Genomic DNA, 70650 nt, shown 5'->3' on the forward strand with positions numbered 1-70650 from the left:
ATAAAAAAAATAATCAACATCTCATAGAATTTTTTTTGAATTTTATTTTATTTTTTATATATCAGGTTCTTATGAGTTATCCGTTTTATACATATTAGTGTATATATGTCAATCCCAATCTCCCAATTCATCACTCATAGAATTTTTGTTACAAGTTAAAGGGATAATACATGTAAAATGATGAGAACAATGTCTGGAACATATCACATACTCTAAAGTTATTAAAAATTATTTCAAATATTAAGAAGGCTCTGGATAGAATATTTGGGCCTTACTTGGAAGTTTTCATTAAAAACAAACATGAAACTAAGCTGCAACTACTCTGGGTAAAAAGTCCAGAATTAGGTACATGATTAGTTAATCTTGAATAAACGCCTGTTACGACCCTGATGATACTCTCACCACTCCCTAAACTCAGTATTTTTCTCCCGATCCAAGTTCTTGGTCTCATTACCCAGCCTTTTGTCCTCTATATTCCTAGTACTAATCCTTCCCCTTTGACGTCTGAGGGATTTTAGGAAACTTTTTTTTCATTGAACAATGGAGCAAGGGAAGATGTAGATATAGGTATAGTCTTCTCTTTGAAGGAAATCTCATTTCTGCTCCAACCCAAACATAGGTAATTACTTAAGTTGATTCCAGCCCATAAACAATCAGGAAGGACTGGGAAACCTCCTACTATCAGAGCAGTCTTATCCTCCTCTGCAGCTTTCTCTACCCACACAAAGCCAACACTATTCCCCCTTTAAAACATTTCATTCATCTCTCTGGCCACATCTTGGGTGACGGAGCGCTTCCACCGTGTTTTGGGATCCTCCATTTCTTCCAGATCCTTCGAGGTGTTTTCCACAGAGTCGGTGGCATCCATCTCTTCTGACGCTACTCCTGCCTCGAGTCATCTTTTAATATCCTTCAGGAAAGAGAACATAAGTCGGAAACTGTAAGATAAACAGGGTTGCTTCTTCTTAGACAAGGTGGTAGTGGGGGTCCTCTCGTCACCCCCAGACGTCAGTAGCATCAGAAAGCATCCCTAAATAGTCCTCGACCGCTCCGCCCCGAAACACCAAGGCGCAGGCGCCCCAGGGCCCCGCCCCCGGCCCAGAGGCTCGGCCCCTATTGGCCCAGAGGCGGGAGGTGGACCGCCCCAGTGGCTGAACAGGGGGTGATCATGTGATTCGCGGGGGCGAGGCTGTGCCGGCCGCTTCCCAGCCGGGCTGAAAGGGCTCGGGTAGCCGGCCTTGTCTGCCCTTAAAGAGCCCCCTGGACGGCCTGGCCCCAACTGCCCTCGCCGAGCCACGCAAAGGGGGCTACTTCTGGTTCTCGTCGGCCTCCCAGGTTGGCTTTCCTTCTTTTTCCGAAGGTGGGCCCTTAGGTTTACCGCCCGGAGCCTGCGGCCGCCGGGAAACCCAAACCCGAGTGTCCGGAGAGTAACCGGAAGTGCCGTCCCAAGCGGAGGGGTGGCGCCGGCTGCTGCGGTGGTAAGCGCGGCCCGCGGGGCCTGGGAGGGGCATGGCCTGCGGGGCCCAGGGATCGGGGGAGGGGTTCTGCGGGACCGGAGACCCCCTCGGCCTCCGCCTGGTAGGATCAGCCTCTGGTTCTCGCAACACAGCAGGGTCTGGGAACCCCCCCCCTGACGGCGACTGAAAGGAGGTCAATGAAAAGTTGAAGGAAGAGAAGCTTAGTACTATCGTTCCTGGAGATAATAGTAAACACTGCCAGGCACTTTTCTAAGTGATCTAAGTGTATCTTTCACTTTGGGGGGAAAAAAAAAAGCAAGGACGTTGAATGTTCTCCACCCACCGCCCACCCCTGTCTTTAAGGCAGAGATTGGTCATGTTGCATCGAATCTGTATGCAGAAAAATCTGGTTTGTTTAATCATTCCATAACCATTTTTGGAAACCGGCATTATATATAGTTTTGTATCATATGCACTTATCAACTGCATCTTGAGGTTTATAGTGGTAGAAGAATGGGTCATTGATCTCAGAAGTTGAGGTAAAAATTGAAACAAGTAGAACAGGACTCGGCTTTATTATGAAGTTAAGGTTAGTCATTACCCAGAAGAATTCTCGATGTTTTGTCTAGAACTGTTTGGGAAGGAACTGATGGCTACCAGTGGCAGGTGCTTCTTGCAGGAGAAAACAGAATGTAAGGAAAGGTGGGAAGAGGTAAGTTACGGTTGAAAGATACTGACCAGACTGGAGAGTAAATGGAACCAATTTTTAGATGTTCAAACCTCAGAAAAGTTATAAATTTCACAAAAATTATAAATTTCTACATTATTGATTTTTTTTCCTCTAGGAGAGGGAAGAATTGAGTGTTGTGAATAGTTATGGACTAGAGACCTTTTGGAGCCAAAAGGAAGATAGTCTTGAGTCTTTGTTGTTATGGTAAGTAACGTACCAGGCTGTATGTTTCTATATAAACAGTGGATTTTTGAGGCCGGAGGAGAGGGAAACTGGGGGAGACAAGGAGGAATGGGAGAAGATACATGGAAAGAAGATACATGACCCTTTCTTAGCTCCTGAGATAGCAGAGTGCTAAAACCGAGTGCTGTCCTACCAATTTAAGTGTATTTTCTACTCCTTTTCAACAGGCTAATTCACAATAGGCTTTTAGTAATTCCTTTGTGATTTATTTGCTGCCCCCAAAGGCAGTATGCCCAATGCTTAAGCAGGCCCTGGAGTCAGATGATGGAGATTTAGATACTGTCTCTGCTACTTACTAGCTGTGAGTTCTTATGTAGTTATTTAACTGCCCTGAGCATCAGGTTTTCTATCTGTAAGGCGAAAACATTGGTATTCATACCTATTTTACAATCTTGGGAAGATTAAATGAGATAATCCATGTAGTCAATGAAAAATAAATGAGGTAATCCCTAGCCTGGGACCTGATACAGTAAGCATTATCTAGTTTTTTAGATAACACTTTGTAGACTTTATCTTCCTGTCACGTGTACATCCTTTAACTATGAGGATAGCCTTGGGCTTTGAAGTTCTGTATTCAGCCTGTCTGCCTATTCTGTGTACTCTGACCCTAGCCATGGAAGAGAGAACCAGTCTTTTCCTAGGAAGAGGTAAGAGAAACCTCTTAGCAAAGGGTACCCTGAAGCTCAGACTTGAAGTATGTATTTGGGTTTGCCAGATACACCAGCCAGGGCTAGCCTAGGCTGTTATATTGCTACTGAGGCTTAGAGGACGATGGCTCTTTTTTGGTTCTGATATTCATTCATATTTTTCATTCACTCAACAAATGTATTCTAGACGCTAGGAATATTGCAGTGAACAAAAGACTAAGTCCTAACCCTAACGGAAGTTATATTCTAGTAGGAGAGAGAAACAAGTTAACAAATATAAGATATGTAACACAAAGTTGGATGATGATAAGTGCTATGAAGAGAAATATTGTAAAATAGGCTAAGGGTACATAGCTATTTTAGATGAAGTAGTCAGGGTGTGCCTCTTTTTGAGGAAATAATTTTCAGTCAGAGATTTGATCAAATAAAGGAGCAAGCTACTTGGGGGAAGAGTATTCTAGGCCGAAGGAGCAAGTGTAAAGATTCTGATGTGTTGTGTGAGGCTGAAGGTAGGGGGTGGTACTGCATTATGTAGCGCAGTGAAAACTTTAGGTTTTATTCTTAGAGTGGTAGGAAGCAGTTATAGTATTTTGAACTAGGGAATTGTCATGGATTACTTTAAATTTTGACAGCCAGACTGCATTTTATTTTCTAGGTGCTGACCTCTAAAAGACTTCCTTATTTTTAATTTTTTCCTTATTTTTAATTTTTTTCCTTGGTGCCCTACAGTTGATTGGCTATTTAGGGCAAATATGATACCCTGGGCTGATAAAACTAGGGAATATCCTAATTCATTTACCAGGCTATAACCATGCTCAGAATCATTTATTTCCACTCTACTCTCTCTCCTTTTGACCTTAACAGTAATACACGTTTTAAAAGACAAAACTCCCATACAGCCACACCATCTTAGAGTAGCTATTTGTCTGTATGGATGCATATCTTTACTTAGTTGTGATTCTAAAGTCTTCCTTTTCCTCCTAACATTTCTCCATAAATGTTCTTCTGGTTTTTGCTTAATCTTCATATTAATCATTAACTGATTATTATTAATTATTTAGTTAACTATTTTAAATGGATTTTGAACAAGGCTTTGCATAAGAGACAGGCACAGAGGATGAGTTCAAGAAATGTTAGTGTTTTTGTGACTGTGAAGATGGAATTAAGAAAATAATAGAACCTACCATTTATGGAGCATCTGTTGAGACACAGGCATTGAGCCACGTCCTTTATGGACAGTGTCTCAGTTCCTATGGCAACTCCTTAAGACATGTAATGGTATCTTACTTATTTTATCGAAATTGAAGTTTGAAGCTGAAGGAAGTAACTTACCCAAGTTCTCATAGCTACAAAAGAGCACAGTGGGAATTTGAGCCAAAATCTGATTCCAGAGTTTGAACATTCAGCTTTAACTATCACAATATACTAACTCTCAGTTCCCATGTTCTTTTTTAAAATTTTTATTTATATATATATATATTTTTTTTTAATTTATTTATATTTTAAATTTATTTATTTTTGACTGCATTGGGTCTTCGTTGCTGCACGCTGGCCCTCTCCAGCTGCAGCGAGCAGGGTCTGCTCTTCATTGTGGTGCGCAGGCTTCTCATTGCAGTGGCTTCTCCTGTTGCAGAGCACAGGCTCTAGGCATGCAGGCTTCAGTGGTTGTGGCACGTGGGCTCAGTAGTTGTGGCTCGCGAGCTGTAGAGCACAGGCTCAGTAGTTGTGGCGCACGGGCTTAGCTGCTTCATGGCATGTGGGATCCTCCCAGACCAGGGCTCAAACCCGTGTCCCCTGCATTGGCAGGCAGACTCTTAACCACTGCACCACCAGGGAAGTCCTCAGCTCCCATGTTCTTAAAAAACAAAAGAAGATATTTAAATTCTGAAGTAATTTCAGATTTACAAAAAAGTTGTAAAATAATATAAAGAATACCCATACACCCTTCACCCACAGTCCCTAAATGTTTACATTTTACTATGTTTGTTTTATGAGTCTGTCTATACTAATTTCTCTATACATACATGTACCTATATGTACATTTTTTTCTGAACCTTTTGAGAGTAAGTTACAGAATAATACCTCATCTCAAACTACGAGAGAATTAAGCCCTAAAGTCCTAAGACATGCTAAGCCCTGAAGTAATAGATATGCAGTGAATTAACTTCTCTCCCATGTGTGTTCAGTGCTACTAAGCTACATGCCATCCTTGGGAGAATTGAAAAAATAGTTACTCAAGTCATTTTCTGTAGGGCTTTGTTCTTTGCCAGAACTCTAGTTGAGAAAGCCTGTCCTAAATACTCAATTGTTTATTCCCTGAAGACAAGGCTATTCTCTTATATTATCATTACAGTTATCACAGTCAAAAAATTAACATTCATATAATACTGTTATCTGATCGCCAGACGTTATTGGAGTTTAGCCAATTGTTCCAGTAACGTCCTTTGTAGGAAAAGAAAAATAAGGTTTTTTTGCTGTCCAGGATCCATTCCACCATCACCCATTTCATTTAATTGTCATGCCTTTATTGTGGAACATATCCTCAGACTTTGTCTTTAGACTTTTTTTTTTTTTTAAGTTTAGGCCATTTATTTGGCAGAATTTTCCTCAATTTGGGTTTGTCTGATGTTTCCTTATGACTAGATTCAGGTTATACATTTTTGACAAGATAGCACAGAAGTGATGTTCTGTTCTTCTCTCTGCATCATATTAGTAGGCAACTATATATCTTGTTACTGGTGATGTTCACTCTGATCATTTGGTTAAGGTGGTGTCTTCCAGGTTTCTATACTGTGAAGTTACTTTTTTTGTCTTTGTAATTATTAAATATCTAGTGGGGTGATATATTCAGATTGTGTAAATATCCTGATTCTCATAAAACTTTCATCCACTATATTTTTGCCTGAAACAGTTCTTACTCTTCATTGGACATGTGATGTTTTTAATTCCATCATTTATTCTACATTTAATTGTTGGCTTTTTTTTTTTTTTTTTTTTTTTTTTTTGTAGTACGCGGGCCTCTCACTGTTGTGGCCTCTCCCGTTGCGGAGCACAGGCTCCGGACACTCAGGCTCAGCGGCCATGGTTCATGGGCCCAGCCGCTCCGTGGCATGTGGGATCTTCCCGGACCGGGGCACGAACCTGTGTCCCCTGCATCGGCAGGCGGATTCTCAACCACTGTGCCACCAGGGAAGCCCTGTTGGCTTTTTTAATATAAGAAAAAACTTTCCCTTCTCGCTCACTATTTATTCACTATTTTTTTTTGGATAAATAATACCAAACGTTTATTTACACCAAAGAATTCCAATACTGGATCTTTCACATATGAAAGACAAAGTATTATATATACACAGACAGCAAGGGGTGGCAGGGCTGTAACAAGAGAGTTTAGTTTTCCCACAATTACAGGTCTACCATTTCAGTTTCACTGGAGATAGTGGCTCTGCTCCTACCTCTCAGGTACATTTATAAGACTTAGGGGCAGGTCTTCTCAATGGATGGCATGTGAGGGAAGGGGAAGGTAGGAGGAAAAGAAGGTAGAAAGCTTAAAATAAAATGCACATCTCTTATTAGCTCTTCAAGAGTTGCTAGCATGAAACCAACATAGACAATGTTTTTTTCTTTTGTAAAAAGCAGTAATTATACCCAGTAACTAACTGAATTCAAATGGGCCAAGTCAAAGAAAACAGAAAAAGATTTTGCCTTCCCCCTCCTACCAGCTATAGAGCATGTTGGGAGATGAAAGGGGAGAGGACCAAGGTAAAGAGTCTGGGAGGGCTGGTATTAAAGTTTTAAACTGACCTGAAACTAAATTATAAGTGAGTTGCATTTAGGTTAGGTCAATAAGACATGATTCATACTGAACAGACATTTTCAGGGCCTGTCTGCACTTTGGGTAGATTTTCAGCATCTCAGTGTAACTAAGACATATTTCCACTAGATTCAGCAGTATAACCCCACTGAAGCACTTTCGGAGTAAAGTGATATAAGTGACTAGCAGTACACTGCTCTTACAGGTTAGGTTGTTCCTTCCTTCTTCCTTCCCACCTCTCTTCAAGAAGCTACATTTTTGTAATCTCTGGAGGAGAGCATGAAATACAAACCCCTCAAAGTGTGGGATGATAGGGGAGCAGTGGTGGGCATGGGAAGAAATCTCCACCCAAACGCAGCAGCCAGAATTGGGGCTGGTTTATCTTTGTTCTTTAGTGATGAGGAACTGAATTTGGAAGGGGAGAAAAAAAATTTGTCCATGAAATATTCCACCTGCAGATAATTTTTCAGGGAATCCCCTGAGTTACGAAAAGTTTGAGTTAAAAAGAAAGAAAGAAAGAAAAAAAGGAATATCAGCCTATTATAATTTATTATTTTTTTTTTTATGACTGAACTACTATGAATCCACAAGCAACAGTTCAGACACGGTACTTCTGAAGTATTTCACTCCTCCCCGCCAGGCTCAAGCTGCATCAAAGGAGTGAGTGGACCCCCCAACCTCTGCTCAGGCATTAGGAGACAGAAGGGGCCGTTAGTGCTGAGTGCCAGCAGCAGCTGGAACAGGCATCCCGAGGGGGTTGGCAGCAGCAATCACTGGTGAGCCTGCCCGAGGTCCAAGGGGTGGAGGGGTTGGCACTCAAGAAATCCCTGACATCATATTGGTGCTACTGACAGGCATACTGCCCCCTGGCATGCTAGATGAGCCCATTCGAGCCTGGTCCTTCACAGCAGTGTAGAAATAGGGGTGCTCCATGGCCTCTCTTGCGGTGAGCCATGACTGGTGGTCATACTGCATCAGCTTGTCCAGGAAATCCAAGGCCTCAGGGCTGACAAGGTGCTGGTTTTCACTGTGGACAAAGCGTTCCCATCGCTTACGGGAATGTCTGCCCAAGATACCGTTAAAACGTGGATCTAATTGAATGTTGTATTTGTCAATATAGTCATATAGATCTTCTGTCCCCAGAACCTTGGCTGTCCCCACCAACTGATCATAATTGTCATGTCCATGGAAAAACGGCTCCTTCTGGAAGATCACACTTGCCAGCATACAGCCCAAGCTCCACATATCCAAACTATAATCATACATCTGATAATCTACAAGTAGCTCAGGACCTTTGAAATATCGGGAAGCAACTCAGACGTTGTGTTCTTGGCCAGGATGGTAAAACTCAGCCAAACCCCAGTCTATTAGCCATAGCTTTCTGTGCTCATGATCAATCATGACATTATGGGGCTTTACATCTCTGTGCATAATCCCCATGCTGTGACAATAATCCAGGGCTTTCAGAATCTCATACATGTAAAATCGAATATCATAGTCTGTTAACGTCTAGTACAATTGCTTGAAGTCTGTGTTGTTTACGTGTTCAAAAACCAAGGCGGGAGTTCGTGACACAGGGTCTTTTACAATGTCTGCCAGTGTGATGATGTTGGGACCGCCTCGCAAATTCTCCAAAATCTTTATTTCACGCTTGATTTTCTTCTTCTTTACTGGCTTGAGAATTTTCACAACAACTTTTTCATTATTTGTGATGTTGATGGCTTCAAATACTTCACTGTTTTTACCCTGGCCTAATTTTCTAACCAGCTGGTAGTCATCTTGATTTCCCCATTCCACCACATGTGACTTGTAATCCCAGTACTCTTGGGTCTGTGCATATTAACATCTGTATAAACTCTGGCCCTGCTTGGCACGGGTCCTGACATGTCAGACAGGTTGGCGGACAAAGCTGGACTTGACGTTTGGAGAGATGGCAGTCACTGTGTTGAGAGGCACCTGGGGGTAAGACCTTGTTTCAGAACTGTTTTCTTCAAACTGTGGTGGAAGCTGCAATGGCAGCGGCCGCTCTCCCCCCTCTTCACACAGACAATATGGAGGCGGTGGACTATTTACTCACTTTTTAAATGAGTATGGATTCATGGGATTCTTACTGTGTTACTAATTTATCACTATCATTATTTATTTTGATGTTGTTTGTTCCTGATTTGTATAGTGGCAGCCCCTTCAGCCTGGCTCCTGGGTCCTCTTGGCATATTGTCACCACTTTTTGAGCACTTCCTTATTTTCTGACACAACAAGATGTTCCAGATTCATCTTGTACTTTCTAAACCCTGGAATTAGCTGTTTCTCCAGTGAGCCTTGATTCCTTTCAGTGGAAAATGGTGTTTAGAAACCATGCTCTAAGTTCTTGGTGTGCTCATTACTACTGAGATTTCATCGTTTCTGTAACCTCACAGCCAGATGTTAGTAGAAAAAAAGTACACACTTTCACACATACACATTTCTGTTTTTTCTGTATATACTTAAAAACCTTGACCTCATACTGATACTTCTAATTCCAGTTAAATACTACAGATGCACAGTTCATTCTAGCCTTTCCCTTTTCTGTGTTTGTAACCCCCTTCGCTGACAGTGAAGCATCTGGGTGCCGTTAAATTTATTTATTTGTTCATTCCTAGGCTATACATTAGTAGTGAACCTTTTCCACTCTGGGGGAAAACTCCTACTAATTAGAGTTCAGTAATTGTTTATAGTCCTTTTTATCTTTAGTTTGAGTTTATATAATCCTAATACTGTATTATAAACTTATTTGAGTTATTTTTCCCCCTCCTGGGTGGTTTTGTTATTAATTTGAAATACAGACTTGTTTGTTTTTATTTGTATTCCATTTTAATCTTTTTCTCCCCCAGCTTTTCTATTTATTTATATATTTATGTATTTGTTGAATATGTGAAATGTAACAGTTTAAAAAGTAAAAATGTGTGCTTTACAAAAATGTATATACTAACAGAAGTATGACTCTCTTTCCATCCACCCTTTGGTACCAGTTTCATTTTCCTGTCCTTTTTGATCCCATTTACACCTACTTTGTGATGATAACCAAACTCATTAGTTTCTTCTTTTCTGAGTTTCTTTTTGGCCAAATGAATAATACATGTGTAGTTTCTTATTTCTACTTCATTCTTACACAAAATGTAGCATACTTTTTTACACCGCTGCTTTCTAAAATTTACGGTTTATCCTAGAAATTGCTCCACATCAGTTCATAAAGGTTATCTTCATCCTGTTTTACAGCTACATAGTACCTCATTTTATGTAAACATACCTCCTCTGTGCCAGGCACTGTCCCAGGTGCTAGGGAAACAGCAGCAAATGAAATGAACTAAAATCCTTGTCCTTTAGGGGCTTACATTCTATGGAGAAAAATAAAACAGGAAGGGAGAGAAGGAGTGTTGTATGTGTGGGTCAGCTGGGGTGGAGGTGTGTCATAATTTAAAATAGGATGGTCAGTCAGGCCTTACGGAGACTATGACAGTTTACCAAAGATTTGAATGAGGTGAGAGAGGGAGCCTTGAAGATCTAAAGGAAGAGCACTTTAGCAGGGAGAGACTACAAGCACAAAGACCTTGAAATGGGAATGGACCTGGCTTGTTTGAAGAACAGCAAGGAGGCCAAGGTGACTAGTGTGCAGTACACACGAGAAGAGCAGAGAAGTGTGTCGGAGTGGTAACTAGGAGTCAGATTTCCTAGGGACTGCTAGGTTCTAATAGTAGCAGTTTTGGTGGAGTGGTGAGGATATTTGATTGGAGTATGTTCCAGAAACCTTGGAAGATAAGAATTAAAGACAATAAACCGATTTCTTTTGAGGAATTTTGCTGTAAAGAGAAACAGAAGTGAGACAATAGCTCCAGCGTGAGGTGGTTGAGAGAAGTTTCTTGTTAGTGCTTTGGTTTTAGGAGAGCCATAACAGTTTGCTGATTAGTGTGATCCAATAGGAAAGAACAAATTGATATTTCAGGAGAGAGAGGATAGAATTGCAGGAGTGATGTCTTTGTGCCAAAAAGTGGTGGAATCCAGTACATCAATGGACAGGTTGTCCTTAGATTGAGCAGGGGCAGTTTGTTATCTCTAGTAACAGAAGGAAAGATGGAGAGTGCATGACCACACTTGGAAGAGGTTGGTTGATGTGGTGGGAGCATGTGGAAGTGTTTTTTTTTATGTTTTTGGTTTTTGGCTTCCTTAGATTTTCTCAGTAAAATAGGAATCAAAGTCATCCTATTCTTTTTTATCAGCAGTAAGTTGGGATTTTTCTTTTTGAGCAAGGTTTGTGCTCATACGACCATATCAAAGCAGAATCATAGGCCCCTTTACCATAATAATAGTTATTATAATAGCTAACACAGAGTACTTACCATGAGATAGATCGTGATTAATTTATTATTCAACTCAGTGATGTGAGATAATTTAATTTCCATCATTAATCCATTTTATAGATGAGGAAACTACATACAGAGTGATTAAGTAACTTGCCTGACATCACACAGCTAGGATGATAGTCATAGAAACTTATTTTCTCTCTCTTTGCACTGGGAATTCTAATGATTATTAACCATTTTCTTCCAAACCTTACTATAGAAAGGACTGCACAGATATTCATAGCCCCTTTTGGATTGTTTTCTTCATAAGCAGGCGTACTAATTATCAGGCATCTTGATTATTCAGTTGAACCAAGGGAAGAGGAGGAATCTGGTTTTGAGATCACTTGAGTTTAAAGAGACAGTTCTCTCTGGTACTTGCCCTGTATGTGTTGCTGATTGGTTTTATACTAGCAAAGAGGAAAACTAACTGCTTTCAACCCCTGTAAAACCTAGAGCATTTGTGGACTTTGATGCAGAAATTCTGTCTTTTCTGCAGCAATTTTAATTTTGAGCATTTTTTCTTAGTTAAAGGAATATAAATAATACTTCTTCTTTGTCTCACAGGGTTGGAAATACCAAGTAAAAAGTTAGTATATATGATGCTGGAAACTTGCAGAGAGGAGCTGCTCATGACTGAAAGGCCTAAAACAGATGTATCTTTCAAGTTCTCATTGAGAAAATGACTGTGAAGAAAATGATGGGTCAGGAAGACCAGTGGAAAACTCCCTAGGAGAGAGCCATAGAAAATGTACACTTCAGAAGAGAGGTATAATCAGAGAACTCAAAAAAGGAAAATATATCATGTATGCCCTCAGAAGGGTAAAAAGATTTTTATTCATGTGCATGAGATTACTCAAATAGATGATCAAATATACCAGTGCCTTGAACGTGAGCAAAACTTCTGTGAAAACTTAACTCTTATTATGTGTGAGAGAACCCATACTGGGGAGAAACCTTATAGATGTGATATGTGTGAGAAAACCTTCATCCAAAGCTCAGATCTTATTTCACACCAGAGGATCCACAATTATGAGAAACCTTATAAATGTAGCAAATGTGAGAAGAGCTTTTGGCACCACTTAGCCCTTTCAGGACACCAGAGAACACATGCAGGTAAAAAATTCTATACATGTGATATTTGTGGCAAGAATTTTGGTCAGAGCTCTGATCTGCTTGTCCACCAGCGAAGCCATACAGGCGAGAAACCATATCTATGTAGTGAGTGTGACAAATGCTTCAGCCGAAGTACAAACCTCATAAGACACCGAAGAACTCACACAGGTGAGAAACCATTTAAGTGTCTGGAGTGTGAAAAAGCTTTTAGTGGGAAATCAGATCTTATTAGCCACCAGAGAACTCATACTGGTGAAAGGCCCTACAAATGTAATAAGTGTGAGAAAAGTTACCGACACCGTTCAGCCTTCATTGTTCATAAAAGAGTTCATACTGGAGAGAAGCCCTATAAGTGTGGTGCCTGTGAGAAATGCTTTGGCCAGAAATCAGACCTTATTGTACACCAGAGAGTCCACACAGGTGAGAAGCCGTATAAATGCTTAGAATGTATGCGAAGTTTTACTCGGAGCGCCAACCTAATCAGGCACCAGGCAACTCACACTCACACTTTTAAATGCCTGGAATATGAGAAAAGTTTCAACTGTAGTTCAGACCTAATTGTGCATCAAAGAATTCACATGGAAGAGAAACCACATCAGTGGTCTACATGTGAGAGTGGCTTCCTCCTGGGCATGGACTTTGTTGCCCAACAGAAAATGAGAACTCAGACAGAGGAGCTGCATTATAAATACGGTGTCTGTGATAAAAGCTTTCATCAGAGCTCAGCACTTCTTCAACATCAGACAATCCACATCGGTGAAAAACCATATATCTGTGATGTGGGTGAAAAAGGTCTTGAGCTTAGCCCTCCCCATGCATCAGAAGCCTCACAAATGTCTTGACCAGACAAGAAGTTATAATGCCATGAAAAATGTATTTACAATGTAAGAGAACTCCTTAAGATGAAGAACTCTAAGCAAATCTCAGACTTTCCTCAGAGCTCAGATTTCACTGGGGACCAGAGAATCTGCAATTGTAGGAATTTGAGAAATGGTTTGCCCAGAGAGCTGTCCTTACAGAAGCTTATCAGCCACTCCAATGAGAAACCTTACAAATGCTCTGAGTTTGGGAAAACCTTTAGTTCAAGCTTGTATCTGATCTCCCACAAGAGGATTCATACAGGTGGGAAACCTTACAAATTTGGTGAATGTGAGAAAGCTTTCTAGCAATGGTCACCTCTTCTCATTCCAAGAGAATTCACATTGGTGGACAGCATTTTTAATACCCTGTGTCAACAGTACTTCAGAGAGTGTGCACATTTCATTGGACGTCAGAACGCCCCACTGGGGAGAGACCCCCACAAGTGTGAAGAAAGCTTCCAACAGAACTATGACTTTCTTACCTATCAGAGAAGCCATACAGGTGAAAATTTCTATATTTGCCTTGAAGGTGGCAAAAGCATTAGGTGGAGAGCCTTCTTGGGTTTGCACCCCAAAAAAAAAAAAATCTGAGGAAAGACCTTATGAATTCTCTGAATGAGAAAAGCTTCTGTCGGTGATTGGTTTTTGTGGTATACTGGGGAACTCACATAAGTGAAAAACCCTATAAATAACCTTGAGTCTAAAAAAAAGCCTTGCAGGAAATCCCTACCTTATTGCGCCCCAAAGAACCTACTCTGCAGATAATTTTGTTCTAGTAAGAGATCTAACTGTGGACTGTGTACATTTAATAGGTATGAGAAGAACTGTTCTCATAGTTAGTTGACTCATATAGTAGAGATGACTTTTAATGAGTCAATATGTAAACTGTTATTTTTAGATACCCAGAAACTTTTTCTGGGAGGAGCTAGAGCAGGTCAGAGTAGGCCTGATGGGAAACTCAGGTAAAGATGCTTTTCTTTTATCTGAACCACTTAATGATTGCTTTACTTTCAGTTTTTAAAATTTGGAACTCCAATAAAGGAAAGGACTGTAACCTTGAGATAGAAGGTGTGGCATGTGTTACTGCTGGGGGAAAGAAGTACATTTACTTTGCCTCTGTCGATTTTGTAAGTCTTGGCTGGAATGGGGACTAGTGTCTTGATAGCAGCATGGGAACCTTTTGCTGGTTGTGAAAAGAACTAAGCAGCTAGGGAGTAGTTATCATAGATCAAAACTCTTCCCAAGGCTTCCCCTTTGGAGGGCCAACCTCATAATGAGGTAGAGTACTCAGCTTTTTACTTGTGAGTTGAGGCATACCCTCACAAGTTTCCTTTCCCTAAAATCTTTCAGATTATTACAGGTTTTGCAGTTTCAGCTTTAGAGATTCATTTCTTCTCAACTCAGAGATGCACGTTCCAGGATAATAGTTATGATTTTTGCTAGTACCCATACTTTTGTGACTTCATTGATCATGTTTCTTTCAATGGTAAGATATCCTCATCAGCTCCTTGCAAAATAATTAAGAGAAAGCTGAAAGGTTTAAGCCTGAGTAGGCACAGAGTAAAACACATAATGATACATTATTAATGGAGAAGCCAGGCTTTGATTTTTGAGAATCATGACTCAAAAGCTGGTGTTTTGTGTTTTTTTTCCTACTCAATTATCCTGTTGTTTATAGCAAATCAAGCCGCATAGTGACATGCCTTTCATTTACTTCGGTTCTGCCAAGGAAAGAGAATACTTTTTATTCCCAGGGAAAAGACTGCAATCACCACAATATAAGGTATATATTTCGCTTGTAATGTAGGATTCTAAATGCTAGAAGGGAAAAGTAGTTGGCAGATTCATCAGAGGTTTAAGGATAAGCACTTAATCTCCAACTTAACAGGATGATTATGATTACCTTTAATATTCTTCAGAAATACTCTAATTAATCCAGGGATCTGTAAGTGGACACTTCTGAGGTTTTTTTCTTCCCTCAGATTAAATGACATTTAATATAAATACTTAAAACTTCTACAGTATTTGGGACTGTAGGCTTGGTGAATAAGTATTTTAAGTCCTCTGGTTTATCTTAGCAAATCCTGAACTCCAGAGAGCATTTGTGTTCGGACTCATGGTGGTGGCCGTCTATTGCACTGCCACCTTGTGTATGGCTCTAAGCTTTGATCCTGATGACTGGTTGATGACCTTGATAATCTTAAGGTCAGAGGATATAGCTCATAGTGATAATAAGGAATCTGATTCTAGGGTGTTTTTTTCTTTCTTCTTTTAGAAAACAGGTCCTGGAAGTTTATTTGATCTTATGTATTTTAGTAATTTTCATAAATAGCTCTTATACCATAAAAAGTTGCTTGGTGTGATAAAACACACAAGATGTATTTGTTTCTCTTTGGTGAAAATCATGCCTATCACTAGTATATGTTTGGCAGTTGTAATTCTTAAAATAGTATTGGGTGTATGGCTTGGTGGTGATGAAAATTAGTCCTTATGGCTACTTGTTAGTCATTAGAGAGAACTTGGAGAAGGGAACAGAGTTTGTATCTTTGGCAGGGCAGTGACTTGCCCCTTCTTTCAACTAATCTTCCTGGTAATTGTCTCTAGTCTTTAAGTAAATTAAGAATGGACCATCCCTCAGACAGAGAACTTTGGGGGTATGAAAAAGGTCTGAGGGCTTTTAACTATGGGGGGAAAAAGGTGTTGGTATTACTCATATAGAATAACCTGAGGTTGGAAAGGACCACTTGGGAGCCTGTAACCAAAACTAGAAGGTAACTTCTGGGATGGATGGAGGTTCTCTTGAAACAGTGCCAACCTAAATCTACCTCAGGTAAGTAGTCAGAGTGACTTTTTCAAGATTTCAGACCAAACAAGACACTTGTATTCAGTCAATGTATTCCTATGCTTTAATGTTTTTGTTTTCCCTTAATTCTTAAATAAAAGCATTGTTCTCAAAACTCCATTTTTGCCTCCACTGTACTAAGAAAAAGCATTTCCCCTATATTTGTGTTAGAATAAAGCAGATGTTCAGGAATCCTTTAACAGTGTATACGTATATCAAACTGTCATAGTGTACACTTTAAATACCTTACTATTTTATTTGTCAGTTATATCTCAGTAAAGCTGGAGGAAAAAGGAATAAAGTGGATATTCATGTGACCCTTTGGCCTGGTGGTGATGATAGCCATTGGACCATCTCTAGAATTCCAAGATTTTTTCTTTTTTTAAGAATTCCAGGAATTTTTGATGCTAAGGCAAATAATGAATGGAAACCTGGAAGGAATTAATTGTCTTTGCTGTAGGCATTGGATCCTTTTGGAGCCTCCCCATTGCATTCCATACAGAGTACAGGGAGGAGTAATAGCTTAAACTGACCGTATTTGGGACTAAAATTCAGAAACAACAAAACTGTCTTGTTTACACCCTCAAAATAAAAGACAATTTTGAATTTTCAATTCCCAGTGGAATTCATGTATGACTCCAGTTCTACCTCTTATCACCTCATCTTATCATTTGTTGGAGTGGGACAAAGGAGATGGTGTAAAAATGGTGGCACTGATTTACCTCCCATTATGAAGTTTGCCCCAGTTTACATCTATTTGCTCTGCCACAGAATAGGTCCCAGCGTTTTAAGTGGCTCTCATTGTGAGAAAATAAGAGTTAAGACGGTTTGGATGGATGAAAAGGAGAAGGGAAAATGGTACAATTTCAAGTTTTGTTTTTTCTTTTGACATAAAGTGGTGTGGCTAGAACAAGGCCTGTGGCCTTCATGCTTATCCCCCCGCTTAAAGTGATGCTACATCCCAACGTTTAGCTGGGCTGTGGCAAGAAATATTTCTGGGAAAGACACTAGTCATATCCCTTACAAGTAATTAGAAGAGAAATTGTGCCACGCTCGGGTCGAAGAAGGGAAAGGTGCCTCTCAGTACACGTGTATGCCACAAGAGTTTCTTGAAAGAGTTCTTCACATTGCTTCCTGATGGGCTGGGGAGGACTTGTGTGCAATTGAAGCTTTCTTGTTTCATGCCCAAAATATTAGCTTGTGTCATCACCCAAGCAGAGATTTGGACTTTAAAGTGAGGGAGGCTGAAGGCAGTTAACCCTTGCAGAGAGAATCCTTTTTCCATCTGGCACAGGACACTTTAAAAATAGGGGTATAGGGATCCAACTCTCAGTAGTAAGTGATAACATCAAATAATTGGTAATTAGTGAAGAAAAGAGAAGACTTGGAGTAACTCCTGTTGTTTATCTTTTATACCCACTTTCAGATTCCCTGCAACACTCTTGTATCCAGGAATCTTGGTCTTAATTGCCTGGCTCAGAAATTTGCATTAATGTATCTGAAAATGAGAAGTCTTTTATATGGAATTCTAAGTGGATCTCCTCACTATTGAATCCAGCACCTTGTCTAGATGAGGAGCCTCAGTCTTGCATGTGGAGGAAGTTGGAGCTGCTTTGGGAGACATGGGGGCAATTGGTTCGGGGGCAGTAGGGCCATATCATGATTTACCAACAGGCAATTTAAACCACATCAGTTATTTCTGACTGAGCAGGGGACTGATAAGGGAGTTGTTTGGAACAGTCACTGCTGCAGTGACCTGTCTTCTCTCCTCTGTCAGTGTCATAAGCCCGCACTCTCAGCCCTCATTCACCAGCCCTATTCAGCCACCACCACCCAACCACCCCTGCATAGGATCATCTACTCCAAGGAGAAAAATCTCTAGTAGAGGCCTCCTGACCACTTCAAAACAAATCTCTTTATCCTGCCTTTCTTCTCCCAAAGGAATAAACGTCCTGACTCCTTTAACATGCCAAGCACATTCTCTTCAACAACCTCTGAAACCTTCCTCATTTATCTCTCTAGATTTTTTCATTTATTTCCTTCATTGAGATTTTCCCTCCCAAGTTGTTGCAATTATGAATAAAGCTGCTACAAACATTCATGTGCAGGTTTTTGTGTGAACACAAGTTTTTAAAGTCATGGCTCCATCATATATTAACACTATTTTAGCTTTGTAAGAAAATGCCAAATTGTCTTCCAAAGTGGTTGCACCATTTTGCATTCCCATCAACAAAGAATGAGAGTTCTTATTGCTCCGCATTCTTGTCAGCATTTGGTGTTGTCAGTGTTTTGAATTTTAGCCATTCTGATAAGTATGAAGTGGTATCTCATTTTTGTTTTAATTTTCAATTCCCTAATGACATATAAGGTGGAGTGTCTTTTCATAAGCTAATTTTCCATCTACAGATCCTTTTTTGGTGAGGTGTTTATTTAGATCTTTGGCCCTTTTTAAAATTGGGCTGTTAGGATTTCCCTTTGGTGACATCATCAGCTTCACAATGACATAGAACATCTCTCCTTTCTGTCCCTCTTTTTTTTCAAACTACTAATGCATTGTAATATAATTAATTATAATAATTAATGTAATTAAAAAAGAATTTTGGGGGGGCCATGCTGTACGGTCTATGGGATCTTAGTTCTCCAACCAGGGGTCGAACCCAGGATCTTGGCAGTGAAAGCACCGGGTCCTAATCACTGGACTGCCAGGGACTTCCTGATTTTTTTAATTAATGTTTTTATTTTTGACAGATTGTAGATTCATAGACAATTATAAGAAGTAATACAGAGACATCCCAGTTTCTCACAGTGGTAAGTTACATCTTGTAAAACTAGAGTAGAGTAATACAACCAGAATGTTGACATTGATACAGTCAAGAAACAGAACATCTTTGAAACCACCAAGATCCCTCATGTGGCCTTAAATCACACCCACCTCCCTACCTCATCCTTACCCATCGAAAACACTAAGCTGTTCTCTATTTGCATAATTTTGTAATTTTAAGAATGCCATTTATATGGAATTATACAGTTGTTTGTAACCTTTTGGGATTGGCTTTTTTCACCTAGAGAGGTTCTTTCAATATTTTTTATTATTAAGTAGATTATTTTTCTACTTGTGCTCTTAAAATTTATTTTTCTAAAGGCAAGACAATGTGGAAGCACTATCAACTTTCATTGTTTATTAATTGGATAATTATAATTTGTTTTTGAATAACTTGAAAGTATCTCCTCATTGCATGGCATTTATTCCTATGTAGTGTCATTATGACTACTGAACTTCACTTTTTTAGTCATCAATTTCTACTTTTCTTAAAAACAGATGACCAAAATCTGTGGAGTTGGTTGTCATTGCTGAGAAGTATCACAGGACTTAATAAGGTAAAACTCACCCCGATGAACTTCTTAGCATTCAAAGACACAGGGTAAGTTTTTGAAAAATAACCTAGACTGAAGGAAAAAATCATATCAAGCTTATAGACAGAGATGAAACACAGAGTCAAATTGAATACCTTTTTAGTTGCTCTCATCTCAGGGCTTATTTTGAAATGAGTGCTTGACCTGTGAAGGTGCTGTATTTGCTTACGATATCTGTAGAGGCAAAGCATCATATATCCACTAGTCCAGCACATAGAACCCAGGAAAGAGGCATCTCGAAGGACCATGAATGTGAGAAAGAATCACCTAGTTAGGTCATCCATTTCCAAAATGAAGCAAGATTTGACAGTGACTCTGGATAGAGACCCATTCCTTAAGACTGTAACTGAGATTATTAAGTCAGAAGATATGAGTAAATAAAGCATCCAGATGAATAAAAAGGAGTAAAAGATGGACAATGGGTTTCTGGCTTTAAATGCTGCCCAGTAAGAGCTACCAGGACCCATGGTGATAGCTTGAAGAATGCTTAAAAGACTTGTCAAACAGATGGAAAGGCCATGTGACACTCTGTGTAGGTATTTTTCTTACATATAATATCATCCATGAGAGTTCTGAAGCCCAAAGCTGCTCCTGCCTCAGGGATACCTGAGTATCCCTGAGTATAGTACAAACTAGTAACATATGAACCAAGGATAAGTGGGTTTATTATGAGGCATATGGGCCTCTGTTTGATACACAAGAGTGAAAATATGAGCACAGCACACAAAGAGAATGGCATTCCCAAAGACCAAGTCCAGTTTGAAAGAGAAAAGCAATTCCCAGGATGCCATCCATTGAAATCATTCTGACATTTCATGGACTGCAGAATTTTCAAGATGAACTTCTGTAACCTGTTTTTAAAAATTCCTCATTTTAGTAATTATTACCTGTGACCTCAAGAGGCATTAAACTGGTGGAGAGTAAAGGGAGATGGAAGTATACAAAGAAGTACCATATGGGCATTAGAAGAAAAATAGTAAGTATGGGAAAAAGAGAGAGATACAAACTATGTGTATAAGAAGAAAGTGTTTGAAAAGGAAAGCATCCACAGAGAAAGAGGGAAAGGGTGAGGAGGGAAAGTGGGGAACTCAGGAGAAACAGTAAAAGGAAAATGACAGGAAAGTTGAGGAGGGGAGGTTACCGTTGAAAAACATCAATAAGGGAAATTAAAACCCTTCAAAATATAGTGGGAAAGGAAGAAAGGAAAGAAAAAGTGCGAGTACAAGAGACGGGGATGAGAGAACCAGCCACTTGGCATGTTCTTCCTTTTTCTTGCAATCATGACCCTCAGGGATTTTCTGCTCCTTCTTCTGCCACCAGGTTACTGGTAAAAGCATAGTGACTTATTTAGGAAGATAAATAAAGTACGTCAGTAAATTTAAGGCAGTGCACTTATATTTTCGGGCTCTGCATTTGAAGCAACAAATTTCCCACATCTGAACATTTTGTTACTGAATGGACTGGTATGCAGACAGCTTGAAAATGTAAATGTGTGTGGATCTATTACTTTAGATTGAGAAAGAAACCTTTAAAGACCAGTATATATTCCAGTGAAGTTTCCTTGATGTGCTAATTCACTGGTTAAAATAACACTGTTTAGTACCCATTATTCTACATTCCATAAGAATTCAGCATTTCAAAATAATTAAGCATTGTTAATTGCGTTGTTGCTTTAGGGTAATTTATAAACTGCAAAAAGAATCTTGTGAAAGGGCTACATGTGGTTAGAGCAATTTACATTTTAAATGAACCATTTGTAAAAATGTGAAAGGCAAGGCAGCAAGTTAGATATTTCAAACTGGTGGTCCAAGGCCAAACCGGACCCACTGTTTCGTTTGAGAGATTTGGCTTATTCTGCTCACATTTATGTTACCTGCACTTTCACACTTCTCTGAGACTCTGACTTAGTAGTCTTGAAGGTGATGTTCATTTATATCAGCATAAGAAAGCAAGCAAGATATTTTACAAAACATCCTTTTTTTTTTTTTTTTTTTTTTTGTGCGTTACGCGGGCCTCTCACTGCTGCGGCCTCTCCCTCCGCGGAGCACAGGCTCCGGACGCGCAGGCCCAGCGGCCACGGCTCACGGACGCAGCCCCTCCGCGGCATGTGGGATCTTCCCGGACCGGGGCACGAACCCGCGTTCCCTGCATCGGCAGGCGGACTCCCAACCACTGCGCCATCAGGGAAGCCCACAAAACATCCTTTTTTAATGTTACGATGATGAGTGTTGGTGAATATGTTTTAGGAATCAAGTTAAAATAAGTACCGTAAAAATTGTCTTAGGGACTTCCCTGGTGGCGCAGTGGTTAAGAATCCGCTGGCCAATGTAGTGACACCGGGTTTGAGGCCTGGTCCGGGAAGATCCCACATGACGCGGAGCAACTAAGCCTGTGCGCCACAACTACTGAGCCCACGTGCCTAGAGCCTGTGCTCTACAACAAAGAGAAGCCACTGCAATGAGAAGCCCTCACTCCTCAACTAAAGAAAGCCCATACAGAGCAACGAAGATTTCTTGGCTGCATTAGCCAGAAAATAAATAAATACATTTATTTTTTTTTAAAGTATCTTAATGTTGGTTATTTCTCTAGACATTGTTCACAACTCTACAAAACACATCACCTCTACATTATAAGTAAATATAATTGTCTACGACTCAGCTGAAAAACTTTTAATTAGCAATAAACCAAGTCACTTTTAGAGACATACGAAAAACCTGAATGGACTTGATGCTTCCTCATTCCTTACAGATGATGCTCCCCGTGGTCCAAACTATTTCAGAACAATACTTGATTGCCTAATAAGCATTGAGTTCCGTCATTTCTTTCAAATAGTCTTTCTCAAAATAATAAAATCTACATTCTAAGAAGGCATAATTCATCCATTTTTTTAAAAATCCTCTTATTCAAGTGCCATAGCTCTTGAAAACTGATTGATCTGACAACCTGAAATGACTTCATTTACTATATTCAGTCAGGTTTTAGCTGTTTCAAATACAGGTTAACCCTTTCTCTTGTGGCCAATTTCTTGAGAAAAAGAGATTTTTCTCTTTTGTTGTTTTGAGTCTAGTCACCCTGAGGCAGGAGACAGATGGGCCCACAGGGCAAATGGTTTGAGTTTGTTCCTTGTGGAAATTCCTTTTCTGCAAAGCCATAGGGCCAGGGCCTTGTCACTGACCACTGGTGTAGTGGCTAGGACTCAGTGCTCTCACCGCCGCCATCAGACCTCAGTCACTGGCCGGCAAACAAAACCCTGCTTCAAGCTGCTGCAGGCCGAGGCCACATGCGATCAACCCTGATCAACCTCTATAAGAATTCACTGCATTCTGTTGATAAAATTCACTTTTGTTATGCTCCTAGTCTATACAGTTTTTTTTTAATTTTAGAATTTTATTTTTTTTTATATAGCAGGTTCATATTAGTTATCCATTTTAAACATATTAGTGTATAAAAGTCAATCCCAATCTCTCAGTTCATACCACCACCACCACCACCACCACCCCCTGCCACTTTCCCCTGCACAGTTTTTTTCACAAACTCTGGCAGAAACATGTTGAGTTCTTTGATTAGTGCTAAATGTAAATAGACTCAACTCATTCCAGTCAATTCTAAGATGAATATCTAAATATTTGGATGTTGGTGTTTTGAATCACTTCTCTTACAGCTCTGAATTTTTATAGAGTGTAAACTTGTGGAAACTGGTTATCCAAGACTCAGTGACCCTTCAGTCACCCACATTGGAATTTAAAGTCTGGTCTTAAGACATATTTTCACTCTTGTTCCCTCAATAAGCATATTCTGACATTCCAGATATACTAGATTTCCCATGTTTACCCAACATGTTCTGACTCTTTAGTCTGTGTAGTTCTGTTCAACTTTCTGTTTCTTGAGCATCTTCTGCCCATCACTACCTCTTGAAATATTATCCATTTCAAAGGTGCATATGAAGCATCAGCAACCCCTTGAAATGTACCTGATACTGTGTTCTCCTAAGTAAGTTTCCTAGAGGGCTATTTACACACACACACACACACACACACACACACACACACAGAGTCTCACATTATGATAATGCATATGCTGTCTATACATATGCTCATTACCATTTCTGTAAGTGCTTTGCCCCTTATCAAAGCAAATATGAATTTAAAATTATTCCACCTCTAGCCTACAATACAATGAAAATGCTCTGCATGCGCACTCCCTGTGCATGCATGTGTGGGTATGGTTGTATGAGGAATGGGGGTGTAGATGGTCATGCATTTCTTTAAAGAGCAGTAACAAATCACTTATTGAGCCCTCACAGGGGTGATAATGCATATCTTCATGCATTATTACTCTGGTTCTTCTTTTAATACCATCTTCTCTGTCTTTTACTCCCTGTCCTGTGCTAATGTGATAATTTCAAAGTACAACTCCTGGGCATATTTCGGATACTTCAATCAGTTCTCTCTGGATACCACATTATTTAAGAGACAAAATATGCAGAGATATGCTGCCAGGATTACACAATTTATGTCCATGGAAAGCTGTATTTTCATTTCTTGGAACTAGTGTTGAGGAGTTACTTTGGTTAGAATCATCACTTACATTTTGTTTGTGGACCTGTATTGTGACACTCATGGAATGAAGAGTAATAAGTATTGCTCAGTACCAGTAAAGAATACTGGTTAATCTCTAAGAGAATGAATTAGAAGTGTGTGTGTGTCTGTGTGGGGGTTTTTTGTTTTTTGTTTGTTTTGACTGCATTAGGCCTTCATTGCTGCTTGCAGGCTTTCTCTAGTTGCGGCGAGCCAGGGCTACTCTACTGCGGTGTGTGAGCTTCTCACTGTGATTGCTTCTCTTGTTGTGGTGCACGGGCTTCAATAGCTGTGGCAGGCAGGCTCAGTAGTTGTGGCTCGAGGGCTCTGGAGCACAGGCTCGGTAGTTGTGGTGCACGGGCTTAGTTGCTCCATGTCATGTGAAATCTTCCCGGACTGGGGCTCGAATCCATGTCCCTGCATTGGCAGGTGGATTCTTAACCACTGCGCCACCAGGGAAGTCCTATGTGTTTTAAAAACATACTTTTTAAGAGTTTGAAAATATGTTTAGGTATTTATATAAATTTAGAATAAATATGTAAATTGTTCTCAAGTTGTTTTAAATCAGCAAAATTCTTTATCAAGAATGACAAGAAGGGCTTCCCTGGTGGCGCAGTGGTTGAGAATCCGCCTGCCGATGCAGGGGATACGGGTTCGTGCCCCGGTCCGGGAAGATCCCACATGCCGCGGAGCGGCTGGGCCCGTGAGCCATGGCTGCGGAGCCTGTGCCCCGCAACGGGAGAGGCCACAACAGTGAGAGGCCCGCGTACCACAAAAAAAAAAAAAAAAAAAAAAAAAAAAAAAAAGAATGACAAGAAGAAAATTCACCAAAATGTTATTAATAGGTGATCATATTCCTTGTTCAAGTATGAGTACTTTTTTTTTCTATTCATTCATTCATTCATTCACTTTGCATTTGACAAATTTAAGAGCAAGCATTGGTTTTTCCACTGAGAAATAAGTAAAACTGAAATTTCAAAAATAAATGTAAAAGATAGTTTAAAAAGGGAAATTGGTAGTAGCCTGCTAGGAAATTACAAGTGTGATTTTGAGGATATTTTAAAATTTTGAGTCATTTTTTCAAATATAAACCTCACATTTTCCCACTCACTAGGGAGGTAGCCTCCCACTTAATCTTTAAAGTTCTTCCAAAGAGTAATATGTGTTTACTGTCCAATTCTTTGGGATCTTCCCGGACCGGGGCACGAACCAGCGTCCCCTGCATCGGCAGGCGGACTCTCAACCACTGCTCCACCAGGGAAGCCCCTACTGTTCAATTCTTGATTCACTTTGTATGATACAGATATATCAAGTAAAAAAGAAGATGCAAAAAGACATATGTTTAAGACAAACAGGAAAAAAATTCCACCAAAGTCATCAGAACTGTAATGAGACTATAGGAAAATTGAATAATAAATATTCAATAATAAACAACACTATGAGGTGAGTATAATGATTATTTCAATGTTATAGAAGAAGAAACTAAGATACAGTGAGGTTAATATATTGCCTAAATTCATAAAACTAGTAGATGACAGAATCAGGATATAAACCCTGGCAGTCTGTCTGCAGATCCATACTGTTAATACCTACTCATACATGTGATCTTACATATTTAAAGACTCATTCCCAGCAGATCATAATAGAGTAAGGCATTATTGGACAGCACTAAAATAGTACCAAATGGAACAAAAAACTTTTGCAATTACACTCAAGGAAACTTAGTATCCTTTTCAGCCATCAAGTTTATATATGTGGGTTATATTCAAGTTTTCATTCTCACTCGAGCTCTGATACTTCCTGACTTACTTGCCTCCAATGCTCAAATAGCACTTTCTATTCTTGACCCACCATTATTACTGCTTTAATTAATTTTTTGGCCTCTTTTTTTCAAATCCTAAATTTTCATTTTACTTACCCAAGAGAGTGAAGGCTCCCATTTGCTGTGAATCTTGGCTCTGGTTTAGTTTGTATTTGTCATATAAGGTGCAATTATACCTTTTGAACTCGCTGAGTATATACATGTGTTTGCTGCAACCTCCTTACGCAACTGTCATGAGCTCAGCTGTGAGATTCAGAGGTAAGATTTCTCTGGAGAGGCTCCCATCCATGGAAAATAAGAATTATAATTGTACTAGTTAACATACACTTAACAACAGTGATTAGGATGCTGTCAAAAGACAAGGAATTGCACCCAATGTAGCTGCCTTGTTGGTTAGACTTGAGTGAATTTTTTCTTCTTTTTAATTTGTGTACTTGTCAAAAATTTCATGAATGCACAATATGTTTTATGATGCAAAAATTACATGCAGATTATTGTTACATGGTCAAGGTTATGGAAGTGAGAAACCTTGTCTCTATTTGGGAAATCTCTGGTTAAAATTAAAAGAGAAGTTAAATGGTCCACATGTTTTCCAGGTTTCCAAGGTAGGTGAAACCCAGGTTTCTATTTCTATCAGTTCATAGTTTCTGAGTTTAAAAATGGTTTACATGAATGCAAGCTCTATATAAGATTTTAGAAATTGGATTTCTCCCCAAAACTAAATATATGCTGTAAAGAAAAAAATTAGGAAAGCAAGGACCATATAGACCATGTAGAGCCCCTTAATTCTTCAGAATAGTGTCACAGTGTCAATGACATGGGAATACAATAGGTTATTTAGCTGTTATCATCTGATGAGAGTAGGTTGATTCAAGAGTTTTGATGTACATTTTTTAGGAATCAAACATACTATAAAATGTCATGAATACATCTTTAAATTGTTATGCTAGTGATTTTATTCAAAAGAATCCTAAACTTTGCTGGATCATAAAAGTTTTTTTAATGTTAAATACTATCTAATAGTACTCCAATTGTATTGACTCAATTTACACAATCCTATCAATAGGTTAAAATGTCCATCCCTCCACTGCCTCTCTATAACAACAGTGAATATAAACAGTCACTTTTTAAATTTTTGTCAAGTTGGTGATCAACTAGTTATTTTAAATTATACTTCATAAATCAGAAGGGAAAGAAGCCCATATTTTTATATGTTTACATGAAATTTGTTGTCCTAAAAAATTGGGAGATTGCTTCTTTATAAGTGCCTCATAGTTTCTTTGGGGATGTTTTTTATTGATTGAAGGACCTCCTGTCAGATTATAAATATTTCACTTTTGTTATATATTTGCAGATATTTCCTCTAATTAATTATTTGTCCTGCCTCCTCTTTTATGGATCCTTTGACTCTATAGAAATTCTAAACTGTCACATAGTGAAATCAGACAATTTACAATGGCTTCTGGGTTTGGGAAAGTCCCTAGATTAATTTACCCTACAACAAGTTTATAATATTCTTAATATATTTCTTTATTAGTATCTTAAAGTTATATTATATTTAAGCCATGACTTACTTTGAGATATAGTGTAGGATGTAATATATGGATCTAACTTTGTTTTCTTACAAAAGACAGTAATTTGCCTCAAAACCACTAATCCAAGATTTCTCTATATCTTCGTTTTTTTAAAAAAAATTGAAATATATATGACAAAAGTATAGAACACTTCATGACTTGCATGTCATCCTTGCTTAGGGGTATGCTAATCTTCTCTGTATCCTTCTAATTTAAGTGTATGTGCTTCCCAAGCAAGCACCAAGATTTCTCCAAACCTATGCCATATTTTATGTTAAACACCATTTGTTTTTATTTTTTCTGAATTGTGACCTCTATTCTATTAACCTATCATAATTATGTTTTTCATCAAAGCTATGCTTGAACATATTCAAAAATACAAATGGTTCCAAACGCTTTGTTTCATTCAGTCTTTCAACATAGTATCACGTCGGCTGTAAGAATTTTTGTAGGTGCTTTTTATCCAGTTGAGGAAGTTCACAGCTATTTCTAGTTTGCTGAGAATTTTGTTTGTTTGTTCGTTTTTGATCATGAATGAGTGTTGAATTTTCTCAGTTTTTTTTTCTACATCAACTGATGTAGCCAGTTGTGATATAACTGACTACTTTTTGATTATTGAAACTGTCTGTAAATTTCTGAAAAAAATTCCACCTGACAGTGGTATATAATTCTCTTAATGTATCTGGGGTTTGATTTGCTAACAAATTGTTGAGGATGTTTGAATGTTTGTTCACGTGGGTGTGGATTTTCTTTTTTTACTGTGTTTGTGTACTCTTGGGAATAGGGTAATATTAACCTCCTAAAATGGGTTAGAAAGTGATATCTCCTTTTTTATTTTCTTGAAGACTTTGTGTAAAATGGGTGCTATTCTCATTTAAAGTTAGGAGTAATTAATAATTGTGGTAAAATTGAACAATATGCAAAGCTTTTCAAAAGCTCAAAGTTTAATCGAAGAGAAGCAATAAGGCAAACCTAGCTAAATATATTCAACATCGTATTATTTGATGTCAGCTTCGTATTATTTGAATTACAACTTGAGGACTTCCATGAAAAATGAGCATTTTTTATTGGAACAAAATACATACATAGTAGAACAAAGCACAATACCCAATATCTTCTTTAATACTAAGAATTATGGTCTCCTCTTATTGTGGAATGCTTGAATGTAGAATTAACATTCCTTAACCTTGAAAGTGTTAAATATGTTTTGTTGACAAACAAATAAGTAAATGATAGAGAAATAGAACATGCCAGGGAAGCTGTCAGTATCTAATCAATCAATTGTCAGTTTTTGTTACAAGAGAAGTAAAGTCAGTTGGGATGGACTATATTTTGATGGAGGAAGTCGGGGTACAAATATTGATCCCAAATCAGAGGAAGGCAAAAATGTAAATGTCTTGAAAGAAAGTCATGGAAAAACTAACAGATAAATGTATTACTTTACAATTGTTCCAGAGGCAAATGATTAATAGAATACAGGTACCATTATCTTACACATGCACTTAAAGTCAAAGTTCCTTCCTGAATCTTTCGTGCCTTGATTGTTTTCAGCTTGAAATAATCTGCATAGTCTAAGATAATCAAGATATCAAAGTTGGACAAATATATCATAGAAACAAAAGTATAGAACTTTATATTATATATATTTTAAAAATCCTAAATAAATTCATTAGCAAATTCACTGTAGTAATATCCACATATTTCCAATGTCATAATTGAATGGGTTTATCTCATAAAGAGGAGAATACCAATAAATACATTAGCCTGTATTATCAAATTCAATGGAAAAAAACACAATCATCACAATAATTACAAAAAAAGTTCAAGTAAATTTAACACTTTATAATGATAGAAACCCTTAGCAATCCAATAAAAAAAACTCTTAATCTTATGAGGGGCATCCAGGAAGATCTTACTTAAAACCTCAAAATTAATTGTGAAACATTTTGAATATTCTAATTAAAATCAGGAATAAGCAAGGACACTCACTATCACCACTACTATTCATACATTGTCCTAGAAATCCTGGTGATTCAAAGAGACAAAAAATTAAAATTTAAAATTTAAATAGTTTAAAAGAATGACATAATATTGACATCATTTGAAGGTTGTATGATTTCAACATTAAAAATCTCCAGAAAGTCAGTTTTGTTGTTGGATTTGAACATAATACTGTACATGAAAGTAAATAGCATTCTGATACACCATATAAAGATGCCACACATATAAAAGACAGTGAGCTGAAATAGATACACAAGTGGATAATGAACTTATAAAAGATGTTCAACCTCACTACTAAGACAACAGTCAGTTATATAGAGTTGTGGAGAAAAGGAAATCCTATACACTTGGTGGGAATATAAATTGGTGCAGCCAATTACAATGCAGCATGGCGCTTCCTCAAAAACCTAAAAATAGAATTACCACATGAAAAGAGCTCTCACCAGACACCAAATCTGCCCATGCCTTGACCTTTGACTTCCCAGCCTCCAGAACTGTGAGAAATAAACTTCTGCTGCTATTAAAAAAAAAAAAAAACTACCACATGATCCAGAAATTCCACTTCTGGATATATATCTGAAGAAAATGAAAACACTAATTCAAAAAGGTATATGTACCCCAATGTTCACAGCAGCATTATTCACAATAGCTAAGATATGGAAGCAACCTAAGTGTCCATCAACAGACAAATGAATGGATAAAGAAAATGTGGTGTATATATATATATATATATATATATATATATATACATACACACACACACATATACACACACACACACAATGGAATACTAGTCAGCCATAAAAAAGAATGAAATTTTGCCATTTCCAACAACATGGAGGGACCTGAAGGATATTACGCTTAGTGAAATAAGTTAGAAAGACAAACACTCTATGCAATCAGTTATATGTGGTATCTAAAAAATTAAACTAGTGAATATAACAAAAAAGAAACAGACTCACAGATATAGAGAACAAACTGGTAGTGCTTACCAGTGGGGAGGGGCAAGATAAGGGTAGTGGATTAACAGTACAAACTACTATGTATAAAATAAAAAAGCCAGAAAGATATATTGTACAGCAAGAGGGAATATAGCCAATATTTTATAATAACTATAAATGGAATATAATATACAAAAAATTTGAATCACTTCCACTATATTGTACACATGAAACTAATATAATATTGCAAATTGTTATACCTCAATAAAAACTAAATAGAATATAGGATAATGCTACTGTAGTAACTGCCAAAACTCTGGAATATAAGTGGTTCCACCATAACATAATCTTCAATTACAGAAATGCTCAGTGCATAAGGGAAGTCAAAACCTAAGCAAGAGAGCGAGAGAGAGAGGGAAAAAAGAAAAAAAATTTTTTTCCTCTGCCAACCTAAGTAACATTCATTATAGGACAAGCTTTTTGGTAAATAAAAAATATCCATGACTTACTTGCTGGTTAGACTATTTATTTAAAATGAACTAATAACAAAATGAATTAGACAAGTGTGGTATTTAACTTATTACATAAGTCATAATATAAGCACTTCAACAAGACACTGGGTTTTAAAAATAAGGAAAAGCATATAATGCAGTTTATTTACTATTTAGTTCTATAAACAGAAGTATATTTGTTTGTTAACATAATTTTTCACTTTTCAACAACTTTAATTGATTTATCCTTAAAACCAAGATGAATATACAGTGAATGCAAAATATACCAATTAACTGAATGTGTACCCAGAGTCCATCAACTCTGATGGCTGTAAATAACTTAGGAAAATGGTCTGTATATTTGTTGCTAAGTCATGTGTTTGTTTTTCATAAATGAATGTGCAAGAGAGAGAGTAGTTATGAGAGAAAAGAAGTCCTTGTAAACCATTATTCAACTTATTCTCTAGATTTCCCCTTCCTTAGTACCTTTGGCCACATCTTTGTTCCAGAGGCTATATGTAAAGGGAATCAGCATGGGAGTGAGAATGGTGTACAAGGTTGACACCATCCTGTCCTGGGTTGGGGAATGCTTAGAAATGGACCGCATATACATGAACATAGCTGCTCCGTAATACATCACTACAACAATAAGGTGTGAAGTACAGGTGGTGAAAGCCTTGTGCCGACCCTCCCCAGAACTCATGAGGCCCACACGTTATAATTACATGTGCGTAGGAGATAATGATGAGTGACAAAGGGAAGAGGAGCATTAATACACAACAGCTAAAAATAGATGTTTCAATTGTGGAAGTATCTGTGCATGAGAGACATAGGAGTGCTGGGATATCACAGAAGAACAGGGATATTTCTCGGAAGCTGCAACAGGAGAAGGACAAAGTAGCAACTACATCAACAATCCCATCAGAGACACCAAGGATCCATGAGGAGGCAGCCATGAGTCCACAGACTTTCCAGTTCATGAGATTAGGGTACTGAAGAGGGTAGCAGATGGCAACATAGTGGTCATAGGCCATGACAGCAAACAAGAAGCCCTCAGCACCAAATAGGGACACATAGAAGAATATCTGGGCTTCACATCCTGCTACAGAAATGGACTTCCTGCCAGAGAGGTAGTTGCAGGCCATCTTGGGTACAGTGGTGCAGATGAGCATGAGGTCCATGAGGGAGAGTTGGCTGAGGAGGAAGTACATGGGGGTGTGGAACCGGGTGTCCAGGTAGATGAGGAGAACCATGAGAGCGTTTGCCAAGAGCGCCACTGTGAAGAGGCCCAGGACCAGAGAGAACAGAAAGATATGAGTGGGCATGTGACTAAAAATTCCCATCAAGATGAAGTCAGGGCTAAATGTCTGATTCACCCATTCCGTGATGAATATTTTCTTTATCTAGAACCACAAGAAGTTATAAATGTTAAATATCTGGGACAGTTACTTATTCACTGTCCACTCTATGTGTGGTACCCTGGTAAACCAACGTACACGATATGGTCAGGACGGGAAAAGGATGAGCAGAGACTTTGCAGTCAGGTGGCATTAATCACACTCAAGCTCCACCAGTACCAACGTGCATGTCCTCTGACAAGTTATTTCTACGTGCTTCATTTTATTTCCTTTACATAGTAGAAATAACTTTTTAATTAAGTTGTGATTATTAAACAAGATATCAATGCAAACCACAGCATCTGGACAGGGCATCTGACTTCTCAAGAAACATAAGCTATTATGAGACAGGATTATATCCATAAATTTATCATATGTCAGTATGTAGTGAATTCCATAACAGAGGATTAGAACGTTTTGAATGTCATTGCCTACATAGTAAAGTAAAATAACAAATAATTTACTATTTCCAAGAAATATTGACATATACATTTACATATTTGCACACCCAACTTAGAGATCAAACGGGACTACTAGTTATAAAAGTATATTATTGATGAACTTCCAGTGCAGAATAATTGGTGAATGATTGCAAGCAATTTATACAGCATGAATAGATTTAATTATAGATGAGGAAGTAGAAAACCAAAATTGTTTTATGTTTCAGTAGGAGAAAGGCACTATCTGGGGATTTCTTTTCATATTCACCAAAATGAAGAAACTTTAAGAAGGTATAGGGGGCTTCCCTGGTGGCGCAGTGGTTGAGAGTCCGCCTGCCGATGCAGGGGACACGGGTTCGTGCCCCGGTTCAGGAAGATCCCACATGCTGCAGAGCGGCTAGGCCCGTAAGCCATGGCCGCTAAGTCTGCGCGTCCGGAGCCTGTGCTCCACAACGGGAGAGGCCACAACAGTGAGAGGCCTGCGTACCGCAAAAAAAAAAAAAAAAAAAAGGAAGGTATAGGAAAGTACCCAAATTACATACCCTGTGGTTCCGCTGAATTCCCTAAATCAGCATCTAATATGGGGAAATAAGTAAGTGTCTTGGTAAATCTCTATCAGTGTAAGAGTGAGCTAAGACCAGCTTGTTGTGGTTAGGGAAAATATGGAATTATGCTACAAAAGATTAGACTAAAAGAAACTGAAGAGAGACAGCTTTTATGTTGTTGAAACATCAGGGAAGAGGAACCCAGCCAACCTCATGACATGATTTATTTTGTCATTAAAGGAAAGGTGTTCTCTCATGCTACCCACCACTGCCTCAACCTAACCTGCTTAAAGATTGGACAGGTTTCATGCCTTTACTCCAGAACGCTGTTGAAGCCAGCTTTCACTGGCCTTGGTCTAAATGTCTCTGGCTTCTACAGTATGGCCCCTTTCCAAGAAATTTTTCAGGCAAACAGCACATTTTAAAATTTCCTTATTCTCAAATCTCTTTATGTTTTGTCATCCCTACCCAGAGGAGGATTGATTTAATTGAAGCTTAAGTCCATTACAAGAACCTAGCAGTTCTGTATTCATCATTTTATATTCTTTTTTCCTTGAAATGGGCCGTCAAAGTTGTATAAGTTTTTACTTATGATAGCATTAGCTGACAAGAATTTTACTTTTCACATATTTATACAAAATTATTTTTCTAAATAAATGGTTAGAGAAATAGGGAAGTTTACATGGGAAGAGTGTTGCCGAAAATATAAAGACTTCTTAATCAGTGAGAATACAAATTTCAAATTCTTGGTTTTCATTAATCAGGTTATTTCAATTATCAGTAGGATTTTCTACTATTCTCCCATATTATCTGGCTTAACTTTAATGTTAAAATGTTTGTAATTAAAATAAAATGCCCATGTAAATGTGAAATCCTCAGTCATATCTTGTTCCCTAGAGGCAGTTTTCTTTTAATTTATTATTTCACTCACTGGTTACAGTCATAATAATATGCTTTTTCCTCTATTTTATAGTTCACCATACCTGACATGAAAGTTAAGAATTTATGTATTTTACAACAAATAACAAGTGTTGCTGAAGATGTAGGGGAAATAGAACTCAAGTGCAGGTGGAATGGTACAGCCACTATGGTACAGCCACTATGAAAAGTGGCATGGAGGTTCCTCAAAAAATTAAAAGCAGCACTGCCATATGATCCAGCAATTTCACTTCTGGCTGTTTACCCAAAGAAAACAAAAGCACTGATTCAAAAAGGTATATGCATCCCAACATTCATTGCAATATCAAAGATGGAAGCAACTGAAATGTCTACCAATAGATAAATGGATAAAGATGTGATATATATACACAATGGAATATTACTCAGCCATTTTAAAAAATGAAATCTTGCCATTTGCCTTCTATTCCTTTGCTATTAGGAACATAGTTAATAATAATTTATTAACTTTATATGGGGACAGACAGTTACAAGACTTACCATGGTGATCATTTCATACTGTATGCAAATGTCAAATCACTATGGAGTCAACCTGAAACTAACATAATATTGTACCTCAACTATATTTCAATAATTTAAAAAAAGAATTTGTCTTTCAACATCCTTTCATCTCTTTTGACATTTTCTTCATACAGTTTGATAACTATAGTATTTTTCATATGTTTCTTCTATTATCTCTCTTTCTACATTTGTAAAACATTATTAAAACTATTTCTATTTTACTCATAAGAAATGTGAATACCTAATATCTTTGACTGTGTTACTTCACCATCCCTTCCATAACCAGTATTGTCCCTGTTGACAACATTTACCAGAATATCTTTTAGAGAGATTGTATTATGATTGTCTATCAACTTAAATATTGTTTAACTCCAATGCAACTTTTTTTTTTTTTTGGTACACAGGCCTCTCACTGTTGTGGCCTCTCCCGTTGCGGAGCACAGGCTCCGGACGCGCAGGCCCAGCGGCCATGGCTCATGGGCCCAGCCGCTCCGCGCCATGTGGGATCTTCCCGGACCGGGGCACGAACCGGTGTCCCCTGCAACACAGGTGGACTCTCAACCACTGCGCCACCAGGGAAGCCCTCCAATGCAACTTTTATAATTTTAGACAATAATTATAATTTTAGGAGCAAAAATTCCTCTGCTTTTGTAAAGACAGGACTGATTTTTTACAGACCTGATATTTTACCTTGGAGGGGTAGCTGAATTGTGAAAGCAGGTTACTTAAGTGGAGCCTGAAAATGAGAAAATTAGATGTGAGCATTGTAAGTGAAGTTAAACCTTAAGATGGGACTTGCTGAATACCTAAATGAGGAGAGCTTTATGTAGGGGTACCAATCCCTATAAGAACTCTTAATGTTCCGAGTCAATTTGATTGTTGTCCTACAGGGCAGCATCGGTTTCATTTGTTTTGTTTCCAGGTATGCACTTGGCTGCCAACTGCCAAGTGCTCACAAAATGCTTCATGTTATACAATCTTAAATTAAGGGCTCTAGTGCCGTTGGTCATTACAAACAGCATCATAAAACACTATATGGCTATACCTAATTAATTCTTTTGAATACAGAATGAAACTGAGCTTACATTTATTCCTACATTTATTTCCTATGGAAAAGGAAACCTGGAGAAAAGAGGAAAAGAAGAAAACCTGTGTTGAGGAAGATGACTGAATTCATATAAATTTTGAGGAAAAATGTACACTTGAGAGGAATAAGAAATAGAGAAGAGACCATATAGAGAGGACAGATAAAAATTTGAACATGGTCAGGGCATATTACGCCTGAAGAGGTCAATTTATCTGTGGATGCCAGAGTCCCTCCTAACTTTCATTTTCCCTTATAACCCAGCAAAACCATCCTCCTGCAGAACACAGTAAAAAGCCTGCAAGAAGTCAGTTGAATTTTCATATCACACAAGCATGACCTAAGACGGACATCTAGTGCAGTGGTTCTCATAGTGTGATTCCCCCAAACAAGCAGCACCACATCACCTGGGAGCTTGTGGGAAATGCACATTCCCAGGCACCACCCCAGACCTACTGAATCAGAAATATGTTTTAACAAGCCTCCAGGTGATTTGGATGCTGGCTACTGTTTGAGAACCACTGCTGTAGTCCATCTTCCTGCCTTTGAAGAGGACTCTCTCATGGTTTTCCATATAGAGAAAAGCAATTACCTATTGGAAACACAGGGCTACTTCTGAAAACTTCCTCTGCCTCTCCCAGTAACATTGTTAAATTTCCAATAAAGTAAATCCTTTACTTCCCATCCTGTGGATACAATATTCTCAATTCAATTCAATATTCTCAAATATTCAAATTTTTTTAGTACCATTGAGTTATGTTACTCTCCTCAAAAGCCTCCCCAGTTCCAAACTGTCAGAGAAGCAAATGGCAACTATTTCTTGGGGGGTTCAGGATACTGCACAAGAGGTTACTTCCACCATCTCATGAAGTTTCTCCTCATTTTTTTCCAACACAACCCCTACTTTTCATCCCAAACACTCCACCACATTTTCTGACATAAGGTCTTGGCTCAGATTACTTCCCTCGTGAAGAATAAGCTTTGTTCTCCAAGCCACCCCAACATTTTCAGTCCATGCCTTCATTCCAGCTCTAGAACAACTGCATCATCTCATGAACTCTACTTCATTTTAATAGATAATATGCTCCCCACTCACTAAATTTAGTCATGTGGCCTATTCGACTGCTCTTTACCAAAACTGTTGCAGAGTGCTGCACAGGGACAGCAATTTTGAGATCAGACATATCTGGGTTTGAATCATTGCTCTACTGCCAACAGTGACACTATCAGGCTTCCTCTATTTTTTTTTTTAAGTTCTATAGCGAGACTAATATCCATCTCTCAGGATTGTTGCAAAGATTACAAAAGATAACTTTTATAAATTACTCAACATAAAGCTTAATCCAAAATATGAACTCAGAAAATATAAGCTTCAACAATCTTAATCATTATTATTATCATCACACTTTTGGTATTTAATCATATTGTATTAGTTTGTTAGACTGCCATAACAAGGTACTAAAAATCAGGTAGACTAAACAATAGGAACTTATTGTCTCACAATTCTGGAGGCTAGAAGTGTCAGAACAATGTGTCAGCAAGATTGGTTCCTTCTGAGGGCTACAGGGAAGAATCAGTTCCAAGCCTCTGACCTAACTTCTTGTGGTTGCTGGCAATCTCTGATATTCCCTGGCTTGTGGAGACATAACCTTGATCTCTTCCTTTGTCTTCACATAGCATTCTTGCCGTGTTCATGTCTGTCTCCAAATTTCCTCTTTTTATAAGTATACCAATCATTCGGATTAACGCCAGCCCTAGTGATCTCTTTTTAATTTTATTACCTCTGTAAAGACCATATCTCTGAAGAAGGTCATATTCTGAGGTAGTGGGGCTTAGGACTTCAACATATAAATTTTAAGGGAACACAGTTCAATCCATAACACATACACTGATTTGCATCTTTACTTTCACGTATTATTTTATGTAATGACTTATTCTCTAAACTGGAGTATAGGCCACTAAAAAGTAAAGTAATGGCTTACCTTTTTAAGATACTATCTTAATCAAACAGACCTGTGCTTTACATACATTTGGACATGTGCTTCTTAGGGGAAAAAAAAATTGTCTTGAACTTATAGATGAGATCCATGAAGAAATTCTCTGAATGAATTTAAGGTAGTGTACATTGTATTGATGGAACAACCAAATCATAATAATGTCTTACATTCACATAGTATCCTTTTAAAAACTCCAAGATCTAGTCAACACTAATATTACTCAAGTTTTAAATATGGGATGAATTAATGTAGCTCAAATTAAGAAGAAAATATATTTATTGCTAAAATAGTATAGGTTTTCATCCATTTCTGCTTCATTGAAACCAAGAAGGTGCTAGAAATTTTGTAATTTAAACGTCATTTTCCAATCTTGCCTTGTGGTGTTTCCCAAGAAGATACAATAGCACTCACCAAGTAAATAAAAGGGCCCAAGTTCCTAGTGCCTTTTTTTTTCCTCGTTAAATTTCTTAGTCCACAGGGATTTAGTCCTTTGCCTTTAATTACAGTAGTGAAATTATCTTCCAATTTTTTCCTAGCTCACCAAGCTAATTGTTCCTGTTTCCAGTATAAGCTTTATTTTTTATACCAGGTAGTAAAGAATGATCTCTTTCTTTCATCATTAATAAGATAGACTGCTTGACATATTCACCTAATGTCTGGCTTTTAAAATCTTAACAATTTATCACCCCTTTATCTCAATGGTTCTCAAGCTTAAACACTTATTAGAAGCTTTTGAGAAGATTCAAAAATATTTCTAGGACCAGACCCTTCTGAGTCCAATTGAAACAGCATCTCTTGGGAAGAGGCCAGGCATTGCTAATTTCAAAATCTTCCCAGTTGATTCTATTGTGCAGGCTCTATTCTTTCCAAAGTTAACAATGCCATCTTGGTCCTTGGAGTCTACTGTTCTCTATTTCATGGCAAATCTTGTTCAATAAGCTCTTTTAGTCCTTCATATTTTCTTTGTCAGTTGACACTTTTAGATTGAGCTACTAATAAGCCCAAAACATGCTTGTTCTTCATTTAAAAACTTCCATACAATGGATAGTTTGCTACCAGAGACATTTTACTTTACTATGGCTGAGAAAAGGAGCAGAATTATATGCTAATTCATCAGTATAGAGCCTGAGATGATTACTGAGTTGATGAGGGATTTTCCTTTTTGTACCACTTTATTATTATTATTATTTTGGAGTATGAGGAGTATGGATTGTGAGAAATGTTACACCAAGTAGACCATAATTTTTTATTGTATGGTCATTTTTATTCTCCCAAATAAACTGTACCTCTCAAATTGAGATCTTAACATGGCTAAGTTATTTTAGAGCCAAAGTGGATAAATACACTTCATGCAAATAACACATGGATAATTATACTGATGACAGTGAAGAGAAAAACAAAAAAACAAACACAGCACAAGCAAAACTCAAATTATTTATTATTATCACTCTAACACCTCCTGTAAGTTTAAAAGCCTGGTACTGACCAGAGTTTTAATCTATTATAAGGCTGTGTGTAGATTTTTCTCAGTTTATTATAACACCTCAGTTTTCAGTTCCTCTTAGTAGCTTACACGGATTCTTTGTCACCACCAGAGCTGCTTTGCATGTTGCTTACAAACTTTCTCATGTAGAACTTTCTCATGTAAGCGTAGAGAACATGTATACATGCACTAGAGGGACGTCATGTGTACACCTCCTAGGCTTTGCCTACCTTTACAATGGTTTGAACCCAACACTACATCCGCAGAGCTTTGTTTTCAGTTATAGGAATACACTGGGCTCTTTCAGGCTTCTGTTCACTTTTCAGGAATGATCTGAAAAACTTGGTGAAAACTGACCCATGTCAGAAGACTCTGATCAGAAATCAGCTCCACATTGACAGCATTGCTTCCCTTCCCAGTCACCCATGCATTCCCATGGCCCCACTCTACCCCTATACACATCCACCATGATGCCTGTAGTACTTCTGTGCATTTATTTTTTAAACATTTATCTTTTTTTAAGTGGTCTGTAACAGGGGTTCCCAACCTTTTTGGCACCAGGGACCGGTTCCATGAAAGACAATTTTTTCATGGACGGGGGCGGAGTGCGGGAATGGTTCAGGCGGCCATGTGAGTGATGGGGTGTGGCAGATGAAGCTTCGCTTGCTTGCCTACCGTTCACCTCCTGCTGTGCTGCCAATACCGGTCCGAGGCCCAAGGGTTGGGAACCCCTGGTCTATAAGACTTACACCAAGGGCCATGTGAACCACTGTCACTCTGTTCTCATACAGCGACTCAGTAAGTGCTGAATTAGATAACTATTAATAACATGGCCTAAGAAATTGATTAGATACATAGAAAAGTGTCCAGGTTGAATTTGGGGGGAGTGGGGGTGTCTGAGACCAGGAGATGGAGTAAAGGTGAGTGAATGGGACACAGACAGAAGTTGGAACTTATCCAGTGACCATCCCCACCCCCCATAAACTACAAAGACATATAAAATATATATATATTTTTTTCTTTTCTATAAATACATTTGGAAGGTGGTTCCCAAGCCACTCTAACCCATTAAGCCTTGTCCCTATTAATCTTTTCTAAATAAAAAGGATGTTGCTGATGCCCAGTAATGTGGTGGGTAAACAGCTGTCTGGACTAGCCATTATCAGTCGATTTCAAAGTAAAGGCTCTTCCTGGAGCCAGAAAGCAGGGTTTTTAGAGGGCCCCAGTGGGCAGGAGGCAGGTAGCCAAGAATCAAACAAGGCAAAACAGACATGTGCAGTAGCCATAATTATGCTAGTAAGAACTAAGTGCCTCAGCGAGGCATGTACAGGAATTGGAGGGGGAAGGAGAGGTCTTCAAAACTTTTATGTCTGAGCACTCACTCCTGGTTTGAGAAACACAATAAAATGTCTGCCTGGGTAGTCATTATCAGGTAGATAGGACACTGGGCTGGGCTGGGCTAGGAGGTGGAAGGGGCCTCCCTGCCCCTCAAGAGTTCCTGACCAGTGAGGAGTCCTCCATGCTCTCTGAGGGGGTGGGGGATCCAAAGATCTTGGCAAGAAGCCCTCTGTTGGAGCGGGCCTGGTCCTGAGCATTAGCTAGGCGAGCCCGTTCACGTCCTCCTGGCCGAGCTGCCTTCCGGGCCCTCAGCTCCTGCTCAGTAGGACGCTGGGCAAAGGCCCAGGAGACGTTTGGGCGGGTAGAGTCCCCATCAGCGGCAAGGAAACGCTGTCCGCGCTCCACGCTTCGAAGATAGAAGTCAGTCTCACGCTTGGCCTGGGCAACCTCAGCCCTCAGGCGCTGCCTGCGTACCTGGCGCTCAAAAGCAAGATGCTCGCTGAGGTGGGACCAGGTAAAACGGTGCAGGTACTGCGGAAGGGAAAACAAGAAAACATCTGAGTAGGGCATATCTGGGACGGAGAGGAGATGGGGGGGCCGGGGCCAACAAGAGGTGACAGGAGTGCGCCGGCTGGGGCTGGGAAGACGGAAGGCTGAACGGTGCGACAGAGAAGCCGATCCCCTCACCCTGAGGTTCCACAGGTCATAACGAAAGGGGCTGCGCCTGCGGGAGCCCATGGGCGTGTTGTGAAGACTGGCCGCCACACGCTTGGCTACTCGCTTGTCCCGGAACTCCACCCAGCCCTCGGTGTAGTCCTTGCTGTACTTGGACCGCTTTTTTCCTCCCGCAGCGGGCGCTGCCGCTGCCTTCTTCTTGCGCCTCACGAACCCATCTGCGATGCAAAGACAGAGCAGTGGTCAAGGAGGCCAATACAGCACCCACTCAACGGCACCTCCCATTCGCCGAATTCTCCAAACCTTCCCTCAGGCCAGAGCCCCACCTCAAGGTCTTTGCCCGGAAATGGATAACTGCGAAGTCCACCCTTTTCCCCTTGTCTAACTCAATCCTTTCATCAAATGTTAACTCCTTTATCAGGTCTCCCCTAAATGCTCTCTTTAAAACCTGCACAGGCCCCCAACCCCAGTTCCAATTAGTGTCTGTATGCGAGCTGGGGGCGGCCGATCATAACTTCTTGACCTGCGCCACGATGACAAAGAGATACGTTCAGTTTTGTGGAAAAACCACTGAGATTTTAATTCAGGCTGTACCCATTTAACAAACTGGTAAATTCGGCTCAGGAAAAAAGGGGGTGGGCGGAGCCGAAATTAAAATCCAAAAATTAGCTATCCGAGAACTAAGGCTCAGCGAGGTATATACTGTGCTATCCACATCCCATCGCCGCCTCCTAAGAGACATGCGCGCTACCGATTTACCAAAGAAGCCGGACGCGGGTCCCCGGCTCCTTCGGCGCCTCGGACCAGGGCAGCTGAGGCAAGAGAACACGCATTGCGTGCTCACTGCCAGCGAGCATCACCCTCCTACCCTCACCGCCAAGGCCTGAGCACTTACCTTCCGGCTGGAAAAAAACGCGCCCGACCTCGCCGTAGGCGCTGAGAAGGTTCCGTACATGCAAAGGCCTAAAGCGGGGCGGTATGTGGCCCAGGTACACAATACCTGGCAATACCCGTTTCTTGCTGCCGCCAGCCGCCTCCTCGGATTCCTCCTGTTCCTCCTCTGCCTCTGATTTCTGGTCACTCCCTTCCAGAGGTTCCAGCTCAGCTGCTCCCTTCTCGGATTCCTCTGCCTCCATGCTTGCGGGTAAGTAAAGCAGGGCAGCCGTAAAGCGCCGCACCTCTGACGCGCACCGTGTGCGACGGCCTGTGTAGAGGGGGCAGGGTCGGTCCGGGTGACGACAAAGGAAAGGACAAGATTGGGCGGTGCCCCCGAGTCTAGGCCTAGAGGAAAGGGCGGAAGTGGGCCCCGGGTCGGCCGGGAGATTCAAAGCGTGAGAGAACTTGAGCTGAAGAGGCAGAACCGGAGAGGTAGAGCCCCAAGTATACCTTACCCTATAGCACTCCTCGGTGAGATGCAAAAGGACGGGATGAGGCAGGCTCTTCCGGAAATTTTGGAGAACTATTTTGGGAGTGAGGGGAGGTTACTTTGTGTTCTAGCGGTCAAAATAGCATTTTACCCAAGGGACTCGGGTGAGACTCAGGTTGGGGGATGACTCAACTTTTAAAGGTTACTTAAATTTCAGTTTTTTAATTAATTAAGTTTGAAGTTTTAATTATTTTTCAAACTTTAATTAGAGATTTGAATATTTTAAATTTAAGTTTTGAAAATGTAATTTAACTTTGCAAATAGAAGTTTTGGAAATTTAGTTGAGATTTTAATATTGGAAAATTTCATCTGTGACCTTTTCATTTAGTTAAAAAAGTTTTAGTTTAAAATATTAATTTAAAATTTGATTTTGTGAATAAAATGTCTAAAAATTTTTAATGTTTGACAATTACTTCTTTTAAAAGCTTATTTGGCGCCTGGTTTACATTTGTGTTGATGCATGATTCGTATTTATACTTATGTTACAATACCTATTGTCAAATGTATACCTATTATCAAATGTATACGTGGCCCTGATTTAGGCGACTGCCTGTACCGCGAGCTTTATTCTCTCCAGGACTTGTTTTCATAGTGTTGGGGTCCAGGGTAGGCCACCCAAAAATATGCCTCAATGGCGTACTCTTTATTTTGAATAAAAGGTACCGAAGAAATGGTAAGTCACCACAAGCGGACACTCTGACTCACCTAAGCAACCTTTGTTGACAGGCTTCTGGGTACCTGAGGATCGCTTGTTTGTTTATACACTCATTCCTACAAGATCTGAGCACAAATGACTGTTCACTGTTCAATTTTTCTATCGTGTTCAGGCCTGACAACCTTTCAAAAGGGGGATTCCTTCGAGCCGGATTCGAACCAGCGGCCTAAGGATGACCAGTAATCAAACACCTACAGTCCTCCGCTCTACCAACTGAGCTATCGAAGGGCCTTTAAGAGGGTAGGCCTTAGAATACTTTAAATAATCTTTACCTCTATCCTATAGTTTTGTTTTCACTATAAGTTTATTTCAAAACTAGAAGCAAACATGAAGGGTGCTAGAAATATTCTAAAACTGATACGGGTAGTGATTATAGGATTATACTAAAAAATTAATGCCCTTGAACACTAAAGAGCTGTGCTTTAATTCATTGCTCCCTTGGATACAATACAGATAGGACCATCACCCTTGACACTCCTGCTGTCTCATCACCTTAGCGCCTCCTCTCTCAATCAGAAGTGAGGCATAAATGAAAGAATTTTCCTAAATGGGTTGAAGAGGGACCGGAAAGAGAGTTCATTCACTCTATGTGTATGTTTGATGATCTACAGTTTTCAAAAAAACCTCTTGTCCTTCGAGCCGGATTCGAACCAGCGACCTAAGGATAGCCAAGTGTTGTACCTACAGTCCTCCGCTCTACCAACTGAGCTATCGAAGGACTACTTATGGTCATTATTTTAGAATCCCTATCCTAATGTCTATCCAGATGGTTTCTGCTTTGATAATATTCATATTCGCTTTTGAAAGTATAATCAAATTTAAGCAGTCTTTTAAGACACTGAATGGGTTCTATGTCATGAGCTGGGTAGTTGGTTTCCTGGGTTTAATAAACATGTAAAATCCATTGAGTTGTACATTTAAGACGTTAGGATATTCTGTGTATATCTCAAAACAAAAACCCTACCGGAATCCCATGTCCTCCTCCCTAAGTATTATATACCTAGGGTGAATTTCCTGGATTACTCCCGATTTCCTGCTGTCCCCTCGAATTACTTCCTCCTTTTTCTCACAAAAGTGTCTAGGTTGGTTCGATAAATGATATAATTACGTAAACACAGACATCTGGGTTGAAGAGGATCCCAAAGTTGTGAACAGAGCAATATCCAGTGTATTTTGGTATCATTGTGATTCTCTTTTCTGAAAATCTAATGGGAAATCGTGTATATTCATAGCTCTAATGATGAAATATGTGGAGTGTGTGTGTGAATTTTCTTACTTGGATAAATAATTTGGGTGGTTCATATAATATTGCATAATTATTGTGGAGCAATTAAAGTGAAACAAAAAACCCTAAAAATTTTAAATGCAAATATATTCTTTTTTCAGAGTCCTACCTCCTTTATCACAAGGCAGATTAAAGAAGGATGAGTGTCTTAGTCTGCTCTGGCTGCTATGGCAAAATACCACAGACTGGGTGGCTTAAATAACAGAAATTTATTTTCTCACAGTTCTGGAGGCTGGGATGTCCAAGATCAAGATGACAGCCATTTAATTCCCAGTGAGAGCTCTCTTCCTGACTTGAGAGAACTCTCTGGTGTTACCCATTATGAAAATAGTAATCCTATGGGATCAGGACCCCACCCTAAGTACTGCATTAACCTTAATTACTTTCCAATTTTGAATACAGTCACATTTGGATCTTGGAAGAACACCATGCAGTCCAGAACAGTTGAGCTTAAAGTGGAATCAGTAGTTTAACAACTGGGAAAACTTCCATGTGAATTTTAAGATATTATTTTTGATCTTCATTTTACCTCTGTGCAAGCTAAGCTGTTGAAATTTTAATACCTAATCCAATGTTATTGGAAACTAGAACTCCCAGCTCATGGTTGAAAGCCCCTAGTTGCTCCCAGTTCACAGTCAGTCATCCCAAAGCTTAATCCATGGATCTGAGCTATGGAATTAGTCCACTTTCTTTCACTCCAATTCCACACTTGCACCCTTAATAGAATCATGGAAAATAAATGGAGAAAAAAAATGAGTGGAGGCCAAACTGACTTCTGTAGCTGGGTAAATTCTGTCCAAGGAGAAGTAAGGAGAGAACACCCAGATGGTGGAGAGAATCAAGGCAAGGCTGACCTTGAGCCAAGTTTTGAGATGAATGGTGGGTTTCTACACACCTACTTAGAACACCTGAGTTTTGAACTCTTTTGTCTCAAATGGAGGGGGTGCAGGAAGGTGGAGGATTTCTTCCCACAGAAAGTTATTCACTTTTTTGTCAACCCTGATTGCAATGAAAAAGAAAAGAGCAAGCGTTACGGGCATTAAAATGGTCCTGGAAAGGCCTGCGCAGCGTGCCTGCACAGCATAGGGACATAGAGTCACTTTCTTAAGTAAAATGTTTCATCTTCTCCATTTCATCACCTTGTCCCAATTTCACTGAAACTAGAAAACAAAGTTTCTAATGATGGAATTTCAGACAAAGAAACAGTTGACAGGAAAGGTCTTAACATGGCTTTCCTGCAAGTGATGGGTCTCTAGCAATGCTCAAGAGTTCTCTAAATAACTAGCTTTGTGAAGTACCGAGCACCTAGCGCAGTACCTGGTACCTAGTACCCCACAGGCCCAAAAGAAAAAGAGGCAACTACTACTTTCGTTTTTTTGCAAGGAATCCAGATCTAAGTGTGCAGCCATGATTATATTCACTTCTATTAGTGTTTACCTTAGAAAAATAACTTGTACACCCTTGATCGAAATCGGGACTACGAAGCCAGAATGAAGAGAGAAATTAACTGGGACGCACGCCCCCTCATGACCTCATGTCCACCGATAGTGGTTTTTATCGATAAAAAAAGCCAGACAGAGAACAGATCTTAGGGGACATTCGTAGGAACTCTGGAGAATCTGTTTCTGGTGCTGGCAGAATCAATTGGTGTAAAATCTAGGAGTGGGGGATTGGCAGGAACTATTGGGATGGCCAAAAGCCGAGTCTCATTGCCTGAGAAACTTGATTTGCCCTCCTGGATGTACCTGCAATTTCCTTCCGGTCCCCGGTTTCCGTAGATATGATTGCAGTGTTAAACTCTTGCCCAATTTCGAAGACAGGTGTTTCTATGGATTCCACGCCCTGGTCCACCTGCACTCTGCAGTCTTCTCTCAACAGGATCCAGCACCGTAGAACAGATTATAGGTGGCGCCCCAGGGGCTGTTTGATAACCCGTACTTTGTCCTATTGTCTAACTCCAACTAGAAATGAAGGTGGCCGAATTCTGAATTACATTCGTATATTCAAGTATGGGAGGAAGAAGAGGTTAAGAGGGAGGGGAGTTAGCTCAAGTGGTAGAGCGCTCGCTTAGCATGCGAGAGGTAGCGGGATCGATGCCCGCATTCTCCAGCTTTATGTTTCGCCTACTCTTTGGCCTTTATTTCCATGCTTCTGTAAATAAACACCTTGTTAACAACGTTACCACATAAGGTCCCAATTCCTAATTGATGGCCTCTCGCTTGTCTCCAGCGACAGGAGAGGGAAGGTTGGACTCTTCGAGATTTCTCTCGCCTTTTGAAGATTTGAATATTGGCCTCTGCCAGGTGGATTTACAAATCTACACTTATTTATTGATATTACATTAATATTAATACATTTTATATTTAATACTTTTAATATTAATACATTAATATTACATTTTTATTCTCAGAATCTATTTCCCACATGTATGACCTATTGAGGGCCACCTGAAGTTCTTACAACTGGAACAAATAATTTCCATTTCTTAATGAAATTTTGAAGAGCCAAAAATATGTAGGTATGTTTGAGGTTTGTTTTTTTTTTTACATTCACTCGTCCTCTTCTGGAGTCATCTGGCTGTTTCTACGGGGGTGGTGGGGCCGCTACTGCCAATTGATACTGGAATATTGCAGAAAATGGCCCAATTATGGGAGGGAAATTGCAGTGGAGAACTTGTTTGGGTTGGAATCTATGGTGCGTTTGCAACCAAGGCCCATGTTATCTTTGAAAATTGGACAATTTTTCTTGTTTACTCTTTTGCCCTCGAGTCGCTTTCAAAGAGCGAGGAAGCTACCAGTTTAGACCAAAGTGGGTAGAAAAGTCTATCAATTTTCCCCTTGTCTATTATTTTTAATCCTAAAATTTTTCTCATCTGCTGTGGTTCTCAAACCTTGCAACACATTAAAATCACCTGGGAGCTTTTAAAACTGCCAATGCCTGGGTCCCACCTTCAAAGTGGCGCAACTAAAGGCGCTTTGTAAAATAGTCCCAGGTGATTCTGACATCCACCCACTTTTCTGCGCCAGGGTTGAGAATCACCTTTACATAATTAAACGGAGAAGGGGGAGTAGTGCCCCAGGGTCTGTGGGCAACTGCCAGTAGTTGAGCATCCCTGGGAAAACAAACACCTTCGGAGAGACTCAGGACTTTAACACCACGAGGGGGCGCCCGTGCCCAACCAGTTACTAACCTTTGGTCAGCTATGTTCCTAGCAGGCCGCCCCTCCTCTAGTCTTGGGATGCCGGGTAGGGTGGCGGAGACTTGTCACCGGATCCCTTGCTTAGTGGGCCCACCTCTGATCCGCCTGGTTGGGGCTCGGGACTTCTTTGCGGCACGGGCCCTTTATGAACTATGGGCCTGGATCGCGTATTAGTAATTATTACGGAGAATAATAATTTAAAAAATTAGATTCGTTGCACACTGAGATTAGTCTTTAAAAGATGTACAGCAAGGATATATATAGCTGAGATACACGTAGACCTTTTTAAGGGTGAAAAAAAAACCTTACTTACAGGTAAAACGTGAACTCCTTCGAGCCGGATTCGAACCAGCGACCTAAGGATGCCCGCTTAAGGGATATGAATCACACTACAGTCCTCCGCTCTACCAACTGAGCTATCGAAGGAATCACGATAACTCTTTCCCCCGCAGAGCATGCCATCTCTGCACGAGGTTGGAGAGTCGTTGGTGCCTACTGTTTTATTCACCAGTGCTGTTGATTAGGTCTGCTCTAGTGGTCTCCACGTGTTTTTTTGTAACCCAGCACTCCTTCACAGTACCACTGCCCTGGACCAAGGAGAAAACGGTAGCACCCACTGGTTTGCAAAAAGAAAATAAGATAATGAGGTATAAGGAACTGGCAAAAATTTAGCAATGCGTGTCTTTTACTGTGATGAATGAATTTAAATAACCAATCTTAGAATTTGAAGTACTTTAATCTGCAATTTTAACAGATAATTAACAGGAGGAGGAGGAAGAAAACAAGCACAGGGTTAAACTCTTCAAAACCATACTAAGACGTTCTTAATTGACATTTAGTCCCTGTAGATAAACCAGACGAACACACTAATTCTAAACTCAGAAAAAACCTGTCGATGGGAAGCTAAAATATTTTTTAAATTATTTTAACAAGGTAGAAAGTAATGTCATTCAAACCCTAATTTTACAAAGTATGAGTCTAGTCTAATTTTCTGTGACAGTCTGAAGCTCAGAATGGCTATTACTCTCATGTAAGTGAAATCCACTTGAGGTGGCAGCCGACATCAGGAATCTTTGTTCTTCACGTTTCACTAAAAATCATTACATTGTCATACAGTGGAGCCATACACATGGGACAAACGATCCGCCTTGTGCAAGTAGAACATTGATACCAGTGTTCACTCCTCTATGGCACAAGATTTTTTTTTTTTTAATTGGAATTAAAAGCAAGTTGCTAATCACTTAATTTAGCCATTTAGCTCAAGTCTTCATGAAACATCTGTTTTGAGGGGGCTAGTCTGAATAAATTAAATATAAAATTTTATCTCCTCCCCAACCCCAATTGACTAAGTTACCCTATTTTATAAATGTATTTAGTACTATTCATTTTGTAAAAATATGCTTTTACAAAAAGGATCCATTCCTTCCTTCCTTTTCTCCCACTCCACATTATAGAAGATTCAGACAGAGAGAAAGCTAGACAGGCCTTAAGGCCTTAAGGAGCCTTGAGAAAAAAACAAGTAGCAGATTTGAGGAATTCTGAGGTGTGTGTATGTGAATAACTTGAATTCTCATAGGTTAAGAATCACGTCTGGTTCTGCCATATATATCTAGCCTTCTTTTCCATATATTTACACAATAAAATATAACAGTGTGAAAATATAAGAAGCAGGAAAGTTTTGGTGTTCCTTTCTTTTTCGCCTTCCTCAGTATTCTTAGATGCAGGTGGGAGATGAATTTCGAATCCTACTACAATAGAGAAGAACAGATATGACTCCATACTGGATATGTTTCTTTTTCTTTAACCTTTGCATTCTATTAGTATTGCTATAAATTAATCACCAGAGGGACGTTGCCTAAGGCTTAAAGTATACATAATGGCCAGTCTCCTGGAACCCTGCCGCCCATGCCTGAGGGGTTAAGCTAAAAATACCTTTGCTTAGCTCCCAGGGAAATGTCCTGACCTAGCCTCCCTGTGAATGGCTGCAGGAAAGAAGAAATTAACATATCCTCTCCTGAGTCCTGCCAGAACTAGGAAATATTCGCAACAACTTATCGCCATTTTTACTTTATCTCCTCACCTCCCCCTCTTTTTTCCATAGCATCCAAACCCAGGCAAGATGGTTCTTGAGGACGTTTGTCTTCCATCTTCTCGGTCCGCCGGCCTTGCCCCAATACTATAACAGGGAAGAGCAGAATCTGACTGCAGTGTTGGATCTGTTTCTTTTACTTTGACCTTTGCTTTCCATTGCTTTTGTTCGGTCTATAGCTATAGGCATACATACTGGCCTGCCTCGGGGAACCCTGCCCCTCTGCCTGAATGTTAAAGTGCCTTTGTTCAGCCCACAGGGAAACATCCTGACCCTGCCCACCTGTGAATGGCTGCAGAAAAGCAGAAATTAACGCATCCCCTCCTCGAGGATGGCCAAAACCGGGAGATATTTTGCAAGACTTAAGGCCTTTTTACTTTACTTCCTCATCCCCTCCCTCTCTGTTCTATAAAAGAAACTAGCGTCCAGCCCCTTATAAGATGGTACTCCGAGACGCTAGATCACCATCGTATCTGAGGCCTGGTTTTCCGAATAAAGTCACTATTCCGTGCCCCCAAAACTTGTCTCTCAATTTATTAACCTGTCATGCGGCAAGCAGTGCGAACTTGAACTCGGTAACATATACACAACAGTGACTTTTAATATTCACAAACATGGATTGAGCACTGACTATTCCCGGCACCATGCTAAGTGCTGGGAACACACAGAGGCAAATAAGATAAACTGTGTCCCCAAAAGGTGTCAAATTGAAAAGCGCAGAGTAAGTGTGAGTCAGTCATGGAGGTAAAGATTTTCAGCTTTGAAGGCTCTGACTCAAAACTCTTGGTATTTAAGTTAATGCGACTCTCTTGTTGGTAGTTTAGACCATACTATATAATAAAAGTGTATTCTGCTAATGTAAACATTTGTCTTTTTAAAAGTCGTAGGACTCTGAACTCTGCAATCCAGCTGATTATGAAAATATGTTCTGGCATATATGTATTTTCCTCTATTTCATGTTCAAAAAATAATACTGGCTTGCTCCTGGGATGCCTGAGCTATTGTCACCTTGGGCTGCTGGTGCAGATAATACTCTTGTGTAGAATACTTCCTTTTTCCTTTACCTATGACCCCAGCTTTCCAAGTCTGCTCTGGAACAGGGTTAAGCCCCTGACTTCTGTCTCTTGTTTACTCTTCTCAACTACCAAGAATTCCTGAAGCACACCTGACTATATAATTTGCTGTTGATAACCTTCTCTGAACAGACCTGTGTATTCACAAAATTGTGGTTGTGTCTGCCTTTGCTTTTCTTCCAGAGACTGTCCTCCCAAGTTCAGACCTAACTGTAGGCTAACATATTCTTGTAGGCAGCCTCCAAATTACTGACCTCTGGCTTTTCTTTCATATCTGGCTCAGTCCAGTATCAGTCAAGCTCTAGTTATGAATAGAGAGTCTGTTCCAAGCAACTCAAAAAATGTTTATAAACCAGAAATCCATTAAGTTAATTGACAACAGGACATGTGGCTTATTAACACCAGCAATACTTGTTCCTCTATCTAGGACATCCCTTTATATTTTTCATCATACCAGGAAACCAAAACATTAAGCTGAGGCTGCTGGGTGATCAAGAGTTCAGGCTTTACAATAAGACTTAGGGCTTAATACCCACAACATGTAGTCTGGAAATCTTCAATGATTGTTCTCTCTAGTAAGTAGAATATTCATATGAGTCAGATACAGGGCCTCTGTTCCCTTGGTTTTACTGGATTAAACACTGGTAATTTCTTAACTCTGTTTCTGTCACCATCACCTATTTTTTAAAACAGTCATTCCAAGCACCTTCATTTCCTAATGCCAGACAGTTAAAATACAATTGAAAATTTAATTTTCACTTGAGTCAGTTACATTCATCCAGTAAGTAAATGACAGCCTTCTTGAAGGCATGACCCATGTTATATGAGTGTTTTCATTTTAAGTATCCAACAGGGAAAAGGCTCTTAATAAAAATATGTACATCGATTAATTTGAAATATGTCTTGAGACCTGGAAAACAGTCAAGGCTCAGTGTACTCTTCTAGGAAAGTTGTTTCTTGTCTATCCATTTAAAGTTGACGCATGATTCTCCGTTTCATCGTGTATATGCTGACAATACTTCCAAATTGTAGGGAGTCTACTTAGTTTAAAACATGTGATTCCATGTGCCCAACCATAGGTGCTATTCATCTAAATAGGTAAAATACGGAGTAGTTTTAAAACTGAATATAACATCACATGGAGCAAGGGATATATTAACAATATTCAGGTTCCTGAGTAAAGAAAAAAGGAAGGTTTGGATGGGGGAGGATGGAGAGTGGTAAATTGTCCTGTCTCCAGCATGCTCAGAAGTGGGCATTCTTTCAATACAATATTGATAGTTCTGGGGCTCTTGGTCTCAATGAGTGTAGATAGCATTGTCAGGTTTTCAAAGCGACATAAATATTGTTAACATCTAACTCGTTTTGCTGTGATTATACACTAGGCAACCTTTCGTATGAATTTTGCCTTCCCAAATTTGAAGGCAAATAAAAACACACTGGGCCACTTAGTTTTTTTTCTTAGTATAAATTTATAAAGCTGGTATTCTGACTTTAAAGTTATTCTTGACTAACCTTCACACTCCCATTCAAGAGAGAATGGCAGAAATGCAATTTGGACTATAAAAACCAGGCTAAGTCTTTAGATTTTATTTTGTAGGCAGTTGCAACCTGTTGTGGGTTGGCTGGTTCTTTTACTTGCCAAAGGAACGGAAGAAAGGTTGGAAACAGCACTATCTATAAGGAGGTCCATTGTGCTGTTTAGGTGTGGTTGATCAGGAGCTGAAAGGGTGTATGAGGTAGTGGTAATAGAAAATCTGTCTCCCGTTATTACATAATGACACTTGCTTGGGCCAGAAAGTAGTCACCATTCTCAAAACTCTCCATGGACATTGCTGCTTCTGAGCCTCTGCCCATCAAATTGTTTCCTTTGTTTGGATCGTCTCCACCTTCACACTACCTTTTCCAACATCCCTGCATCCGAAAGCTTTTTCGGTGGGTATAGTGCTTCAGAATCATCCCAGGAGCCTAAATGTACTGCCAGAGACCATGTATCTCTAGTTATCCAAACAAAAGCTCTAATAAGCCAGAGAAGTGCGTTGCCGCCAGGGGGCGATGAGGCTTAATGCTGCAGGAGTCATGGAGCTGGCCGGAATAGTTCAACAGAGCCAGTAAACCACAGCTGGTCAACGGGATTCCACAATTCAATACTCTAAAATTTCTCGTTTGACAACGGTGAGGCACGGTGTTTTGGAGATTAAAGGAAGGTGCAGAAATGTAGCTCAGAGCAAAAACCTCTCAACACGAGCCGCCCAACGTGGGGCTCGAACCCACGACCCTGAGATTAAGAGTCTCATGCTCTACCGACTGAGCTAGCCGGGCGCTCTGAAAGAAAGGTTTCCCTCAGTGAAATAAGAGACTATAAAATTCTTCCTGGACTGACAGGGATTAACAGAATTCTAGATTTTTTTTACTGTTTTTGTTATATAAAATGACATGAAACGCAAAGAATGTAAGCATTATCTGAAATTATTGGCATGCATTCCATTCGCTTTCACTACATCTTCCCTCTTCGCCTCATTCTCACCAACATGTCTTGATAGACCACAAAAAGCTTCCGGAATCCAAGAGTCGGAATCTCTGAACGCTCTTAAGGGTGAGCCCAACTCTGGCACTCCCAGAGCTCCAGGCCTGGTTGCCAGTGTGGCTCCAAGCTCAGTCCCAAAGGTCAGGTACTCGAACCAAAACACTGCACTGGGACTTCTCCGTAACCCACTGAGACATTCCTCTCCTGTTTCTATCACCTGTCAGCTCTGGCCCCTTTTGCCACGCTGTGTAAATGTGGTCCTAAAGGAATTCCCTGCGGTTTTTTCCCTCCTTTTCAGGCCGCTTGTTCTTGTTCATTTGCTGTCCTTCTCCACAATCAGGGCTTGCACACACTAAAAAGGGAGGCGGGAAGGGGTGTTGCAATTGCATTTTAATATAAAATATTTGACAACCACTGGAATATAGGATCCAGTGATTTTTGTGTATTTTGTTTACCACAGACTGCAAAAGCTCATTGATTATAATAGATGCTAAACAAATATCTGTTTAAAGAGTGTACCAACAGTACGCTCCGAGAAGAGAGAAAAAGTGCCCCTTCTCAATAATGAAGCAGAGCCCCTATTCCTGAATGATGGAGGAATACGCAACGAGGAAAGCCGAAATAACTTGTACAAAGGTTTCCAGCACCCCAACTCTATAGGTCAATATTTGATTTTTCCATTTGAACCCATTTATTTGATGTGATGAATGAATGATGGATGATATTGAATTGAGATATGACCATTGTTTTCCTATACATTTTTTAATTTTAAAAATATAATGTTTATTACCTGGATTTTTAAAAATTAACTTTTATTGGAGTATAGTTGCTTTACAATGTTGTTTCCTATACATTTCATATGACCACAACCGTGGAGTCGAACTTCTAGAATAACCAGAAACCTTTGCCTTTGCAAGAGTCAATTTAGAGCTGATGGAAAACTGAGTAAGAGCCAAAACTGAAAAGTACTTGTCTCTCTTAATTAAGAGTTACCTAGTTACTTATTGGAATCAAGTGCATATACAGCCTACATATTTCTACATGAAAATATAGCAGTTTAGTTTAACAGCAGATGTACCAATTTCTTGAGGGAGTTGAATAAAAATTCAATAGCAGGTGTAGGCCGCAAAACCTGGGCTCGTCCGGGATTTGAACCCGGGACCTCTCGCACCCTAAGCGAGAATCATACCCCTAGACCAACGAGCCGCTGACGAAAAGACACTTTCTAAACAGATTAAATACTTACTTCACCATTTTTCTTTCGTTCTTGGATACATACCATTTTTTTCCGCCTCTGTTTCTCTTTGTTTCTGTCTCCCCGCTACCCTCCCTTCCTAGTTTTAAAACCAGAGCGACTTGGCTGAGAAGTTCCCTGGATTTCCCCGCAACCGAATCCTTCGAAGATTGGTCTGTATAAAGCTTTATTTCTCAGAGATCGTTGATCCACCCTTTGTAAAAAACAACCGTGGTGTTTATTTAAAATGCAGAAACCTGTAGTCGGCCTCAAATCTACTGAGTCAAAGTCCCTGGGGGTGAGGCCCAATAAGCTGCATTTCTGACAAGCTCCCTAACTCCTCTTGGCTTGATCTCAGTATTTTCCACGGAAAATAGTGAAAATTCACTCAACGGGATATAAAGTTCTGAGGTCGTGAATGAATAAAGAAAATTCGTTGTACAAGGAACAAGGGGATACATAATTAGTGTTCAGAAAGTCGGTTTTGGTGGAAAATGAGACTGGTTCAAGAGGCGTAACATCGAGAAGTAGACGAAACAGAGGGTCTGCTGGTGTCGGTCAACGTGGACCAACTGGTTGGTGTCAGACGGCAAAGTAGATTCTGGAAAAGGGCTTAGTCCTTTCTTACCTAAAAAAATCAAAGTAACAAGAAAACACTTTTCCCAATATGGGAGTCCTCCCTTCATGTGAGGGATGATCTAACCGAATAGAAATCCTCAACTGAGCAATTGGAGATCATGAACACTGCCTTTTCACACTTGCCCCGCATCTCAGTATGTTTTTACACTATTTCGAGGGCAGTGTTTGGCCACTAAAAAAACTGGTGACAGTTTTTCCTTCTCATGAACTTAATAACTCCTAAGGTGTCTTGCAGCTTTTCTGCTTCTCTTGGACAAAATTTTGAGCAATCTGTCTTGCTCAGACGTGTGCTCTGGAGTCCCTAGGATGGTTTGGACTTGTGGCAAAATATCTTTTGTGGAGACACCGCAGGTTGTCTCGTAGGACAGTCCTTGGACAGTTTGTTCTTCTGGCTGGAAAGTAATCAAAATTATTTCACGGTAAGGATACCATAAACAAGACCAAAAGACACCCCTCAGAATGGGAGAAAATAGTTACAAATGAAGCAACTGACAAAGGATTAATCTGCACAATTTATAAGCAACCCGTGCAGCTCAATAACAAAAAACAAACAACCCAATCCAAAAATGGGCAGAAGACCTAAATAGACATTTCTCCAAAGAAGATATACAGATTGCCAACAAACACATGAAAGAATGCTCAACATCATTAATCATTAGAGAAATGCAAATCAAAACTACAATGAGATATCATCTCACACCGGTCAGAATGGCCATCATCAAAAAATCTAGAAACAATAAATGCTGGAGAGGGTGTGGAGAAAAGGGAACACTCTTGCAGTGCTGGTGGGAATGTAAATTGATACAGCCACTATAGAGAACAGTATGGAGGTTCCTTAAAAAACTACAAATAGAACTACCATACGACCCCGCAATCCCACTACTGGGCATATACCCTGAGAAAACCATAATTCAAAAAGAGTCATGTACCACAATGTTCATTGCAGCTCTGTTTACAATAGCCAGGACATGGAAGCAACCTAAGTGTCCATTAACAGATGAATGGATAAAGAAGATGTGGCACATATATACAATGGATATTACTCAGCCATAAAAAGAAATGAAACTGAGTTACTTGTAGTGAGGTGGATGGACCTGGAGTCTGTCATACAGAGTGAAGTAAGTCAGAAGGAGAAAAACAAATACCGTATGCTAACACATATATATGGAATCTAAGAAAAAAAAAATGTCATGAAGAGACTAGGGGTAGGACGGGAATAAAACACAGACCTACTAGAGCATGGACTTGAGCATATGGGGAGGGGGAAGGGGAAGCTGTGACGAAGTGAGAGAGTGGCATGGACATATATACACTACCAAATGTAAAACCGATAGCTAGTGGGAAGCAGCCACATAGCACAGGGAGATCAGCTCGGTGCTTTGTGACCACCTAGAGGGGTGGGATGGGGAGGGTGGGAGGGAGGGAAACGCAAGAGAGAAGAGATATGGGAACATGTGTATATGTATAACTGATTCACTTTGTTGTAAAGCAATTATACTCCAATATAGATGTTTAAAAAAATTATGTCACAGTGGTGGATAAAAGCCACCTTTGGCCCGTACGGGGATCGAACCCGCGACCTTGGCGTTATTAGCACCACGCTCTAACCAACTGAGCTAACCGGCCACCTGTTTTCCTCTTTTCTTTCGAAGCTTTTACAAGAAACTTTTCTCGTTCTTGATGTTTTGATAATAGGAACAGTATGGTGCATCTGAGCTGCTGGATTCGCCTACACGAAACAAGGCTTCGTCCTTTTTCCAACATTTGTCTTACTTTTCAGTACCATGACTCAGCAACAATACTCTCTCCTCCGCTTTGAGTGTTTTCAGACCAGTTACCTCAGCTAGCCGTTCATTAATGGATCGTGGGCAAGTTCCCAGGTTGCTCCTCTTCGGTCATCTGTCCATTGGGTGTGTTTTTCTGTGTTTTCAATTTCATTCATTACAGATATCCTAAAAAACCTCAAAGGTATCCTGTTTCCCTCTCTGCGTATACAGTTCTATACGCCGTAGCTAAAAGAGTACCAAGAAAATTAGAGGAGGATACAAAGTAAGCACTGATGTTTAAAGTGCAATTTCTGATTATGTAGGTAAAAAGATCTGGAGATGCCGGGGATCGAACCCGGGGCCTCATACATGCGAAGCATGCGCTCTACCACTGAGCTACATCCCCGTCTTACATAAAGTGCATTTTTAGGGCTTCCCAATTCTTTGAATCTGAATTTTTTCCCCCCCTCGGCAATTCTTAAGATTTTCTGAATGCTTAAATTAAATTCTCCTTTGCTTATTCAGAAAAATCTTGAAATGGTTAATGGGGCAACGTTCATGGGCATTCCGAGTGGAGAAAGCCTTCCAGTCATTGGACCCTTGTCAAGCACTTAACTTAGAGACGGAACGAAATCTGACGAGAAAAAAGAGTGGGAGTCTCCTTTAAAAGCTTCTTTCCTTTTTTCTTTTTCCTTTTTTTCCCCTCTCCAAAGACAGCTGAGACCCAGAACGAAATCAAATCGCTCCCTCAGTCCCTAGACCCATATTCAGGTATCCAAAGCGCGGCCGAAAGGTGATTTACTTATCCCTTAAAAGCATCAGCATTGGATTCGCTTCCTTTTGAAAGTGTTTGGGCCCAAATGTAGAATATTTGACTTGTTTCTCTGGGAAGCCTAGGAACTAAAGGCCAACCTTCTGCAGTTTTTGACTGCACTGAATTCTATATGGTACTATAGAATATATCTCTATATGCTACATAGAGATACAGTGTTTATACATATAGCATATATCTAAACTAGAGAGAGAGAGAAAGGTACAATTTGGGGAGACATTATCATTAATGTAATATGATTTATCGCGGCCTTAAAGACCTTCACTGTGGCTGAGTTTCTATGCCAAGCATTTTCTGAATAACCAGCTCTGAACTGGAATCACAGGCGAAATGCCTAAAATCGTTCTTCTGAATGTATGCATAAATTGACTATAGTTGATGTGGAATGCCTCTTTTCTACTTGTGAGCTTGGATAGCTCAGTTGGCAGAGCATCAGACCTGTAGTCTGAGGGTCCAGGGTGCAAGTCCCTGTTTGCGCGCTGTCGTTCTCTTTTCCTACTCCTATAATTCATCACAAAAGAATACTAACAGAAAGGAAGGTAAACTCAAATCACAAGCTGATTTCCCTAAAAAAAAAAAAAAAAGAGGGGACCCTGAGCATGGCATAGTTATCACAACCTAGGACCTGTTCAGAAAATACAAGGTCCTTTTAGCCGGAAGCCATAGCACAAAACATTTCCTCTAGAGCATGAATAAAAGTTTCATTAAAAATGGTCACATATTATCAAAGGCCAAACTGTTTCTTGAAAAGCAATCAATGTGCATAACTGCTCGCTCTTCTCTACATTGGTGTGCTCCTCTCAGAGCTCAGTTCTGGGGATGCCCAGGTAAACTGTACAGAGGAGGTGGTGCCACACTCAGAATTCATGGCCTAGGGGCAGTGCTTTCCAAACATTTTTGGCCATGACCAGTTTGTAGTTTAGTTTTCATCTGGACCCATACACACACATGTAACAGGAACAAAAGTTGCCTGAATTACCACTTACCACATGCATTGCATTCTATTTCAGATTCCATGTTATTCTCAAAAATGCTGGGTGATACCCATGCTTAAATTCATTTTATATCTCCCTCGTTGAGAAACACTGGGCTGTAGGGTGATCATAAAGATGAAACGTAACATATAGTACAGAACAATGGGTACTGTGCTTGTTGCCGAGTCCAAGCTCAGACCTCTAGCAGAATCACAGGCCAATAAATTGAGAAACGAGTTGCTGGGGCAAGGAATAGCGACATTATTCAGAAAGCCAGCAGACAGAGAAGATGGTGGACTAGTGTCCCAAAGAACCATCTTCCCTGAGTTAGAATTCAGGCTTCTTTTACACTAAAAGGGGAGGGGGCAAAGTCCTGGTTCTAGGATGTGTTAATTTCTTCCTTCCTGCAGCCATTCACAGGTGGGCCTGGTCCGGAGGTTTCCTGTGAGCTAAACAAAGGTATTTTAGCTTCATGCTCATTACATGGGAGGAAGGGTTCCCAGAGATGAGCCATAATGTATAAGCTAAGCTTATAGGCAACATCCCTTTAGTAACTAACTTGTAGTAAAAGCAATAGAATACGAAGGTTAAAGTAAATTATTCTTCCTCATTACATGCTGAGTAACCTGCCTATGCTGCCTTTTCCTCTAAATCCAAGTTCACTCTTCTAGAGGACCCAAAGCCTCAAGTCACCTGAGCACAAGGGCACCAACACCATCTCTGCCCTGCTAGGAACTACTAAAGCAGCATAACTTGGCAGCCCTTGATTAGACCTCATTTGGTAACTCCCCAAAGCAGAAATTTCATCCTAATGGATCCAGCAGATAACAGACAAGTAAGATTTTACTTTGCTATTAAAAATTATCAAATAGGGCTTCCCTGGTGGCACAGTGGTTGAGAGTCCACCTGCCGATGCAGGGGACATGGGTTTGTGCCCCGGTCCAGGAGGATCCCACATGCCGCCTAGCGGCTGGGCCCGTGAGCCGTGGCCGCTGAGCCTGTGTGTCCGGAGCCTGTGCTCCTCAACAGGAGAGGCCGCAACAGTGAGAGGCCCGCATACCGCAAAAAAAAAAAAAAATAAAAAAAAATAAATAAAAAATTATCAAACAAGTTATAAAACCTCTAGAAAAGAATAACAGAGCACTCCTGTCATTTGCCTTGTTGGCATGGTAGGCAGCACATGAGCCTCATACTGTGAGAGCCTTGAGGCCAATCCTCAGAGAGTGTAGCATTTTGTAGCAAGAAAATACTGCAGAAGTAACCCAACGTGATCATCATTATTATTGCTGTTAGAGTCACACAAGAAATCTTTTCTTTAAGCGCTTGTCACCTTGTAACTTTGATAAGGCCACACACCTGTAGATGAAAGCTTTTTCTGTCTGTAAGGAAGCCCATTTGGGCTGTGACCCCACAAGTTTTTTTTTCGTTTTGTTTTTTACAATGCTCCGAGTTTTTTGAAAAGAAAAGAAACTTCCTCTAACTTTAATTAAACATTCCTCTTTCTCACAACATTTAAAAAATGTTTCTCACAACATTTTAAAAATAAGCGGTGAGGGGGGGTGATCACAAAATTGAATACTTCCAGATGATTCCGACCTGGTCTCAGGGAGTGTGCCAAGCAGTAAAATCATAAATGTTGAGCTGCTACACTTATTGAGAAGATGAGGGACTTACTGATAGGTCAGTATAGTTAGCTGAGGGTCAAAAGATTCTATTCGCAGCCTTTGGGGGAAGTTTGAGATAGAAAGAGAAGACAATCACTTGAGCTTTTACATTTTGCAGCTTGGATCTCAGTGGGCTGAAACACCAGCCTTCCTGAGCTGATTGTTATCCGTGCGCCAACAACAACTGATTGTTATCTGTGTGCAACCTGGATGCGATTGGTTGACTGACAGACTTGCCAAGAATGTTACTCCAATTCCAGGAGTCAAGCAGCTTATGTAGTAGGTAGTTACAAAATGGCACTGGATTAAATTAACAGATAAATTATATCTCCATCCTACACTATTCTCTCGATCTCTAAACCTGTCCCCATTAGCCTGGATATCTTCAAACACTTAAAATCAGTGAGTTCTGGGTAAGGGATTAAGAGGTACAAACTACTACATATAAAATAAATAAGCTACAAGGATATATTGTACAGCACAGAGAACATAAACAATGTTTTATAATAACTCTAAATGGAGTTATCATCTTTAAAAATTATGAATCACTATGTTGTACACCTGAAACTTATATACTATTGTAAATCAACTATACCTCAATTTAAAAACAAATTAAAAAAAAAACTCAACTAATTCTAATAATTTGCTTTACCAGTCAAAACCTGCATCCTCCATTCAAGAAGCCTAGGTACCTTGAGGTAGTGTCTAGAGGGAAAAGCTACTAGAAGATTCCATGGGTCATTTACCCTTTTATTAGGCAGGTGACTTTAGATAAACCTTCAGATTCCCAAGCTACACTGTCAACCACACTTCTTTTCTACTGTTTATTAAAATATATATATATATTTTTAAAAAAACATAAAAAGCATACAAATAACTAATATAGATGTCAACAGTTCTGTGGAGGTTCTTTGGAGCTTCTGGCCTCTTAAGGTAAACTGGCCTCACTCTTTTTCACTTTTGAAATCTCACGTACCCTCCACCCAACTCATCTAGTCTTGAAAGACTTTGTTTAAAAATACTCAGCTAGTGAAAACAACTCATTGTTAGGAGATAATTTGTCATGGATCTCTCACATTTCTGCATGTATTGCTAGTGAGGCACTGACTGTCCTTTGTTCTGGATTATCTTTTCAAGGATGCTTATATAGCAAACACCGTTTGGAAGACAGAGATAATGTTTCTCTCCAGAGCAACAGGCGGGCATGCTTACTGCTCATTATTAAAGAATTGGGATCCCCAGGTTTAGGGTTTCCGTCCTGTAACACAGTCCACCGAATGTACAGATGTCATGTGTTGCCCTCTGGAAATTGGAGGCGGAGAATCAGAGAAAATATGCTGATAATCTGGTTATTGCTATCCCTGGAATAATAAACTGTGCATTGTCTCTGACCCAGGAGTCTCGTGAGTTGAACCAACATCCATGAAACTGTGTGTGGCAGGCTAACTTAACAAGCTGAGCTCGCAAGTTGGGTAAATTTCAGACCTTCCACGTTTCTTTACACTCATCAGTCTCTCCCCTCTCCTCTTCTCTCTCGTATATTCCTTATCTCAGTTAGTTTTACAACTGTCCACATAAATGCCAAAGCTAGGAATTATGGTCCCTTCTCATACTCCTTTCCCTCCCTTACCCCACTCTTTCATATCCAATCCCTAACTAAGTCTACATTTTAAATACTTAAGAGGGAGGATGCAGGGAATTTTGTGAAAAATTTTCCATTTCGGCTCCCAACCTACCATCCAAATTCAAGTTCTTGCCATCTCGTGTGAGGAGTATGGCAACTGTCTTATAACTATCTTTTTTAGCAAGGGAGGCATGTGTTCTGCCTCATCCTCCTGAAAGTCCTTTTTTTAGGCCTGAATAAAGCAGTATACCTTACAGGCGGGAAACCTCCACTTCCAATATCCTCCGTCTAATTCAACCATACAAAGGCCAACGACACAGAGGTTTTTGTAAAATGCAAATCTGATCTGGCTTTTCCCCAGGGCTAAAACTTTCAAGATCAGCAGGATAAAATCTGAAATCCTTTGCAAGAGAAAGACCTTTCTGAACTGCTTTGCCTCTGATGTATTTCTCCCCACAACCTACTTCTTTGCTCTTAAGCTTCATCTTACCTCAACCTAACCTGTGGCTGCAGGGTTGTGGAAGTATATGGACACTTTCTAGGTCTTGTCATCAAAGGTCATGCCTAGAGCTAAGTCCTTCGGGCAAAGCAGCCTTTGTGTCTTTCCTTGCAAGGATGGATGGTTTAGAAACGATGGAGTCAAAGTACGGAGCTTTTCACTTTTGCTTTTTTCTACTCTTCCTTCAGATGGGAGAGCTTTTTCTCTGTCTCTGGGAGCTGAGTATCATAGCCCTCTGGTGAAGGCAAAGCCCTTGGGCCTGCCTTATAGTCTTGGCACATAACTGAAGCTTTAAAAATATTTGCTTAAGAGTTTCCCTGTTGGTGCAGTGGTTGAAAGTCCACCTGCCGATGCGGAGAACGCGGGTTCGTGCCCCGGTCCGGGCAGATCCCACATGCCGCGCAGCGGCTGGGCCAGTGAGCCACGGCTGCTGAGCCTGCGCGTCCGTAGCCTGTGCTCCGCAACGGGAGAGGCCCCAACAATCAGAGTCCTGAGTACCGCAGAAAAAAAAAAAAAAAAAAAATTTGCTGGATAAATCAAGGAATTAATCCTTAAAAACATGTCCTCCTCTCTTTTTCTTCGAGTTGCCAATCCCCCACTCCCTACAACCACCGAATTCACATTTTCCTTTCCTTTATACCTCAGTTGGAGTATGCAGACAGCACTCTTTTAGAACCCATATCTAAATGACTGAATTTATATATATATGTATATATATATAAAAACAAAATGTTATATATATGTAACGCATATATAACATATACTTAGTTATATATGTTATTAACTAAAATTAATATAGGTAATAATGCTGCATTACATCTTTGAAAGTTGCTAAGAAAGTAAATCTTAAAAGTTGTCATAAGAAAAAAAATTTTTGTAACTATGTAAGGTGATGGTTGTTAACTAGATTTATTGTAGTGATCATTTCACAATGTATACAAACATCGAATCATTATGTTGGACATCTGAAACTAATACAATATTATGGCAGTTATACCTCAATAAAAAATATTTTTTTAAAAAAATGACTGAATTAATGGGTTGAACTCTTGATTTACCTTTATGCTCCTTCAAGATTTCATTTGATTAACTTCATCATGGTCACCTAAAAGAAATTTGAACAGGTGCGAGAAAAGTAATAATAAAATTACTTATATCTATCTACATGTTAAGAGGGGACTTTGTGCCAGGCACTGTGTTAAACACTTTTGCAGGTTTTCTTAACCTGGGGACTGGTGAACTTGGATAGGAAAAAGAAATTACATCTTTAATATCTCTAACCTCTAACTGAAATTTAGCATGTCCTTCACGGATGAATGTTGGCAACAAATTACAGTCAGAAGTACCTGCGGCTTTGTCACTAAGAAAAGTTACATTTTCATACGCCATACTTGAGATATGAAGTATGTTACAAATATCTCATACTTAACTGTTTCGAAGTTACAGTAGTTATAAGACGGGTCTTGATGTTTAATATCTAATATATTAATGAAGAAGCACACCTATTACTATACCGCAAATTATTTTAATTGTTTGATAACTGTTTCTGTAATATAATTGGTTTTCTTTGTTATCCTATTTTAATGCTTTTTAAAATATAATTTGAGAAGGGCTCCATTGGCTTCGTCACGAAGCCAGAGGGCTCCCAGGCACCTGAAAGGTTAAGAAGCCCCGAGCCCGCAGCGACCTCCGGGTGCTGGCAATGCCCTTGGCCCAGACTTCACTGAAGGGGACTCGGGGTTAGAGACCGGGACCGGAAGCCCAAGCAAGGTCTGCAAAGGGTCTGAGGAGCAACCCAGGGAAAGAACTTCATGGTCCCAGCCTCCAGCCGGGCCGGCGCGAGGCGACCCCGAGCAGCACGGACTTCGGGACGGCCTAGAAGGGATCGGAAGTGTGTCCCGGCGCCGTGAGGCCGCAGGGGCGGGGCGTCGGGGTGCGCATCTGGCCGCGCATCTGGCCGCGTCTGCTGACAGTTCAAGTATGGCGTTTGTAGGTCATTTGCATGACCCCGGGTGGAAGCCATTGCAGGGTCTGCAAGGGAGTGACGTACATTTCCCAAAGAGCACAGTGACCACTGTTGAGACTAGAACGAAGAGGGGACAAGGGCAGATACGAAAAATGTTTCCCTCCCTCTTCTTTCCAACTCTTCCGGGACCAATGCCTCAATTCTGATGGTCAGAAATTTGATTACTGAAAACTCAGGCTGTTTCATGTCAGACACCCAAATTCTCAGAGTATTAATAAACCAGGAATGTTAATTTATGAATTTACAGATAGGAATGTAAATGCCAAATGGATCAGAAGAGTGGGCAAGTGATTTAAAGGCTAATTTATAATTTCCTAATTTGTTCTTCTGCATAAGTACTTGTCTAAAAAATTATCATCCTTGTACAGAAATAATATCCCTTCTAGCTTTATGTTGCTAAAGATAACTAAAATTCTAAATTCCATATGACCACTCTTCCCCTGGAATTCATTTTCCTTGCATTACTAATCTTCTTCATTGGAAATTACAACTGTTTAGCTTGTAGAATATTATTACTTACATTTGACTGTTTCCTAGTGGTATCTTGGGTAATTCCTTAATTTACTCAGAAACACCAAATATATTTTTGGATGGATTACCTTTGAGGTTATACCAATGATCTTTTTAACAATGAGGAACCTTCTAGGCCTTGGAGTTCTAGACATGGGTCTTAATCTGGATTTTACTCTCACTGTACGACCTCAGGGCAAATTATTTAATCTCTGTCTCAGTTTCACTAAATATAAAAATGGGAATAGTAATATGATTCAATTCATAGGGTCATGGAAATAAAATTATGCATGTATTATAAATCACTGAGCAGAACAGTGTTTGGCAAACAAATAAGCACTTAATGAGAAATACCTTATTTTAAAAAGCCCAATATAACTTATTTGGTTACACATTTAAACTTTTTTTGATTCCAGAATATTTTATAGAACACCTACTATGCACAATATTCTCTTAACATCTTTAAAAATGTTACTCTTACTAGAAGTCTTTTACACCCACTCCTTGCTTGACCAACTTCTTTTTTCATTTTGCTGCTTAGGTGTCAATTATGCCTCAGAAAGTGCTTCCTAATACCCTTTCATGCTCTGGCATCAGTCAGGGCCTCCTGCAGTATTATCACAACACCAAGCACACAGTGGTGACTTCCCTGAATTTGACTTTGAATTCTTGACAACAAGGAATGTTTATCTTTGATCCTGTTGTTGTTTGGCAAAGAGAAAGCACAGATAATATTTGTAATTTACCAATTAAAATGGGGTGGGAATAGTTGAGCAGAGGAAGGATGGTAATATAGCAGGACAAAGTAGAATTTCCAGCAATTCAGTTGTGACAGCCATCTAACTGGTCTTTCTCCTTCAACTTTTCCCCCCCTTACACCCTATTGCCATGCATCAGCCATACATACTCACACACACACACACACACACACACACACACACACACACACACTAACTTGGACTGTGTGGTTTCTCTATTCAAAACTCTAATGGCATCCCATCATTTTCAGAGAAAAGTGACAATGTGGTGAATCGTCCATTTTCTGGCCCCTGGCTATCTCTGCAATCATATCAACTATCACTCTTGCCCTCCCTCATGCCAATTCAGCCACTTCTGCCTCCTTGTTCTTCCTCAGTATGCCAAACACATTTTCACCTCATCTCTGCATTTGCTTTTCCCTCTGCTGGAATGTTTTCCCCTCAGTCACGTCTCTTATTCCTTTACTTCATTAAGAGCTTATTCTTTTACTTCACTAAGAGCTCTGCACAAATGTCATCTCATCAGAGAGGACTTCTCTAACCACCCTATCTAAATAGCACCCACTTATACTTGTTTATTTAAAGCACCCTGTCACATAAATTTGTGCATCTTCTACACCCTCCCCCACTAGAGTATAAGCTTGGTGAAAGCAGAGACTTTGTTTTGTTCACTGTTGTACCTCCAGCACTTAGACAATGCCTAGAACTAGAAAAAGGAAAAGAAGGTATAATGACTGTGAAGAAACAAAACAAAAAGAATATATGGTTATCTATGTAGAAAGCCCCAAAGAATATACAGACATAAGAATTAATGAGTTTAGCAAGGTTGTTGAATACAAAAATCAACTTTAGCTGAAAACAGAAAATGTAGCAACTAAAAACATACAATATAAAGTAGCATCCAAAAGGTAGAGTCCCTAAGAAATATTAACAAAAGAAAACGTTTATGGAGAAAATTATAAAACTTTATTGAAAGACATTTAGAAAGCCTAAATAAGTGGAGAATTATACCATGTTCATGGATTGGAAGACTCAATATTATAATTAATCTATAAATTCAATAAAAATCCAATAAAAATTCCACCTTTTGTTAGTTTGATTTGGAACTTGTCAGTCTAATTCTAGAAGTTGTATGGAAAAGCAGCTGGCTAAGAATATAGCCAAGATACTCCAACGAAGATTGGTGGTGATGTTAAAGGTGGAGGTGGTATTTGTCCTGAGATATCAAGACCTTTTTCTAAAGTTGTAGTACTCAGGATTGTATAGCATTGCCACAAGGTTAGACAAATTGACCAATGAGTCAGAATCGAAACCATCAACAGACCTCTCCCAGCTCCCCCCACCCAAAAGAAACTTGATTTATGAAAAGAGCCACTATTACAGATCAGTGGGGAAAGGATGAACTTTTCAGAAAAGTTGGGACAACCAAGTGGTTGGGACAACCACTTACCATATGGAAAAAATATTATATTGAATTACTATCTCATATTTTTGCAAAAATCAGTTCAGGGAAGACTAAAGACAAATGTGAAAAGCAAAACTATAAAACTTTTACAAGGCAGTAAAGGATATCTTTATGACTTGGAGTAGGAAATGATCCCTCCTCTCCCATGAAGCCAACTTGTATCCAGCTTTATAAGATACTTTTCAAAATTAGTTACTTTCAGGGCGTCCCTGGTGGCGCAGTGGTTGAGTGTCCGCCTGCCAATGCAGGGAATGCGGGTTCGTGCCCCGGTCCGGGAAGATCCCACATGCCGCAGAGCGGCTGGGCCTGTGAGCCATGGCCGCTGAGCCTGCGCGTCCGGAGCACAGGCTCCGCAACGGGAGAGGCCACGACAGTGAGAGGCCCGAGTACCGCAAAAAAAAAAAAAAAAAAAGTTCCAGCAGGACATGGGTGACAATCCATAACGTCTTATAACTTTCAAACTCCTTTCTCCAAAAAGTCAACAAGGTCTGTTGCTGCAATGAACAGGAAAAGTTTTTCAGAAAGGGTGAATATTTCGCATGAGGCATATAAGAGACCTTTTCACAGGTCACCTCTGAAATGGAGGAAAGGAACTAAAAACTCCAGGATTATTAATGAGATGATCCACAAAGTACAGGAATCCTGGCTCTTTTGAGCAACACCACCTTGATGTCATCACCAGAAATCCTGAGTATTGTTACCTGACGCAGCTGATTCTAGGGGTGCCAAGGCCGCATCATGACTCTTGGTTTCAGGAAGTCAAGGATGTGTTGATGGCATCAGGAAAGGAGAAGACATGAGGTTTTGCTTCCCCACACGGTAAGGCTTCTGAGCCATAGTGGCTGTCATATGTGAATGTCGGAGAATCTCTCCTGGGAACCAAGAATAATCTTCAAATACGAGGATAGAAAATTCTGTTTTCCCCCATTTCAATCCAGCTTCTGAAACATTCTACTAGTGGTTATTTTGCCCTTTCCACAAAAGATAACAACAAAGCGTCTTGTGTGCTAACAACATAACTTTAAAAAAAAATCTACGTCTTTACAAAATTTGATTTAAAAAAAAAATAGTATTTCAAACAGTAGAGTCACTTAGAAGTACAGAGCTATCAAAAAAGTATACTTCACTTGGCATCCCCAGTGCCTTCTGCTTTCTGTGACTGGGCTGTGGAGGCATCTCGGTTTTTTGCAGGGTTGTTCCCATCTTTGTTGCCTTCTGCTTTCCCCTTTCTCCCTTTGGCCAGCTTCTCTCCCTTCTTTGCAGGGGCCTTTTTTGCCCTGGGCTCTGGTTTTGGAGGGGCAGGTTTAGCAGACAACCGTGCCGATCTCCTCTGTGGCTCATCCTTCACCTTTGCTTTGTCACCTTTAGCGTCTCCTTTTGCCTTTCTCTTGGGCATGGTGGCAGTAGTGCCTGGCAGATGGCTTTACCAGCCCAAGCGGTTCTTCTGTCTTCCTCACTGCTCCTAGAAAGATTTCTTTAACAAGACACAAAAAGTGTAAACCGTAAAGGAAAAGACTGACAAATTTAACTACATTAAAATTCAAATTTGACTATATTAAAATTAGTAAATTTTATATAGCAAAAAGATGCATAAAAAGTAAGAAGATAAGTTACAAGCTGGGGAAAAGATATTCATAATACATATAACTGACAAAGGATTAGAGTCCAGAATATGTAAAGAATTCCTACAGATCTATGAGAAAAGGACAAAATGAAAATTTAAAAACAATGGGCAGAAGTGTTAATACATACTTCTTAGAAAAAGCATGAATGGTGAATTAAAAAAAAAAAAGGTCAACTTCATTAGTAATATGGGAATGAATAAAAAAAAATCACAGAATATAACATTTCACATCCATCAAATTGGTGAAAACTATATTGTCTGACAATATTAAGGGCTCAGCAGATATGGAACAATTAAAACACATACACTGCTAGGGTGTGTGTTTATACGTGTGTAAATTAGTGTGTGGCATTATTTAAAGCAATTTCACTTCTAGGTGTTTACCTGGAGGAATTCTTGGGGCTGTGCACAAGAGACCCCTACAAGAATGTTTCTAGCAACCCTGTAATTTCAAAAACCTGGAAACCATTCAGTGTCCTTCAATAGAATAGATAAATACATTTTGGTAATATCTATGCAAGGGAATACTATTCAGCAGCAGAAATGAATAGATTACAGCTATATGCAAAACCATGGACGAATCTCAAGAACATAATGTTGAGCAAAAAAACCCGAGTTACAAAATGGATCTACAGTATGGATCCATTTGTAAGTGTAAAACTAAATGACTTGTTTAGGCTACAAGTATGTAGTCAAAAAAGCAAGAGATAAATATAAAAATCAGGACAGTAGTCACCTCAGGGAGTTAAGAAAAGGATGGTGGTTGGAGAGGGCATGGGAGTTCTCTTCCTTAAACTGGAGGCGGGTGGGGAACAACACAGGGGTAATACACCATATTCTCTATATTTTACAGAGTAATTTTATGTGTCTGCTCAAGAATAAAAGCCACTTTAAGAAGGTGTGTAGCCCCGAGCACAGATTCAAGGCCACACAAATAAACCTGATTTATTTTGATTTTGGGCAATTAGGACCTGGGTCCATGGCTGGCATTCAAACACTGTGGGACTTTTTTAAAGCTCTGGGACAAAACTAGCCACTCACACCTTCTGCCCCACCCCTGAAAATGTTTCCTGGGGAATTCTGTAACCCTATGCCCTGCCCTACTCCACAATGTTTTATTTTAAGGAAAAAAAAATATTAACTTTTCTCTAAATTGCTCCAGAATTTTGTTTTGTGTTTTTGCTGGACCTCACCGTCTAGATAGAGTGGGCAAACACGGTCCTTGAGCAAACTTAGATTTTTTTTTTTTTAGCAAACTTAGATTTGATTTTTATGTTCTTCGGCTAACAAAGGCAACCAATGGTGTTAAAACATCAAATTATCACTTCATAATGATTATATGATAATTTCATTATCTATTATCTATATTTCTATTTTCTATCTACTTTCATTATCTATTCTT

General features: G+C 39.7%; 4 protein-coding genes, 1 long non-coding RNA gene, 9 other non-coding genes and 1 pseudogene across 26 annotated transcripts in view; 3 read left to right on the top strand and 12 right to left on the bottom strand.

The window, feature by feature from the left end:
- Nucleotides 1–1125: 1125 nt before the first annotated feature.
- ZNF322 (zinc finger protein 322) lies at nt 1126–16200 on the top strand. 11 transcript variants are annotated; one of them, XM_067006548.1, is made up of 5 exons: nt 1177–1478; nt 2087–2169; nt 2303–2391; nt 7480–7664; nt 11832–16200. In XM_067006548.1, the coding sequence occupies exon 5, from the start codon at nt 12014–12016 to the stop codon at nt 13220–13222; it is 1209 nt and encodes a 402-aa protein (XP_066862649.1). In that variant the 5' UTR covers nt 1177–1478; nt 2087–2169; nt 2303–2391; nt 7480–7664; nt 11832–12013; the 3' UTR covers nt 13223–16200. The 11 variants fall into 11 exon arrangements, with proteins under 11 accessions (XP_058931445.1, XP_058931444.1, XP_058931449.1 ...); XM_067006547.1 differs by having other exon boundaries at nt 7480–7548; XM_059075461.2 differs by lacking the exon at nt 7480–7664 and having other exon boundaries at nt 1145–1478.
- Nucleotides 7587–8887, bottom strand: LOC131763356 (casein kinase II subunit alpha pseudogene; annotated as a pseudogene).
- An 11405-nt stretch (nt 16201–27605) lies between the features above and the next one.
- On the bottom strand, nt 27606–27710 carry LOC131764758 (U6 spliceosomal RNA). Its single transcript, XR_009337956.1, has one exon. It is a non-coding gene; the product is annotated as a U6 spliceosomal RNA (small nuclear RNA).
- Nucleotides 27711–31365: 3655 nt separating this feature from the next.
- LOC131763364 (olfactory receptor 2M2-like) lies at nt 31366–32155 on the bottom strand. Its single transcript, XM_059075493.2, is given in 2 exon segments — nt 31366–31614; nt 31616–32155. Coding segments are annotated over 2 exon segments (789 nt in total).
- Nucleotides 32156–39243: 7088 nt separating this feature from the next.
- ABT1 (activator of basal transcription 1) lies at nt 39244–42548 on the bottom strand. Its single transcript, XM_059075491.2, has 3 exons — nt 42215–42548; nt 41332–41537; nt 39244–41175 (listed from the first exon to the last, which is right to left on the bottom strand). The coding sequence occupies exons 1-3, from the start codon at nt 42453–42455 to the stop codon at nt 40795–40797; spliced, it is 828 nt and encodes a 275-aa protein (XP_058931474.1). The 5' UTR covers nt 42456–42548; the 3' UTR covers nt 39244–40794.
- Nucleotides 42549–42602: 54 nt separating this feature from the next.
- On the top strand, nt 42603–50553 carry LOC131763418 (uncharacterized). 2 transcript variants are annotated; one of them, XR_010835127.1, is made up of 4 exons: nt 42603–42687; nt 43573–43700; nt 47156–47263; nt 50286–50553. It is a non-coding gene; the product is annotated as an uncharacterized lncRNA (long non-coding RNA). The 2 variants fall into 2 exon arrangements; XR_010835126.1 differs by lacking the exon at nt 47156–47263.
- Nucleotides 43599–43688, bottom strand: TRNAY-GUA (transfer RNA tyrosine (anticodon GUA)). Its single transcript is given in 2 exon segments — nt 43599–43634; nt 43652–43688. It is a non-coding gene; the product is annotated as a tRNA-Tyr (tRNA).
- TRNAY-GUA (transfer RNA tyrosine (anticodon GUA)) lies at nt 44091–44178 on the bottom strand. The gene is given in 2 exon segments: nt 44091–44126; nt 44142–44178. It is a non-coding gene; the product is annotated as a tRNA-Tyr (tRNA).
- TRNAA-AGC (transfer RNA alanine (anticodon AGC)) lies at nt 46782–46854 on the top strand. Its single transcript has one exon. It is a non-coding gene; the product is annotated as a tRNA-Ala (tRNA).
- On the bottom strand, nt 48273–48370 carry TRNAY-GUA (transfer RNA tyrosine (anticodon GUA)). The gene is made up of 2 exons: nt 48334–48370; nt 48273–48308 (listed from the first exon to the last, which is right to left on the bottom strand). It is a non-coding gene; the product is annotated as a tRNA-Tyr (tRNA).
- Nucleotides 50554–53355: 2802 nt separating the features above from the next.
- On the bottom strand, nt 53356–53428 carry TRNAK-CUU (transfer RNA lysine (anticodon CUU)). Its single transcript has one exon. It is a non-coding gene; the product is annotated as a tRNA-Lys (tRNA).
- Nucleotides 53429–54767: 1339 nt separating this feature from the next.
- TRNAP-AGG (transfer RNA proline (anticodon AGG)) lies at nt 54768–54839 on the bottom strand. Its single transcript has one exon. It is a non-coding gene; the product is annotated as a tRNA-Pro (tRNA).
- Nucleotides 54840–57058: 2219 nt separating this feature from the next.
- On the bottom strand, nt 57059–57132 carry TRNAI-AAU (transfer RNA isoleucine (anticodon AAU)). Its single transcript has one exon. It is a non-coding gene; the product is annotated as a tRNA-Ile (tRNA).
- Nucleotides 57133–57606: 474 nt separating this feature from the next.
- On the bottom strand, nt 57607–57678 carry TRNAA-CGC (transfer RNA alanine (anticodon CGC)). Its single transcript has one exon. It is a non-coding gene; the product is annotated as a tRNA-Ala (tRNA).
- Nucleotides 57679–67102: 9424 nt separating this feature from the next.
- Nucleotides 67103–70650, bottom strand: part of HMGN4 (high mobility group nucleosomal binding domain 4) — a 9755-nt gene continuing 6207 nt past the window's right edge. For both annotated transcript variants that reach the window (XR_010835128.1, XM_067006553.1), the window contains one exon: nt 67103–69098. Coding sequence is in view for 1 of the 2 variants with exons in the window: in XM_067006553.1 (XP_066862654.1) it covers nt 68748–69020 (273 nt within the window). In the remaining variant the exon portion in view is untranslated. The remainder of the gene's footprint in view (nt 69099–70650) is intronic.

Source organism: Kogia breviceps, chromosome 10 (assembly GCF_026419965.1).
Source record: "Kogia breviceps isolate mKogBre1 chromosome 10, mKogBre1 haplotype 1, whole genome shotgun sequence".
Lineage (NCBI taxonomy): Eukaryota > Metazoa > Chordata > Mammalia > Artiodactyla > Physeteridae > Kogia > Kogia breviceps.

Bases quoted from the DNA above. Each gene is read 5' to 3' on its own strand.
- ABT1 (XM_059075491.2), bottom strand. From the start codon at position 42,455: ATGGAGGCAGAGGAATCCGAGAAGGGAGCAGCTGAGCTGGAACCTCTG. The intron at 41,538-42,214 runs GTAAGTGCTCAG...TTTGCATCGCAG, and splicing joins CGTTTTTTTCCAGCCGGAAG to ATGGGTTCGTGAGGCGCAAG. The intron at 41,176-41,331 runs GTGAGGGGATCG...TCCCTTCCGCAG, and splicing joins ATGACCTGTGGAACCTCAGG to TACCTGCACCGTTTTACCTG.
- ZNF322 (XM_059075462.2), top strand. From the start codon at position 12,014: ATGTACACTTCAGAAGAGAGGTATAATCAGAGAACTCAAAAAAGGAAA.